Source organism: Aphis gossypii, unplaced genomic scaffold, assembly GCF_020184175.1.
Source record: "Aphis gossypii isolate Hap1 unplaced genomic scaffold, ASM2018417v2 Contig00221_ERROPOS56294, whole genome shotgun sequence".
NCBI lineage: Eukaryota > Metazoa > Arthropoda > Insecta > Hemiptera > Aphididae > Aphis > Aphis gossypii.
Window position 1 is genome coordinate 1 of NW_026083031.1, and position 56,294 is coordinate 56,294.

Below are 56,294 nucleotides of genomic sequence, written 5' to 3' on the forward strand. Positions count from 1 at the left end.
TTTTACGTTGTTTCTTATTTATCCTACACCAAGTTTCACGTGCATTATTCTCCTCATTTACATTAGTTTCCACCAATGAACAAATAATGCAAACTCGCATGTCATCATTACCAGGTACATAAGTTGAGCATGCGGAAATAGGATGAACTGGTATTCCACAGTAAAAACATTTATGTGCTCCTGTATCGCTACCTTCGGAGCAAAGTGGACAATTTGATTGTTCAGGAATTATCAAAAAATCATTTTCCTGTTCAGAAACCATGTTTGTGTGTTCAACTTCTTCAACAATTTTATGGGTTTCAATAAGTCTTTTGTTGTCTGAGTCTGATTGAGAAGTTATTTTTGATTGTCTATTAATTTCGTCATTGTTGTTTGATGGTATTGAAGTTTTAGTTGAGTGAATTAGGGATGCTCCTCGTAGTGAATAAATATGACGTGGTAAAAAGTCTTCAATTGTAATCGGTAAATTTTCTTGTTTGAATGTCACAGTTTTAAGTTTTTTGAAACTCGACTCAACTGCGGCAGAACTAGCAGTTTCATCACCATATCCATATATTGGAACCATGATACCTGACCATAGAGGTAATAGTTTCATACATTTTGTTATATATGGAACCAATGTCGGTAAATACATGGCATTAATCCCTGTTCCTTCTTTTATATAATGCGTGCTGTTTTCATAAATGTTCTCAGCCCAGGTTTGGAATGGGTTGTATCCTAGTAGACCCTCCTCCGGATTGTCATTTTCTTCCAATATGGATTCCTGGCCATCATTGAACATTATTTCTTCGTCTTCATTTATAGTACCTTAAAACATACCAGTGCATAATTTAATATTTAATATTATAATTTTTTTTGTGTAAAATATATGTTTAAACAACCTGTCGATGTAAAGTTGATCAATTCTCTTTTATGTAATTCACACGGTGTAGCTAATCCAGTGTTTATGTCAGAACCATCAGTTTCATTTGTAATTACAACAAATAGAGAAATCAAAATTTTTTTTATATCCGAAATATTTTGACATTTAACCATAAGTCCAATTACTCGAAGAATGACTTCCCTGACACGTTTGGATACTGATTTCAGTGGCACCCATTTAGTTATTAACTTGATGAAATGTGCTACGTCTACTCTGATAAAACACCTTAAAAAAATAATCAATTACTAAACATATTAATAACAATAATTATAACCAGTTTAAGGCAAAGGTAACTAAATAGTAAATAGTTATGTAGATATTGGATAATATAATATTTACTTTGCAATACAATCATCTATAATCTAGATGAGATAATAGATGGATAATAATATAATTTCAGGAAAAAATTATATAGTTATAATTTAAAATTTTTTTTATTATCTAGATAATATGACGATTATTAAAAAAATATTCAAATGAGATTTAATAAACGCTAAGCCAAACACCGTTTATAACAAAGTCATATATACAAATACAAATACAACTAAAATAATTTTTTGGACAAGATGTAAAAGAACTATTAATACTGCTACAACTATTACTTCCAATACTACTACTACTACTAATAATAATAATGATGATAAAACAACTGCGATGTAATAATTTATAAAATAATTAAAAATATATTAATGAACAAAAGAAAAGTTTAAAAAGTTGTGTGCTATGAATTATGATTTCAACTTTAAAAAAAAATTAGAAATCATCGTATTCGAAAAATGATTCTGAACGGAGACGGTTTATCAGTATGGATTTTTTAAATTTTTATTATTTTTTATAGTCTCTAAGTAGAATTAATATTATAATATTATAATTTTTTATTCGTTGCTACGGTGAAAAAATAAACACCATTGTAAAACCACTATAGCTTCCTCGCTCCACTCAGAATCTAAAAAAAAAATTGAATATTAAAATATTTATAAGCAACCCCATCAAAGTGAAGCCTTGGTCCAATTTGAACTGAGAAAAGATGTTGAGATTATCCTTATGTATAGTATAAATATTTTTGGTCAGAAAGTTGTACACAGAAGCAAATTAAAATAATTGTAAAATAACCAGTAACCACTATCTCTTTCACTTAGATGATAATATTTCGTTATACCTAATTATATAATCGTATAGAATAGTTAACAAATATATAGCATTTTGATTGATTTATGTTATACATACCTTGGTAGCCAATGAGATTCTCGGAGTGGTAATTCATTTAAAACAAAAATTACGAAAATTTGCAAATTTTTTTGAGTTAGAAATTCATGAAAAATGTTCTTTTTAAATCTAAGATTTTAAAATGTAATACAAGATTTTTCATAAGTTTGTCTACTTTTATCCAAAAAAAAAAAATGTCTACAAGAAAGTCAAATTAAATTTTTATGAACGTTTGAAGTTTATATTTTTACAACATTTGATATTCACTCGATTTCTCATGTAACGATTTTCTTATTTCGTTGTAATTAAAAAACGAATGACTGTATATACTTGAAAATTTTATTGAATGTTTATATTAGCATTTTCTATACACAATAAAATTTTTAAAATAATTTGACTCTTTTTGAGCTATTTACGGACATTTTCATTTTTAAATTTTTTCAATAAAATTTTCTTTGTTGGGTTAAAAAGCGTGGAACCTTAAATGCAAGGCTCCTGATATAATGGTACAATAACAGTTGAAAAATATAAAACATACATGGGCACAATTTTTTTTATAAGCATTTTAAAGTTTGAATTTCGACAAAATTTATCAAATTTAATATTTAAAAACTATTTTGTAGTTGAAAATTTATAAAATTTTCAACTTTTATAGCTAAGGATTACAATATTTAAAACATTAAATTGTATGATGTATAATGTAATTTTGAAAATATTATTTATTTTTAAATAAGAAGTATAGGTAATTGCCTTATTTGGTAAGTATAGGCCCTTCTCAGTAACCCAGGTACCTAAGCTTTGGAGTACCTAAAAAAATATTAAGTAAAAAATAAATATTTGTGCACAACACCATTTTCAATAAAATCAATTTTGTTTTTTGGCGTAATTATAAAAATAATAACTGTTGGTATTAACATGCTATTTTCACCAAATGTTTATATTAGCTTTTTCAATACACCGTAAAGTGTTAGAGCTATTTATATAAAACGAGTATATTGTACACGGCTTAGTATAATGTATAAATGTATAATAGAGTGTACTCGATAGCGATACTGTAAAACAGACTCAAGTCTCACATCCACGGATCATATTTTGTCCGTTGTGTGAAGCGTTTTTCGCAGTATCATATACCGTAACTCAATCATATAATTTATTATGTACGGTATTATAGTTTGATTATAATATAATCGTATACATTGTAAGTGTTAAACATAATTTTATACATTTTTGTCTATATTTCCAAGTTTTACAATAGTATATTGGTAATTTAGTATAAATAATAATTATATGGTAAAACATACTTCCATTTTCATGATTAATCACATTATCTTTAAACAATAACACGGCATCTATAATCTGAGAAGGTGGAACAGCGGGCTTTCTTCCAGCCATTTTATAAAAATCAATAAAAAACAAAAGTTAACCAATACATTAAAACTTAAGTATTATGAACAGCAACAATTTTCAGCATTACATTTAAAACGTAATCATAAAATATTAGAAATAAAAAAGCATTGATAAAACGATTTGATAATTGACAATTGACATAACCGATAAAATAAAAATATCTTTTTTTTTTGATTAGATAAGGAAAAATTGATTGTGTTTATTTTAAACCCGCACGTTGACAGGTCAATGCTATTGTTAGTTCATGATCGTGATAAACATGACATAACCAGTGACCGACGGCCGTGCGGTGTTGTTTATAAATTAATAATATTCGTGTTTGTTGGACAATTGAAGAGTGCGATTAGATAATACATATCATCATTAAGAGAACGTCGCACCCGCATGTGTTGTCTCCGTCTTACACACGTACAACATAGCACATTTTCGTTCGCAAGTTTCACTAGGGTATGGTCAGTTTTGATATTAGAGTGTATTGACCTATTATCAAACTTTTAGGTAACATTATTATCTGTGTTCTCTCGTTGGTTTTTTACGATATTTTAATTTTTAAGTGAGTTATGAGCATTTTCAAATACTAATATTTTACATATTCAAAACTCACTTGAAAATTAAAATATCGTAAGAAACCAACAAGAGAACACAGATAATGTTGTTATGTAAAAGTTTGATAATAAGTTAATTCACTCTAATATCAAAACTGACCATACGCTATTGAAAACTTGACAACGAAAATTATTGGGTATGTTGTACGTGTGTAAGACGGAGACAACACATGCAGGTGCGAGGTCCTCTTAAGAGGATGTCACCGCACTATTTGTTTTCTCTCGGGCCCACGCGCAACATGGACAAAACACAATTACGCAGAATCATTTTTTCTATGTATTTAAGTAATCTTCACCTATTACAAGTAAAATCACCTATTACAAAATAGATAGAGAATAATATTTTTTAGGGAATGACATATCAATTTGTCTAAATATTGTCTCTAAATTTAAATTTACAAAATAATTTTTGTTTATTTTGAAAGTTGAATACAAAGTCAAATAACAATAAAATATATAATCGATATGTCATTCCCAAAAAATATTTTTCTCTAACTATTTTGTAAGGAAAAACGATTAGGCACAAGTAACAATTAACGAATATAAATAACAGGTAACTGATATCAAGTAACGAACCACTATAAAATCATTAATTATAATAATATATAATATTAATTATTATACATACCAAATTTATTTTTATTTTATTTACTCAATTCAAAACCATTAGTCTCATCAATAACAGTAGGTACATGAATAAATTAAAAATTTTAAATAATTAACCACCTATTAATTATATAACCTATTAAGTTTTAAAAAACAATGATGAAATTATACTAAAATATGAGATTTAAATAAATATAAATCAAAGAATCGAAGGCAAATTAAAATTATACAATAAGTTTATAATTAATATTGATGACGATGATTCACTAAAAAGAACACAATTGTAATTCCTCTTCTAAATTTATTATTTTTTCCTAAGGGGGCCCGGGAAAATGCAAAAAAATCAAAAAACCAATTATTGATGTTTCTGAGTATAACGGGTGTCGCACATATTCTGAAAATAGTCGCACAAATTCACACTAATGGCGCACTAATTTTTGTTAAAAAAAAAATCCAGAAAAGCCGGATTTTCGCCCTCGAGGGGGGGCTGGGGAAATGGCCAAAACGGTAAAACGTTATTTTGGGGGTTAAGGGTAGCTCGAAAAATTTCGATTTTTGTCACACAAATTCACACTAATGGCGCACTAATTTTTGGTAAAAAAAAAATCCAGAAAAGTCGATTAATTACACTTAGGGGGGGGCCAGCGAACATTTCACCAGCCCCCCCAAAGTTTTTTTGAATTTGTCCGAAATTTTTAATCGCACAAATTCTGAAAATATTCGCACAAATTCACACTAATTCCACACTAATTAATGGTGAAGAAAAAACAACGGTTTTGTAACTTGGGGGGGGGCTGGTGAAATGTACGTGATTTTTTTTGTTGCCGATATTAGCAACGAGTCTCTTGATGAGGTGCTCAATTTACGCATGCGCGATGTTACTTGTCGCATATTTACCAGCTATCAGTTATTCTGTGAAACAACCAAGGTTTTGAATTTTGATATCAAAGTAACAACGTAAAACATTTTGTTTATAAATTGTCTTTTAATTTTCATTATACATTATACAAATACAATTAATTAAAATACTTAAAATAATTATTTTTAAAATTTAATATATTAACAACATTAACAACGTGTTTTTTTCGGTGAATAGTGAGTACCTAGTACCTACCTACTACGATTTAACATGGTCTATCTACATCGTGGGGATTAGGTACTTATAATATAAAGCAGTAGGTATAAAAGTTAAATTTAATAAAGTAATAGGTATAGTCATAATAATAGTAATACAATATTAAATATTAATGCAAAATAACTACTGGTTTTTAAATAAAATCAATTTTGTATAATTTCTCCGTATATTTTTGCTAGTAATGGATAAAGTATGCATGTTTGCGAAATGATTTAATCTTAAAGTTATGTAATAATCAATAATTAATCTTAGTAACTGACTTCGATGATTATCAAATGGGTCCTAATTTAAAATATGATTTTTCATTTCAATACTATTAAACAGTAAAGAGTCTAAACATACTTCGTTCATAATTTTTACAATCAATATCAGTTTTATGTTTTTTTTTACTTAGCAGATTCTCAATATTCATTCTAAGTATGTATTCAGAAGCTAAACAAACTTTATGAACGTCAGATGAAACATTTATAAGTTTACTTTTGGTTTTTAATTTAAGAAGAGTTGATGAATTATTGTCATTTAGATATATTAAAAACGAATCACATACACTACAAATGTTTTTGTTTTTTATTTTATTTTACGTACTATGAAGCCGCTTGTGTATTTCACAATGTCTACAACAAATTCTTCCAATACAGGTACGTGGTAGTCATAATCGTGATCATTTTCCTTAAATACACTATTATCTTCCTCTAGATTTATATCATTGTAAATTGCATCTGCGCCTTTTTTTTGTTTGAACTTACAAATAGTATACTTGCAGTATTTATTGTTGAAAAATTTCCATGTTCAGAACCGCTTATTTGATGTTTCACTAATAATCTTTTGAATGCTGATTTGAATTGAATGGCGTTTGGGTTATTGTTAAATCCACCCCGACTTCTTAACACACTAAAGAAGACTTCAAGCTGGTCCGGGCTAACCTTATAACTAAGCAAGTAACTTAATCCATTTTTTTTTACTACCTCATATAATTGTATTAAATTATTTAAACATATTATCAACCCTAAAAAACCAGTTTTTCTTTGGCTTAAAAGAATTTGCCGACCTTCAGAATAATTGTTGGATGGCTCAAATTTTAGTCCTTTAATATACAATGTGAATTGTTCTACAAATTTTTTTAATTTTTAATATCGTTTTTTCTTCAGTTGGAAAATAATAATCCCCCTTTGCTAACCGATTTCTACAATTGAGAATATCAAAGGCATCGTTAAACATTTTGCAAAATTCAGATGTTGGTTTTGAGCCTGATAATAATTAAGTTCTTCACAGAACAATAATCAATAATAATAATATGCACAAAAAATTTCATCAAAATCGGTCAAGCCATTTCGGAGGAGTATGGCAACGAAAACTATGACACGAGAATTGTATATATTAGATATGATTTGTAAGCTAAATTAATTAATGAGGAACTAATTTTGATAATTTTTTCTTCACTTTGTTGGTAGATTTTGATTGTTTGTTGCTCATCCAAGTGAATTGTCTCATTCGCATTGTTAAATAAGACACGAAAATAAACTGAATTATTTCATGTTTATGTTCATTGCAAGGTAAGGGAACTAAATAATTCTTATTAAAAAAAATGGTCTATAGTGTCATCAAAAGCATTTGGGCTTTGAGCATTTAGAGCAAATGAATCTTCAATTTGTCGCAGCAAAATATAAAACCCGCTATCTGGTTGTGTCAAATAACCACGAGACTTAAGGTTAGTTAACTTTGCTGCAGGTAAGTTAGTACTATCATTATTTTTAATCCCTGATAGGCAAAGTTTACATTTTGTTTTATTACTAACCCTTCTTATCAAATACCTTAAAAATAAAAAAATGATACATTTAATCTATAACATTTAACTATCTATAAACAAAATCAAATTAGTATTCAAAACTAAAATTAATATTTACCCTGCCAAATAATATACAACACAATTAAATGTTGTATCATTATTAAAATTGATTTCTCTAAACACATCATCCATATCCCATTTTCCTTCTTCAATCACTTTGTCTATATAATTTTTTAGTTTCTCAATTTTTGCTTCTCTGACAAATGATTCATCATTTGATTTTATTGCATTTTTTAACTCAGTTAAAGTTATTGATGGTGTATAGTCCATATCTATATTTTTAAATTAGATAATATGTTTTAAGTTATCACACAAATACCTATTATTACAAATAATTCAAAATTAAATTAAATACCATCAACAACTGTACAATTACCACTTTTTGGTGGTTTTACTAATGAGCAAACAGACAATAATCTGTATAGTTGGAGAAAAGTTGGTGTAGTTGGGTGATCATTTGGGTCAGAGGTTTGTCAAATTATACCAAAAAATTTCTGAAATTTAGTATCAATTAATTATATATGATTAATAAAAATGCTAAATTAACATACTTGCATAATTAACTAGTTCAAAGATAACATTAATATACTCCAATATATTATAAATTGTTATTGCATTTAAGAATTAAAGATATAATATACAATTTATTATAGTTACTCACTTTTAAACTATTTTGATTTAGTTTTGAAGTCAAAACATAGGTAAAGCTACAATCTTCTAGTAAAAATAATACTAAATCAATTGTAGACTTAAGTGTTAGCCTTAAAGATTCTGCAGTCGTTTTAGTGAGGAATTCTTTTTCTTGTATAAGACCATCTTCTAGATTTTTTTCCCATTCATCTAGCCATTGAAGATTTTGTTTTAAAACCTTCAAAAATAAATAAGAATATAATATTTTTCACTATAATCTATGTTTGATTGAATGTAAGCAATATCTACCTAACACAATTTGTTTTTAACCCTTAGAGTATTTAGGTTACAAATTTGAAACACATATAAACATAGATTTTTATAAGTAGAAATTAAGAAGTTAACACAAAACATAGACACATAGAAATTAGATGATCATAACGTGTCTAACTAACACAAATTTCATAAGCATACAACAATGCAACATAAAAAAAAACCTCTAAATTATTGCTGTTTTTTCTAATTCCTTCAGCTGCAAATTTTCTATTTAACACATCAAACATATTATTCATCCTAAGTGTGAAATTCTGTGTTTCTGATGAATCCTTAAGATCATTAATATTTTGTTCTCTGTAAAATTGGATACCTACTGCCATGGAATTACTAAATACCTATATTTATTGTTGCGTGCCAGTATCAGATTTGAATCCAAATGGTTAATTTGAATGAAAGTTAAACTTAATAACGAAATATGTCTTTATTGCATATAAACAAAATATATGTAACAAATAAATAAGTGGCTGAGTGACGTGAAAGTGCTCAGTTGTTGATAGCTTTGGTACATCTGCCGTTGCTGGTCTTCGGGCTCCCTTATATATTGTGGTGCGTCTCTTGTTTACGTCGTGTGGTCGCCTTCTGGGCGAAACCAGGTGTCCTTGTTGTTGTTGTTGCAAATTCGGACACGAATTTGAGAATGTGCAATAACATCTCAAATGCATCATTAGTGCACTGTAATTATTGGTGCGCTTACTATCCCGACACGTGTTATGGTCATAGTAGCATCCGCATTACCCTTGACACGAGGCATGGTCATACTAACTTAGCCTTGTAATCTCGTAGATATCTTATAGATATCTCGTAGCCCATAACATTATATATAACATAACATAAACATTTTAGGTTCATATTAAAATATTTATTTATAATATAGATTAAGAAGTTATAGACACAAGTTTATACAAAACAGATTAATAATAAAATACCTGTGTAGCAACTTAACTTTCATTTTTGTCATATTATTTAATTCAATACGTTGCCTTATAATCTTAGGGCATATTTTCAACATCCTTTTTATTTCACATTTCAACACTTGACTGTAATGGTTCCATTTTATGCTAGACTTCGATAGATGTATCTAAACAAATTGTTAAATATTTTAATGTAAAACATTTTTTTACGTGTTAATTATAATGATTAAAGGTTTAAAGTTTACTGATTATTTACTTTTAATTGCTTGTTTTGAAATAAACGATTTCTATTATTTTTTATTGCATTGTATTTTAAATTATTATATTTACCGTATTTAAAATAATAAACAAAGAATCATCCAACTATCTGAGTAGTGTCTATTTTTCGGATTTATGTACTTAGCCGCAGCAAATATTTCATGAATTAATTCAGATTGGCATTTTTGAATTCCAGAATCTTTAATACGTTTTGTTAATTCATTACTTGACATTTCATTTATTTTATTTTGTAATAAATTAAGATCAAATTTTAACAGTTCGTGCTGTGTGTTCATGCGTTATAGACGTTGTTTTGGTATTTGTAAAAGTCCTCTCTTATCTTAATTATGTCTGGGACCTCATGCAATACTTGTTATAATGCTTTATCTCATACAAAAATTGTTTCGTGTCGCTCTTGTTTAAAAGGTTTTCACCCATCATGTACGGAGTTTAAAAATATAGCTAACTTTAATAAACTGAAACATGAAAACAAGTCATGGAGTTGCTCTGATTGTCAAAGCAGAAATTTTACAGTAAGGAAAAAACATGATTTAAATAATTTTTCGTCAAACTCAGACTCATACAGTGATCTAGTAAGTACTATTAATGATATGAAATCTACATTGGACGAAATCATATGTAAACTTAATTTACTTACTGAGTCTAATTCTGACCTAGAAAAGTCAGTCATTTACTGTTCGGAGAAAGTGGACAGTTTTGATAGTACACTTAAAAAATTATCCAAATCTATTAATGAACAAGAATGTAGAATATCTAAGACTGAATCAAGCTGCTTAAATTTAGAAGTGGAAATGGATAAACTTCACTCACATATTAATTCTTTGGAACAAGATAAACTAGTCAATAATATTGAAATATCCGGTATTCCAATGACGGATAACGAAAATATTATCGAAATAATCAAAACCATATCTAATAAATTAAATGTTGAGTTTCATGATAAAAATGTGATTAAGGCCTATAGAATTCCATCAAATAAAAACTAAAAACAAGACAAGTTGCCCTAACATTATCGTTCATCTTGATAATATTAGCACTAAATTGGAGTTAATTAAAGCAACAAAATTACGAGCTTAAAACCATAATGGTCTTCTGGCTAATGAAATCTATACATCTTTTTTGGTTGGCTAGACTAGTTTCAAAAAATTATAAATATCGATTCTCATGGGCTAACCATAATGGTGTCTTCATCAAACGTGACGAGGGAAGCAGGTTCATAAAAATAGTATCCATCAACCAACTGAAAAAATTGGACATGGAGAAAATGTTACGCAACTTTGGTAATTAAGTTTTATAATATATTCATTTGTCTCCTTTTTTTTTTCCTTTTTTCATGTTAATTTTTCTTTATTGTAAGAATTATATATTATCTGTATGTGGCTTCCATCCAATAATATTGTGAAAGAACTTACTAACGCTGATAACATTTCTGAATGTATTGTTAATAATTTATCTGATATTAATTTCAACAAAAATGTTTTTTCTATTTTTTATTGTAATATTCGTAGTTTAATTCTACACTTTGATGAACTTCGTGTTTATTTGAAAACTACCTGCCATATATTTGACATAATAGTTCTGGCTGAAACTTGGCTCCATGATGACTTAAATATATGTATTGATGGTTTTAAATATTATCATTCTTTAGGCACTCTTAATAAAGCAGATGGTATCTCAATTTTTATAAAAGACAATATAATTATTAATGATGTTAATTTAAATTTAATACCTGGCTGTAATTCTTTAGAACTAACTTTTAACTATAATCTAAAAGCATATAAAGTAATTGGTTTATATAGATCTCCCTCCCTATCTATAAATGAATTCTTGGGTGGTTTAGATCATTATTTATCTAATATTTCTGGTAATTATAAAATTATTTTATGTGGAGATATGAATATTAATATATTGGATAATACTTGCGATATTTCTGAGTACCTAAATATCTTAGCCTCATCTAATTTTATATCGTGTATTAATAACTTTACAAGAGTAACTAATGTCTCAAAATCGTGTATAGACCATATTTTTATTAATGAAATTTCGAATTTGTCCTCGTATATTATTAAAACTGATATAACTGATCATTATAGCTTCGCTATTGGCATCGATAGTGATAATTTCATTGAAAAATGTATTATTGATAAAAATACACCTAAAGATACTAACGTACGTTTAAATTTTTCTAAACTAAATAATTTATTATTATCTTTTAATTGGTATAACTTTCTATTTGAAAGTGATGTTGATATTTTAATTGATAAATTCAATACTAAAATTAATGAATTTATGATCAGTGCCTCTAAAAAATGCATTATATCAAAAAATAAATTAAAAAAATCACAGAAGTTTAAAGCTTGGATTACAAATGGACTACCTACTAGTCTCAAAAAACAATAGACACAAATTATACTTAAAAAAACATAAAGCGCCTTTTGATCTTACATTAAAAAATCATTACATTAAATATAGAAATTTACTAAATACATTAATTAGAAAATCCCGTAGTATATATTACAAAAATCAATTCTATCTATATAAAAACAATATAAAAAATACATGGAAATTAATTAATGAAGCAACATATTCAACTAAAAAAGAGGAAACTCCTATAAATTGCATTGAAAATAGTTCTACTAAATCTTTCTTAACTGATAAAATTGACATTTTAAATGAACTAAATAATTATTATGCTAATGTTGGTAAAAAAATTTCTGACAATATTCATTTTAATGATTTTGTAAAACTTGATTGGAATGATATGAACAAAAACTGTCATATTAATAATTCAATCTTCCTTGATCACATTGACCCCTCAGAAATTTTTAGGTTATTAAAAATAATACCAGATAAATCCTCATTTTATAATAATAATTTATCCAACTTTATTTTGAAGAAAATTTCTGACTCTATCTCAATTCCACTGTCAATTAATTTTTAATAGATCAATTATATCAGGAAAATATCCTTCCAGCTACAAAAAAGCTATAATTATACCAATGTTTAAATCCGGTGATCGAAAACAATGTGGAAACTACAGACCTATTGCTTTAACTTTAACGATCTCAAAGATATTTGAAAAATGCATAAAATCAAGATTAATGTCGTTTTTAGATAAACATAAATTTTTTTCACCTAATCAAATTGGTTTTCGCCCAAATGTCCACTATCGATCCATTAACTATAACTTCTAATTTTATACACAGTAACCTTGATAAAAAAAATGAAAGTCCTTGGAATTTTTCTCGATTTCAAAAAAGCCTTCGACTCAGTAAATCATGATATGTTAATTAAAAAATTAGAATATAGTGGTATAAGAGGCAATGCTCTAAATTTAATTAGGTAAATCATTCATTTCTGTCGGACCTCAACAAGTAAGAATAAATGGATTACCTTAGTGATGTACAGAAAAATGGTTTCTCAGTACCTCAAGGTACTGTTCTTGGTCCTGTCTTATTTATTATTTACATAAATGGACTTTTAAATCTAAAGCTTAATGCTGAAATTTTTTGTTATGCTGACGATGCAGTTATTTTGATCAAAAGTCATAACTATGAACATTTAAATACAATAGCTAATAACTGTCTTTCTGCAGTAAATGACTGGTGCGATAACAATAACTTACAACTAAATCTAACTTAATCTAAATATATTGTCTTTAATATCACGAATAGTTCAAGTTTTATAAACACTGATTTTTTCCTATGTGTGCACTCGTATAATTGTAAATATTTAAATAATCATTGTAAGTGTACCTTTGGATAGAGTTTATTGTATTAAATATCTGGGAATAAATTTTGACCATAGATTAAAATTTAATGATCATATTTTTTATGTAAATAATCTTCTTAGAAAATTACTTTACAAATTCCGTTTGCTCAAAAATATGTTAGATATTAAAACTCTTAGGGCCGTTCTAACCAAGTGAGAGTTAATTTTTCTAACTTGATGGTTACCCTAACCTATAGGTTGGGTCAACTGGAGTATAAACCTATAACTTAAACTTTTTACCAGTTGCACCTTCAAATGCTTTATTATAATCATTGGGGCCAAATACACTGGATAGCTCAAAAAAATGGCTAACAATCTTTCCTACATCTGTATTGAAATATCTTACTACTACACATGCCTGTTTTATGCAACTTATATCAGTAGATTCATCAGTAAATATACTAAACTTGGCATCTTTAAGGCTATCAATTAAATATTCTTTGTGACACTTTCCGATAACATTTTTTATTATGGCAGTAGTTTTGGTTCGTTTGAGGTTTATATTTTTTGCGATTTCTGAATCGGGGAAACAATTTTTTATCAAGTCAGAAAAATGATCCATGGAATTAAATGAAATATTGTGCTCAGCAATGAAAGCTGTTAATTTAATTTCTGCATTTTTAACGTTTTCAGATAATAGAGTAATTTTTGGATTAAAACTTTGTTCAATAGAAGATGATTTTGTTACACTTAATGAATTAGTTACATGTTTTTTACATTTAAGATGACGATTTATAGATGAAAGCTCAGTGGCCAATGTGGTATTACAAATAATGCACATTGCCTTACTTACTGATTTTTATCTTGACGTAACCAACTTGAGAATAAAGGGTTCAGTTCCAATGACTTTGAATAAGTTTATTTACGATGTTTAGGGCGTTTTGCATCTCCTCTTTTTATTCTTTTATACTCTGGTGTCATACACCTATCTGAAGTATCTGATTCAACATCACTTTTCTAGAAAAAAACAGATTTTGACAACTTTAGATTTTTAGATTTTAATCTAAAAACTCTAAAAGTGATTAGGTTGGCTAGATTTACAAATTATGAGATAATATGCTGGATTTAAATATATGCTGAGAATTAATTCAATTACCAATATTTGTTTAACAGTGAAAAATATACATATAAATATGAATTTATAGGTAGGTACGCTTTTATTCTATTTTAATGAATAATATGCATTTAATAATCTAATAATCAATTCTATATATTACCGGTTTTAGATTTAATTATACAACACACTCACATTTTCTTCATACAATATTTTCATTATCATCTCGTCTTCATCGCTAGATCTTGATGAAACATTAACCGAAGTCTGTGCATGAAGATGGTTTTAGCACTTTTAATGAATAGAAAGCAACGGCGCCGAGGAGCGCTGCTAACTGTGTAATCACTACCCTATTTGAAGTATCGTATAAACAGAAAACTTCAATTAGCTATCACTATAAAATAAGTTCGTGCGCCAAATTCTGATTTTGCCATCATTTTTTTCAACAAAAATTTGACAAAGTCCCCCCAAAAAATGACCAAAAAAAGAGGTGTCCCGTAAAGTAGAAACGTTCCAGTGTTAATTAACAGTTAACAGTGTATCGTTGTTTTTGTATGCATTTTAAATATATGAATAAATTACTTACCACTTGATCGGATTTTTTATTTTTTAATAAATAGCGATCCATTTTGATCAAACTAAAAAAGTAGTGAAGTAAGAACTTACTACGAACACGGTGCAACGGTTTTAGATTAGATTAAATAGATTATTACAATGTTGAGTGTATACAATTATAGCGCAGTAGCCAAATATGATGTATGGACAATGGACGTGGACCCAAATTCACACACGTGACAATGGACGTCATATTTAGGTGTAAGCTGTAAGCATAAACATTAGAGAAATTATTTTGAGACTTGAGTTAATGAGTTCAAATATGTTTATGGTTATAATGTTCATCACTTCATCATGTAAAATATTGTAATTTGTAAATTGTCATAAACTAATAACTGATAAAATAGTGTAATACTGTTATTACTGATTATATACCATTATACCATGATGAGAGCATAGATAATATATACATTATATAATATAATAATATGATATATTATCTATGGATGAGAGTCATAGATTACAATATTACTCTATGGTACCAGGTTATAGGTGAGTTCGACTTGCACGGGCTTGATTTTTTTTTTACGGAAGAAAAATTTGTCAACTCTTAAAAATTTAAAATTATGAACATTTAAAAACTCGGTATTTATAATTTTGAAATGTTCGTATAAAAACGAACATGTTTGTACGTCTGGCAACACTGACTTAAACTAATATCTTTCTCACAAACTTTTTAAACCTTCAGGTTTGGGCAACCTCTAGGTTAACACCGAAATTATAGTATTGATGTTAGTAACTATGTTTGTTATCACTTTATCTCGTTGTTATCATTTATTTATTTATTCATTTCGTGTTTCTCTTAGATAACCGAGGTTTAAAAACTGTAAAATATTTTTTTAACTTTAATTTAATTAAATAATAGTAAAATATTTATTTAAATTAAATTAAATTAAAATAAAATATTATATTGATTTTTATTGAAATTATATAAATATATCTTATATATAAAAATGAATCGCAAAATGTGTTGGTAAGCGCATAACTCAACAACCCCTGGACCGATTTGGCTGAATTTTTTTTTTTAATTGAAGAGCTCATTGCGGAAAAGGTTCTTACGGACGAAAAATTTGAGAAAGTTATCGGATTAGAGAAATATGACGAGGTGGTGATGAAATTACAGAAGCGCCATCTATCCAGCAAATAGTCAACTAAATTATTTTTGGTAGTCAATGGCAACCATTTAAATAAAATAAATCATTTATTTAAAATGTTTTTAAAAATGCATGCAAATAGACATACAAACTTAAATCGTTGTCATAGTAAAAAAAAAAATTAAAAATCTATATATATATATATATATATAAATGGAGACAAAAATGTATAAAAATTCATCAATTGAGAACAGCTGAACCGATTTCGCTAATTATTTTTTAGGAGTATTTGTTATTGTCTGGAGAAGGTTTTTACGAAAGAAAACTTTTAAAAAGTCAACCGAATAAGTAGAAAAAGTGCAAAATCTATTCATTGATGTCTGGGATTTGAACTCGATACCATTGTCTTTATTTACTCTATGGTAGACGTAGACATCTAAACATCAGATCGATGTACAATCAATATAATCTATGGTTTCTATAGTTATTTTAGTTTGGAAATTTGAAATTTGTTGAGTGAATTTTTTTTTAGTTCACAATAATCTATCTATCTTCTATCTTTATATATATGAAAATAGAGACAAAAATGTATAACATTTCATCAATTGAGAACGGCTGGATCGATTTCGCTCATTCTTATTTTGTTTGGGTCGTAATTTCCAGGAGAAGGTTCTTATGTAAGAAAAAGTTAAGAAAATTGCACGGAAAATTAAAAAAAAATATGATGAAAAATAAAAAATACCTATGACTACTATTCCTATTATTATTATTATTATTATTACTATTTTATTTTCGGTAATCATGGTAACAATTTTTTTTGTTATTATTATTTATTTTCCCCATTTTTGTAACATTTTCACTGATGATTCGCTCCTATTGGTCGCAAGAGAAGGTGCTTATGTAGTACAATTTTAGGAAAATCCACCAAAAAACTTCGGAATCTGGATGTAAAAAAACAACAACAACTATCACTGCAGTCCAGCAAGAAAATAAACTATATTAAGGTCACTATTGATTATGATTGAATATAATAATTATATAGACCTGTTGTTATATTTTGTTAAAACCATAACAACAAAAATAAGAATTAACAAAATAAGTCAATGTCTACAGTAAATTTCAAATTCACAGCAATAAACTAACATAACAAGTTATACCAAGTTTTATTGTTTTACCAACAGGTAAAATGTATTTTTTATTTAAAAACCACGAGATGGCACATTATTGTATTTTACCCACCGTAGTAAAATAAAAAAATGATATAACTTTGAAACTTAAGTGTTAGAAATTATAAGCTTACGTACACATCTCTCGGGGTCCGCAATCCACCACGTGTGGATTGCCTACATGATAATATACTCCTCGCATAATCATAAGAGAGTCTCACGGCAACGGCAAGCAGAATGACTATAATATTATGACTTGAGTAACTCACTGTCTAATAAACGTAGAGCCTGAACAATGATAGATCGATGCTTACAATTTACACGGTACATTCGTAAAATCGTACCACAAATTTAGTGTGCAATAAGAAAGCATTTTACAAAATTCGCATATTAAGGTGGTGGTTTTACAAGATTTTTGAGAATCAAAACGGTCAATGAAAATGTCTAAGTTTTGAACACCGTTAAACCGAATATTAAATAACAAATTAATCAAAATTCGAATCATATTATATAGAATTGGCATTTTTAACGGGCAACGAAGTGCACGGAGCCAGCTAGTATTATTTAAATTAACATAATGGATAAAAGAACAAGAGGACCCAAGTATGACGAAAATCATCTTGTTGTTCTCTCTAACTTAGTCATCAAGTATAAAGACATCATTGAAAATAAAAAAAGTGACCAAAACATATGGACAACTAAAGATATTACATGGAACATAATCCAAAGCGAGTTTAATGCTCTAACTGGAATTGTACGTCCAGCTAAGTAAGTTATAATTTCAAATACTTACCTAAAATGTACAAAATCTTAATTGTGTGTTTGTTGGTTATACTTAACCAATCATAATTAATTTTTTAATACAGTTTTAAATTTGCAGATCATTAAGAGAGAGGTACGAAAAGTTAAAAAAGGATTCTAAAAAAGTATTGGCCTCAGAAAAGAGGGAAATTTTTAGTACTGGTGGTGGTATATGTAAAAAAAATTCCCCGTTCTGAGGCAATAGACAAGATTATTTCTCTTCTTGGTATCTCTGGAGAGGGATTAAATAACCCATATGATGATGATGACATTGATAGTGAGTAAAAATTATCATGGCCTACTCATTACCATAATATATAACATAATCATAGTCTTAAAAATAATATTTTCTGCAGTTTTAATTTTTAAAAATTAGTTAAACCATTAATGAATAATTAATAATATTATTGAAAATCCTAACCTGATTCTGAACTAAATAATATAAAAAATATATATATATTAATATAATAACAGCCATTAACAGGTTTCCTTTAACTTAATAAGCAATTTTAGTTTTAATTTTAACTTATTATAATAAATATCGTTGTAGGTATTTAATATAATGTATTAATGTCAATCTTGATATTTATAATAACATAATATAATTCACACAAAACTATTATTATCAATGATTGATGATATTTAAATTTTATTGAGTATTAATTATTGAATATACTTTAACTAGATATTGGAATTGTTGAAGAAAATTTTGAAGAAAATGAAATACAGAATACTATTACATTTACAGATAATGAAATTAATAATATGGTATTTATAATTTTTCTGGATTTTATATAAATCATCCATCTTTAACAGTAGGTAGTAGATATCTAATACACCAATACCAGTAACATTAACCAACAATTACAATAAGTATCATTTTAACTTTTAATTTATTAAGATAAAAATGAATATTATTTACATTAATTTTAATATCTTATTGATTAGGTACAACTTTACCAGAGGTGGTGGCCAGTGTTGTAAAGTGTTTGAGAAAATACTTTTTTTCTTATTGAATACTTTTTTTTACTATTGAATACTATTTTATTGAATGCTTTTTTTTTATTCCTTTAATTCCTAATTTGTTTTTATTTGTAATCCTTGTTTGATAAAAATACCGAGCCGTCGTTGATTTTTCATTATTATTTTTCATATTTTTTGTCTGATGGAAGGGAGTTTGTATTTAAATCACTCTTAAAAAGAGTAAAAAAAAATATTAATATTTTTAATTTCATTTTATTTATCATTTTAGTTATAAACACACAAACAAGTAAAGCCAGGTTATTCAACTAGTCTTTCTTATTTTTTATATATAAAACTTAAACATGTGGATATCCTAGTTAAATTAAATTTTTTTTTGTCTTCAAAATGTTTATAAATTCCTAATGCTTACCTATCCTAAATTCCTATTATGTTTTTGTTTTTATTAGGAGGCATTTATTGTAAACGAGAATATTAATAATATTATTCCTACCAATGTGGTAAATGAAGAAAATATAATCATATTGAATTCCTCGGTCATTGAAACAAAAAACCAAACTGATGTGGCTTAAAATGAATTTTCTTCCAATATTATTTCCACTGAAAATTGTAAATCTTGGTCTCCAGCTCAACTAAAAACACCAATTAGTTCAAAATTAAAACAGGTAAGATGTGTCAATGATAGTTCTCAACCTCAAAAAAAAAAAAAGTATGAAAATTTAAAAGATGAAGTAAGACAGAAAACAATTGATTTGATCATGATTAAAACTCAACTAGCTAAGGAAGAGCTTGCATATTTTTTTTAAAAAAAGGAAAATGATGAAAAATTGTTTGAGCTAGAAATAGAAAAAAAAAAAATTAGAAATACTCAAGTTAAAATCTGAAATCAAGTCTGATGATATAGTATAGTATAATGATAGTATATTGTTATTATTGTTCTTGATTAATTTACTTATTTCACTATTAATATTAATTATGTTATGTATTTTCTAAAAACCTATTAATTTCCAATAATTTAATTAATTCGTTTTTAATTTTAAATAGTTATGTATACTTATAAGTTATATGTTATTGTTTAAACCTTGTTTTAAATAATATTTTGTATTATAATCCTATGAAAAAATTAATTTACTTCATAAATTCATTATTAATATTAAAATAAAATAATGAAAAATGTTATGTATAGTTATAAAAATAAATTTTGTGATATAAATAAATGTATATTTATATTTATTTAAGGTCATTTTTCTTATCTTTAACAATAAAATGTTGAAAACGTTGTACTTCACAATCTGAAACACCAAACACATTACAAAATTAATATCTAAATTGGTACCTATTGAGGACGCCACATCCGCATGTGTTGTCTCCGTCTTACAAACGTGTAATATGGCGAATTTGCGTTCAGTATTGTGCCATTAGTTTTCATTTTACGGTAAATTCAAAAATTGACCTTGACCAATTATCAAATTTAAAGTTAAGAATATTATCTGTCTTTTCATGTCAGTTTTTTTGATAGTTTATGAGCATCTTTAACTTTAAATTTGATAATAAATCAATTTACAGTAAAATGAAAACGGGTGTAACTTAAAAGCATTTCCTCAGTACTTACCTTTCAAAATAATCAACGATTGCAATTCTTACTGGATTGTTATTTTGATTAAAATTATTATTTAGGTTTTCTAGATAAAAATTATCGTTTACTTCTTCTGAAGCTTGCATTAATTGCTGGATACCTTCTTCAAATTCAAATTCTTCTTCATTGAAATCACGTGCTATATTATGTAATACAGCACAAGCCACAATAATTCTGTAACGAGACACGACCCGTTACAATAGGCAGTGTCGCCCTCTCGTATCAATTACAATAACATCATCAGAGGAAAATACGATACCGCCCACGCTATACTTCATTGAAGAAGGCGCGGCGCAGCAGTGTATTTTTGTAGAAGGCAAATTTGTAACAAAAAACTGCAAGTAACAAATCAAATTCGCAATAGAGTAACTAATAATCTATTAATATTCAATAATACATAATCTCCGACAATAATACCTACATTATTATCAAAAATACTCACAATAAAATCTGAGACCAACAAATACATCTTCAAACGGCTTACACCTATCATACCCACAAGCACGCCTACAAATAGGAGTCAGAATAGTACGAATCGATACCACAGCCTTCCTAGACTAATAAAAAAGCTAGCGACACGGTGAGGTCCATTACATTTTCACTATCGGCAACGAATGAAGAAGCGTTGCAAAACGATAGCTATATTTGTAAATCTCCACGTGTCCCCAGCGGCCCAGTTATTTAATATCAATTATTATTTTTTAATTTTCTCTTCTCTTCTCACGACTCGATTCTGGCAACGTTTGTAACCGTTGCAATACGGAACGAAGAAGTGAAACTCATAACTTAACGATACATTTTTTTTATCCATTTTACTTTATTGTTTCGGCAACGTCTTTAACCGTTGCAATACGAGACAATAAGTAAAATCATTTTTTACCCGACAGCCTATTAAAAGACAATTCCCGTATCGGCAACGTGTGTCCGCCGTTGCAAGACGATACTTATATATATTAGTGTTTGTAGGGACCGCGGTCGTCATCAATAATAATATATCTTTGCGATAACATTATTATACATAACGGCAACGACTAGTAACGCGTTGCAATACGTTATATATATATATATATATATATATATATATATATATATGTTATACTGATACGATTGTTAAACGATAACGTCAGTCTCGTTCTACACTATTTAATACCCATAATCTTCAACATAGCTGTTGTTATTTTGACCATCATAGCGACTTTCGTTATTTATCAGGTAAGCTTATGTTTTCACAAAACATTTTATTATCTACATAATTATATATATCTTTTCCTCTGGCTTATATTATTCAATCTAATCAGATTATTATCTTACTACTATTATTCATAGGACATGATAAATATTGATATTGTGTCATCTTGTAATTATTATTATATGTATTATTATTTAATATAATTATTATTTTCACTTGTTATTATTTTTGTAATAAATTTTAATCGAAATAAAAGTTAATAAATAAGAAGAACAAATACGTCTTCAATTTTGTTACAATTCCTTGTGTTAGTTCTACAGATGATTTTATCCCAAGTGAATAATAGGAAATCGTCTTTTTAACACACCAAAAAGTCTTTCAACTGTATTTCTTGTCCTAATCAGTGATTCACTGTACAATTGTTCTCCTTCAGTTCTAGGTTCATTTAAAATTGTCATCATATAATTGCTTACTCCATGCCCACTACTTCGAAGCAATAATGCGTCTCCAAACATATTGTCTTCAAATTGGGCTCTGATTCGGGAGTTCGAAAATATGTTACTGTCGTGTGCTGAGCCCGGCCATCGGGCAACTATATTTTTAATTTTTAGATCAGCTTCAGCTACAATTTGTACGTTGATAGAGAAGTATCCTTTTCGGTTTCGAAAAATTTCTGCATTATCTCCCCCTGGAGATAAAATTTTTACATGTGTGCAGTCAATTACACCAATAACTCTGGGAAATTTAGCGATTGAAAAAAATTAAGTTTAGCTTGATTAATTTCTTCTTGGGTAGAAGGCATGCGTATAATATCTTTCCTCGTCTTAGCTATCTCATGAGTAACTCTGGGTATAATTCTTCCAGCAGTTGCCGTGCTAACACCCACAAAATCTCCTACTGCTTGATAAATTGTCCCCAATGCATAAAATCTTAGTGTCAAGAGTACTTGATTTTCAGGTGATACCGAATTATTCCTGAAATACCAGTTGCAATGTACAAATTCAAAGCATCGACACAATTTTTTCTATTAAAATCATAATGAATATTTACCGATCTGTTCGATGTGCAATTTTGTCTCGGATTTGGTCTATAATGTGAATCACTGCATTTTTGGATAATCGAAATCGTTTTTTAAACTCCTCGTTATTCATTGTAAGTAAATAATTGCGCCTTTCTTTAAATACACGTGGGCGTCTAACTTGGGGTTCAAACTCATTGTCAGAACTATCAGTTGAAGAAATAAGGTCAACAATATTTTGAATTTCCATATTAATTATAAGAAAGTTTGTAGGTATAAACGAATATACACAACACAACACAAAATGTGAAAAAAAAGTGATTACTTATAAAAAACTTATTACAATAGTGATAATGATAATTAACCATGTAGTTTGCAATTAAACAGCAGGAACTAGCTGTTAAAATAACCTTTAGGATTAGACAAAAAACCCATAGGTTACTTTTAAAAATTGTTTAGTAAGAAACATATATTCTAAACCTATAGGTTTTTTATACATTAACCTAAGGGTTTATTTTAACCGTGAGATGGTAAGAACGGCCCTTAGAGTAATCTATTTGGCTCTTGCGCAATCAGTTTTCTTGAACGGTATTTCAATATGGGGGTGTACTTACTCCACACATATTAATGTAATATTTTCTACTGTAAATTTATTGATTAAAATTATACTTGGAAAACCAAAATTGTATCCAACTAGATTGATTTACTCCGAGTTAAGAGTTAGAACTATTATTCAAGTTTATGAACGAGTGTCTTTATTATATATGTATAAAGTAAAAATAAGTCAATTTCAACCTTTACATTGTTACAACACTAGAATAAAAAATAACTATAATTTAATTGTACCACGTAATTATACTATTTTTGGAACACAGAGTCCAATAATCAAAGGAATTAATTTACTGCGTAAATATAATATTAATTTAGCTATTTTTGATAATTATTTTAAAAAGTATAAGAATCATATTAACTGTATTTTAACCTAGACGCAATTCCACTACTTTGTCAATGATAATCCTCTAATTACTATAAATGTATACATTTTTTTCTTTTTATATACTTATAATTTACTCATAACACGAATCCAGCTCATTCGTCTTCAAGCATATCTTTGCTTATAGGATGAGCTTGCAAACATGTTATTATTGTCTTTTTTTTTGAACTATTACTTTTGTTGTTTGTTTGCTAAATAAATAAATATTATTATTATTATTATTAATTGAATTATTTTATTATTTGACCTCAATACTTGTTGTCTATTTTTTTTTTTTTGTAAACTTCTCAAGTTTTGAAAATGTAATTTTTTATAAGGTGAAAAATAAATTTTAACTGATTTTTTAATTGGGCTTGCTTTTTTTTTTATTGAAAACAATAACCGTTTGCACCATAGACAAGAAGAACTAGAACTAAAATTAATTAACTAAATAGAATACTACTATATTATTTTATTAAAAATGTCTACTTAATACATTAGATAGATTTACCTATTTTCTGGTAATATTTTAGAACAACTTGAATGCTTCCAAAACCCATTAATATTTCGATACTGTTGGTCAAACGATTCTTTTATATCCGGATAATTCTTTACTGGAACAGCTCCATAGCATACATTCAACGAATCAAGCGTTTTAATTATACTTTCTAAATTTTCTATGGTTTTATTTTCAGTTGGAGTAGATATCGAAGGAAATAGTATATGTTTTTGTTCATTATAGTCGGGAGAATGAAAAGTGGCCGCTGGCTAATATGATAGCAACGATTTTTTTTGCTAAAAACAGGGGTTTTCATAATGAAAATCGAGGGGCGCGATAGGTATAAGTAGTATAAATATGGGGCGTCTGGCTCCATTTTTCAGCGGAGATGAAAAAAGTTTGAGGGGGTATGGTCCCCTTGCAGTGTAAGAAATTCCCGCTGTAAAATGGAGCCAGACGCCCCATGGTTTTTCTAACCATTTATTAGTATAAATATGGGGCGTCTGGCTCCATTTTTCAGCGGGGATGAAAAAAGTTTGAGGAGGTATTGTCCCCTTGCAGTGTAAGAAATTCCCGCTGTAAAATGGAGTCAGACGCCCCATGGTTTTTCTGAAAAAAAAAAAACGTAGGTAAGTAATTCTCCCTTCCACACGTTATTTGATTTGATTTCACATGCATTTCAATTTTTTTAATATAATCAGTTTAGTATATAACTATACATGCACAAGTAATATACTTAGTTTATAAATATGCGTTGAAACGATCATATCTGTGTAAATAGCATCTGTGTTTCACGTTTATTTAAGTTATTACATTTATTTCTATTCGTGTTTAATTTAAAACATTTAGTTTGTTACTAACGGTGAACAATTAAGTCGTGTTATATTTTTTTTATTATTTCTCTGATAAATTAGCTTATTGATTTGTTTTTTTAAGTATTTATCTTGATATACATCTTAATTAAGTCTTGTTATATTTTTTTTATTATTTCTCTGGTAAATTAGCTTATTGATTTGTTTTTTTAAAGTATTTATCTTAAGCTTTATTGTAACCATGAATTTACAGAAATTTTCCAACGATTTTCCATCTTTAGTTTATTTAGTACGAAATAATTCATATCCAGTACATTCAGATTATACCACATTTATGTCAAGATTAAAAACATATAACTCATATCCATCTACTTCATCTCAAAATAAATATTCGTTAGCTGAATCTGGTTTAAAATATACCGGTGTAGGTGATATAGTTGAATGTTTTTTCTGTGGACTTGTCTTACAAAAATGGTCAAACGATGATATACCATGGGTCGAACACGCAAAATGGAATCCTAAATGTATATTTGTATTACTATGTAAAGGAAATGAATTTATAGAAAATGTAAAAAACGAATATGTAAAAGCTAGCCATGTTTGTGATTGTAAGTCTAAATCAAATGATATTACTTGTTAGTTTACTTTGATGTTTCTTATTACTTTTATAATTTATTTGTATTTCAAAATAAATATTGAATTAATCAACTTAAATGTGTTAATATTTGATTTTATACCTCGTGAACTTGTTGTCAAGTAAGATAACGCGTCTAATTATAATTAAATATATTAGATTTAAAAAAATTGCAGTTTCGGGTTCGACAGATCAGGTAAGTAATTCTCCCTTCCACACGTTATTTGATTTGATTTCACGTTCACTTCAATTTTTTTTAATGTGATCAGTTTAGTATATAACCATACATGTACAATTAATACACTTAGTTTATAAATATGTGTTGTAACGATCATATATGTGTAAATAACATCTGTGTTTTACGTTTATTTCAGTTATTACATTTATTTCTATTCGTTTTTAAAAATTATCATCAGAAATCGTCTATATCAAAAAGATCACGTCGTCATACAATATGAATCCATCAATTGTTGTCGCAAAATCAATATTCAGTATTAGACCTTTTAACAAGAAAAGTGTAACGGTTGGATTTTTTGTTAATAAAACGATTTCTGTTATTGTAATACTAGAATGTAATGTTACTAAAAAATTGTTAACCTTCGATTTACTTCAGTGGTGTACACTAATGTGTGAATAAGTTCATTTATTTTGATCGATATTTCGTTATCAGCAGGATAGTTATTGCTAGTATGCAACTTCACACTAGCTTCAGAATGTTTCCATCTATTATAAAAAATCATTATTTGATAATATTCGTTATATGTTTTATTATTTAATCATGTTATAGTTAAATATCAACGATAAATCCTCAATCTTATTATTTTAATTAGAATTTAAAAATTTATTTGTGTTTAATAATAATAGGTAACGGTCAAATTAAAAAAATAATCTGGTGATCAATAAATGATTGTATCGCTGTTGTTTAACTATAGTTCATCATTTAATCATTGGTTTTTTTTTTATTATGGTTTTTACCTTTCAAGTGACGGAATGTCCTTTATAACACTAGTTTTATTATGTTGGATGACGTAGTAGTCATCGCATTTTGGCGCTACTGGACACCGAATCGGATACGTGTAATTTCCTTCCGTCAATGTTATTGAGTTAGAAACGTTATCTTCAATATTTCCTTTCGAAATTACACTAGCTAAGGCATCCTTGTACGTCTCTATTGATTCTGTTCGCTGCTATACATTCATATATATTTATATTAAAAATGAATGTGTGGTGTGTGTGTGTGTGTGTAATATTTAAAAAAATAATACAATACAAATTATTACCTTTCCAGCCTTAGACATTTTAACTTTTGGTTCAGTATCATTTTTTCTTTTTTTATTCTGCATTTTTACCGGTTTTAAAGAAGATGATAGTGTTGATAGCATACTACATTCATTCTATTATTTAATAATAATATATTAATATCATACACACACATACATAAACAAATAGGTATAGGTACTTACATCATCATTTGAAGAGCTTTCGCCTGCAGATACATTAGTATAGTACGACATATTATTTTTCATATATATTAAATATACCTTAAATAAAAATGATAATCAGTATAAGTTTAATTTTTAATATAACAGATTGTTTAAAAAACATTTACCTGATCAAATTGTGTTACTTGGTTTGTTATCGACTTGTAGCAAACGGATATATTACGTATGAAACGACGAAACATAAAATTTATAGACAATGTTGAGATTTAACACTAACTATAATCAATGTCTACTGATCACTTATATACAGATTTGTAAGGTTGTGGTATCATATGGTGTGATCATAGTTTTACCTAATCTATAAAATAACTGTGGTAGCGTTGTAATATGGCGTGATCATAGTTTTACCTTTTCTATAAAAAATTACTGTAGTCAAAGTTTAATATAGCGTGATCATATTTTTACCTAATCTATAAAAAATATCTGCGATCAAAGTGAAATATGGCGTGATCACATATCACACCACTGGATCAGACTATAAATCTGGTTCATAATCATTCAATGTTTTTAGACTTATAGTCATTTACAAAGTGCTCTTGAGTAGGTTATAGTCTATTATCCTCAGTCTTTCAGTACTTGTGTATTACAACACTATCATCAAGCAAGGTTTTTGATATTAGTTAAGTTTTATTAATAATTAATCTAAATTAAATACAATATTAATTTGAAGAAACAGTTTGATTCTTAATTCATTTTTAATTGATAAACTAAAACCTACTTATTCAACGCAACAACATGGACCGAGGTATCATCAAACTATGCAGCAAAACAATAAGTAAGATAAAATACAAATATAATTAATTATAAATAAATATGTTTTAATAATTTACAAAATGTCAGTGAAATAAAAAATCAGATGAATAATGAAATTTTAAAATATAAATTAATACATACGTATAATATGAAAATATAAATAAAATGAATAAAATATAAAAAAATAAAATTGGTTGAATTCAAATTCAATATTTAATATATATAATAAAAGTTGTAAAACACGATCAGATTAAAAAAAATATGATATAAAATCAAAGTTAAAAATTATTATTTTATTTGAATATTGTTTATATCATTATAGATTAATTAAGCTGCATGGTGAATCTGCTAGTCTTAGTGAATAAATATAAAAGATATGATTGTTTTTATTTTTTTATATATTTTTTAAAAATTAATAAGTTATGTGACTATAAAATATTTATATTATTGATTATAAAAAATATGTTTTAATATTTTTCAAAATTTCAGTGAAATAAAAATCAGATGAATAATGAAATATTTAATATCAAATAAATTCATATTACGCATAAATAAAAAAAATAAATCAATAAAATATATAAAGTACATTCAATAATCTAAATTTTATATAAAATAAAAAATTATGAAATCAGTATTTTATTTTTATTAAAATATATTTTAGTAACATAGATAAAAATAATACTATGATACTATTAATTGATGTTGTTTAATTACAGGCAAAAACCAAAAAATAAAATAATTATAATTGATTTTGAATTCAGCAACTATCAACGTACAGATTTTATACTTATTTCTGCAGCTATATCACAGACTCACGTAAAATCTGAAATTATTCGTCTACGAGGTCGACCTTTAATAATATCACCTGATGGAAGAATAAGATTAATGAATAATTATTCATATACAAAAACTAGAGATTTGCTACTAAAAATTTTTGAAAAGAAACCAGATCAGCTTCAAGTTATATTAAACGAATTACATTTAGCTATGAAATCAAAAACGTCGAACCTAACTACAAGCTTTTTAAAAAACTATCTTGATTTTAATAACAAAAATGCAATTATTTTACTATGGAATGGTAATTCAGATAAAAATATTTTACAAAGATTAGGTTTTAATACAAATATATGTTGAATATGACTGCATACGATACTGATAATAATAGAGTATTTTATTTATTTAAAATTAATTATTTTAAAAGTAATGAAATTATATTAAACCATGAATTAGGTTATATAATTAAAAATGGTAGATTTTTATCGTTGAAGGAACTCATGATTCAATTTGTAATCAAAACCATGATATAACTTATATACACGATGCAGTTGTGATGTAAAATTAACGAAATGTATTTTCAACTATTTATGTATAAAAAACAATTATCAGTTTATTTTAAGTAAAATAATAAAATAATATAAGTTCTTACATTATACTAATATTGAAAAATTAACCTCATCCGTTAAAAATAATTACAATCGATTTTCATTTTAACAAATATTAACATGCCGATTTAATACCTACTTAATTTCTACAGCTATATCGCATACTTACATTAAATCTAAAATTAAACGACATTGAGAACGACCTTTCATAATATCACTTGATGGATGAATAAGATTAATGAATATATATATTATATAAAACAGAGATTTGATACTAAAAAAATTTTGAAAAAAAAACCAGATCAGCTTAAAGTTATAGCCTACTAAGTTAATTATTTATGTATAAAAAAGCAATATTATCAGTTCATATTAAATAAAATAATAAAATTATATTGACTTATCTTTAATAACAATAGATCGTAATTAGTAACACAGTAATATTTTAAAAATTAACCTCGATCGTTCAATGGTCAACGCTATTGATTGTAATAATAATAAATAATGACTTAATAAGCATAAATGGTTAATACGTTTTTTTTATTTAGTATTAATAATTTATTTATTGTTATTTAATGGTAAATTTTATATTATTATTATTATTATTATTATGTATTTATTTTTAATTACAGTAAAATACAACGAAATGTAATATCAAAAAGAACATGTATGAACGTAATTGGAAGCGGACTTATTCAATTAAATCGGTTTAAAAAATGTTCAAAAACGTTTGTTTTAAAAAACGATTATAATTTCATAGACTTTAATCAATTTTTTTGACTACGGTTTTGAAATGATTGTTTGTAAATTAAAAAAAATGACACAACAAACTAGTATTAAATTTAACTTATATCTCGACTGTGTTTATGTACATGTGTTAACACAGGAATACCGAGATATTTCATTTAAAACAGTGAATGTGTTGGCATATACAAATTCAAATTTCGAAAATTTATTAAAAAAAATGTTTGATAAAATTAACAAAGAGGAAAGTAATTTTGTAACTAAAGGAAGTGGTTGGAGTTTATATTCAATTGATGCATTACAATTAAGAATCAATATTGTAAACCCTTTAACCGGATCTTCTTATGTAATTTTACCAGAATGTATAAGGAATAAGAAAGCTGTTATAAATGTAAAAAATAATGATAACAAATGTTTCAAATATGCAATTTTAACAAAATATAATACTCGTTCAGATAAAACTAAATTTAGTAATCAATATTTTAAAATACTTGAAAAAAAAAGTAGATTAAATTTTCATTGTATCGATTTTCCGACACCAGTTAATCAAATTAAATCATTTGAACGTTTAAATAATGTATCAGTTAATGTTTTTAGTTTAGATAATAAAAATGTTGTTTTCCCATTATATATGAATAATGTGGAAAGTAAAAACCATTTCGATCTGCTTTTAATTAATAATGGTATAACGTCACATTATTGTTTTATTAATGATTTTTGTAGACTTATTCGTAATCAAAAGACGAAACATAAATCTAAATTAATTATATGTAAAAGATGTTTTACAGTTTTTAGTAATATTCCTTGTAAATTCAAACTATGGGGTATTGATGGGTTAAAAAAACATAAAAAAAATTGTGGAAAACATAAACTTGGAAGACCTGTAATGTTTGATAACGGTGATGACGATACTATTTATTTTAAAAATTTTAAAAGATCTCAACGAATACCTATAGTAATTTATTCTGATTTCGAATGTTATTTAAAACCTATAATAAACAACCAAGACATTAAAACTAAGACATTGATAACTCATAAACATAAACCTATGAGTTATGCATTTTACGTAAAAATAGATTATGACATTAGGTATACCTAAATATTTAATAAAAAAATATAAAATTCCAACAAAACTTCATGTTTATAGAAATCGTAATGCAGCAAAACATTTCATAAAGACAATGATAGATATAGGTTCAAAAGTGTGTAATCTTTATAAGATAAATATACCCATGGACAAATTAACTGTTGATGAAGAGCATAAATTTCAAAATGCTAGATTATGTGAATGCTGCTTCAAATCATTTAAAAACGATAATTTATTTAAAGTAAGAGATCATAATCATTTTACAGGACGTTTTAGATCAGCTGTTTGTTTAAATTGTAATTTTGAATTAACTAATGTTTCATTTATTCCAATATACTTTCATAACTTAGTCTATGACAGTCATTTTATTGTTCGTGAACTTGGTTGTAATGAAAATGATATTCATGTAATACCTAATTCATCAGAAAAATATATATCATTTAGTAAAACTATTCAAGATAAATTCAATATAAAATTTATTGATACATTTCGTTTTATGTCAGAGTCTCTTAGTTCACTAGCTGATAATTTATCTGAAGACAAAACTAGATTTAGAGAAACATTAAAAATATTTTCTTTGTCGACATTAAATTTAGTTACACGAAAAGGTGTGTTTCCTTATGAATATATTGACCATCCTAATAAATTAAATGAAACTTGTTTACCACCAAAACAGTTTTTTTATAATTCATTAAAAGATGAAGATATTAGTGATGAAGATTATGCGCATGCTCATAAGGTTTGGAAAAAATTTAATAAAAAACATTAGGAGAATATAGTGACTTATACTTAGCAACAGATGTATGTTTACTTTCTGATGTTTTTGAAAATTTTAGAGATCTTTGTTTACAAACACTTAAACTCGATGCTTCACATTTTATGACCGCTCCAGGATTTGCATTCGATTGTATGTTAAAAATACTAATGTTAAATTAAAACGGCTTAAACAGTATGATATTCAAATTTTTCTGGAGAACGGAAGACATGTAAAAGCTAACATTCCTAATATTCAAAATATTAATTATGATTCAAACAAACCTGTAACGTGGTTAGCTTACTTGGACTGTGTAAATCTATATGGAAAATCAATGCTATCTGCTTTACCTCATAAAAATTTTGAATGGTTTAACGATTTGACAATAGATATAACACAAATTGAAGATGATGCTGAATATGCTGGTTATATTTTAGAAGTAGATGTTATTTATCCAAAACAATTACATGACAATCATAATGATTTCCCATTTTTACCTGAGAATAAATGTCCTCCCAATTCAAAAGTAAAAAAACTATTAACAACATTAGAATCGAAATTTAATTATGTAGTTCACTATAGAAATTTGAAACAGGCCATCGTTAATGGATTAAAAGTGAAAAAAGTTCATAGGATTCTGCGTTTTTCGCAATCTCGTTGGATGGCACCATATATAAATTTATGTACAATATGAGGGTTAAGTCAAGGAATGAGTTTGAACGACAATTCTGGAAACTGTTAGTGAATAGTGTCTATGGAAAATGTATGGAAAATGTAAGAAAACGTATGTCAATGCTTCTAGTATCTAACGAAAAAAAAGCACATCGATTAATGTCGAAAACAACATTTAAAGATCGAACTATATACACAAAATTTAATGGCTATTCATATGAATAAGGAAAAAATTAAATTTGATAAGCCTATTTATGTAGGATTTGCAATATGGATATTTCAAAGTCGATAATGTATGATTTTCATTATAATGTAATGAAAAATATGTATAGAAATAAAATTACATTGTGTATTCAGATATGATTCGTTAGTTTACGAAATAAGAACTTCTACTTTTTTCGATGACATAAAACGAAAATTATTTCTTACTTTGTACTTCAAATTATCGAAAAAATCACTATTGTTCTAGTGATCGTAGAAAAAATCAACCAGGTTATTTAAAGACGAATTAAAATCTGAAATCTTATTAGAATTTATTACTTTACGTCCTAAACTCTATGATATAAAACAAATAAGATGAAGTAAAAAGAGCTAAAGGGTGTAAAATATGTTATTAAGAGGCCGTCACACTAGGAAAAAATCGACCGTAAAACATGGTTTTTTGATTCCAATAGTACTCAAGTCTCATTAGTCGTAGAAACATGATTTTTGTATCAAATTAAACGTGAGAAGTTGTACTAAAAACTGTTGGAACAAATTTTTGAAATTTGTTTTCAAACCGATTTTATTTATATTTGAAATTTGTTAAAATTTTGAAATTTTTAAAAAATTATATAAAATCAGCAAATTGAGATATCAAAATTCTGTTCCAACAGTTTTTAGTACAACTTCTCACGTTTAATTTGGTACCAAAATCATGTTTCTACGACTAATGAGACTTGAGTACTATTGGAATCAAAAAACCATGTTTGTTGTAAAAAAATTATGATTTTACGGCCGTCGTGTGCTGCTATCGAAACAACTGCGGCACTGTTCTAAAACTGTACTCATTCCCCCACACTTCGCGCATATGCAGCGGTACCTCACCTAGATCGAAACCGGTTATCTAGCCGCGCGCGTTTTATAAATACCCAGAGTATCGATAAGGAAAATAATAATATGGCCCATGAATATTATTTGAATTATTTCGATATAATAATTCAAATTCATATTCTAATAAACTAAACACATGTTGAAACCACAAAGTATCATAAAGTTGCCAAAACTCAGCTGAAAAATGTACGATCTCGACAATTTTTTTTTTCAAACTGTAGGAAATTTTTCAATATAATTAGTGGTTAGGTTTAAAATATGAAAATGTTTTAATTTAACTGAGTATAAGTGTATACAAAAGAAATATGTCGTTTACTCCTGAAAAAAATCATTGTTGATAACTTTTGCAGGGCTTTTTTAAAAGAATGCCGTGGAATTAAAATATAAATATTTTAATTTATTATAAAATATTTTTATATTAAATACAGATTTTTGTAAACTAAACATAAATGCATACAGCAATTTAATGATTTTATTGAAATAGTTGAATCAAAAACTAATTGCTAGCATGTAGTACATAGTACCTACATAGTATATAATACCCTAAATAATATATAACTGTGTATAAACGTATTGAGATTACTATGTAAGTATTTATTGATATCCACATGATTACACTAATCATCAGTAGAAAATATGTGGTCAAAGTATTTTTCATATAAAACTAGAATTAATCTACTATAGTCTATGGGTGTTGTAGTATAAAATTTTTATACCTATTTAATATATGTAAACATTCGGTTATTATCAAGTAAAAAGGCGACAGTATGACATATATTGGTAGAAACTTTTGTTTGCTCTTACTAAATCTAAATAAATGTATATATGTATAATACGTCAATAATTAAAATTCTCAACACTAATGAGTAATGACCATAATTTGTTCAAGATAGTTTTAATATCTAATATATTATATTATAATATTATATCTACTATCATTTCTCCATTAGATATAGTATAAAAGTAAGTACCTATTTGTGATAATTAAATTATTATTATTTTATTACTCGCATTATTCATTAGTATAACTAGTATAAGGTAATTATATAATTAAATATTATGATCAACGATAATAGTGCATATCAAAATGGGAAGACATCAAAATTATTGTCATTCTGTAAAACTGTCCACACCAGTAACAACTTACATTCTAATTGAATTTTTATTGTGGTTTAATTTTTTTTTATTTAACGTTAAAATGGATCAACTTAAAAAACGTACTCGTCAACCATCGAAAAAGTTATCAACTAAAAAGAAATTGAGTAATCGAGTGATGAATTTTCTAGGAATTCAAAACAAAACCAAGTAAGTAAAATATTAAATGATTAAAATATAAAATATGTATAAATAATAACGTAATATCAGTTATAACAATACATTGTTTTTAATTAAGTCCCAATCCAGAGGTCGTAGAATCTGTTGTGAAACCTTTTTTCTTGGGTGATGACAATCAACTACCATGCACATCAAGGGAAACAATTAGGTAAACTTTTGCTAAATTATATAGCTATTAAATTTGGTAAACTATAATAACTTAATATTTAAATAATATACGGAAAATGTATTACATAATCGCATGCAGCAGTATAAATATTATATAATACAATATTTTTATATATTTTTTAAAGTCAAAATCCAGAGCTCGTAAAATCTGTTGAGGCACCTTTTTTCTTAGGTGCTGACAATCAACTACCATGCACATCAAGGGAAACAATTAGGTAAATTAAAAATGTTTAATAATTTAAATTAAAACTCTGATTATATAAATTTGAATGTATATGAGAACTCCAACGATTTTTGTATATATTATATCAATTTTTTTTTAAAAAAAAATTAGAAAAATAAATGATCCGGAGGGTAATGCAAATAATTATTGGAATACTGAAGAAAATTTACATAACTTAACAGTGGACGAATCTATACTTAGTAATCAAGAAATTAAGTATGCATTTAAAATTTATATTTTGATTGAAGATGAGTCGTAATAAATTTAATTCTTTAACAGGCAATGTGATGTTGATGAAAGTTCGGGAAGACGAATAGTGGATATGCATTACGTTTTTAGTCAAATTAAAAACAGTGTTCATAGAGGGTCATTTGGTTGTACATTTTTAAATATGACGTTTATTTCTGAGAAAAAACACGGGTTTAGATCATCATTTAAGTTTAAATGTGATGTTTGTAATATTGTTATGTTTATCGACTCAGAAAAGTTGAAACCTGAAGCTTATTTGCCAGTAAATTATTCCGCCGTTAATGGATCAATAGCAGCTGGAATTGGATTTACACAGTTGTCCGAATTGCTGTGCGATAATCGATATACCTTGTATGTCTTCAACTACTTTTCTGAAAATTCAAGAGTTTATTTGCAAAAGAATTCACGAAGTTGCAGAGGAACAAATGAAAATTGCTGGTGAAGAAGAACGTCGTTTAGCAATAAAAGCTGGTACATTAGATGTTGATGGAACCCCTATGTGCACTGTAGTTGCGGATGGACAGTGGTCAAAGCGCAGTTACAAGACTAAATATGATGCATATCTGGAGTGGTAAAATATATATATGCTATATTAGTATATTAGTTTTATAAAACTGTTTTGAATGACCTTATTTATAATTCTACTTTCTAGGCAACAATAATAGGTTATAGATCGAAAAAAATTTTGTTTGTGGGAATTAGAAACCGTTATTGTATAATTTGCCAAAGGGCCAAAAAAAAAAACTATCTCCACCTGACCATACTTGTTTTTTAAATTGGAAAAAGGGTGCAACAAGCATGGAAGCCGATGCCATTGCCGATGGATTTAAACAAAGTTTGGAAATGCATGGACTCAAATATAACAAACTAATAGGTTAGTGTATATAATATATCAGTAACAATATTAATATATCAATATCAATAATGACCCATTCGGCACGATTCCCAACGACTGGCTTTATCAGTAGTAATTATTATAATGACAACGACAAAATCGACAAATAATAAAGAATATATAATTTGTTTATGGGCCCCACACGAGCTTGCTCATAAACCATAACACACGATATGGGGCCCATTATACACACGATAATATTATAATATATTTATTAGGTATAATTTCTGTATTAAATAAAATAAAATATATATGGCTTATAATGATTTTAATGATACGATTTATAAAAGAAATAGGAATAATAAAATTAATGACAACTACAATATCAATTACATATAGTAATTATACCAACAGTAATATTTTAATTAAAGTGTCAATTATTATAAAAATGCAAGATAAATTAAATAATATTCGTATATATACATATATATATAGTTGCAGCAACCATAGTTGATAAAAATGTATAAATGATAATAAAATAAAAATAATTATCTTTACCAGGAGATGGAGATTCTAGCGTTTCAAAAAGGCTATCTGAAATCATGCCTTATGGACCTAGACTACTCGTAAAAAAAATAGAATGTCGTAATCATTTATTGCGAAATTATGGTACAAAATTAGCAGCTATGACAGCAAACACGAAGTATCCAATTTTGTTAAGAAAACATGTAAAAGCCAATGCATTACGTTTTAGATTTTCAATAACTAAGGCAATTGAATATCGTAATAGTTTACAAGGTCAATCAGATTACGAAAAAGAAGTTGGTAAGTTGAAAAAAATTTTTTTATGAATTTTAATTTTTTAAACAACAAGACTTACAGACTTACTTGTACTACAGAGTATAGAATATAACTTGAATAATATATATTTTTTTATAACTATACTATAGGATTACGGAAAGATATAAGTAATAGTTTTCGTCACATTTTGGGTAGCCATGATCGATGTGAGCCATATTTTTGCAAGGGCACAATACCAAATGAAAAAAATATGATTTTAGAAGCTGAAAGATCGGGATTCTTAACTGATATATCTCAAATAATATCTCGTTTAGTCGTCAATGTTGATAGTTTACTTATGAATGTTGACAACAACGTGTGTGAACAATTCAATAGTGTAATTAATAAACATTTAGCGGGTAAACGAATAAATTACTCACAAAGAAATTCATACAATTCACGAGTTGAAGCTGCGGTTATATCATATAATTCAAGTGGACAATTTCTTCGTTTAATGCATAAAAATATACAAAATGATATAAGCCCAGGTATACCTACTTTGAAGTATTATTTTTTTTTTAGTATTTTTGATTTTTTTTTTTATATATACATATACTTCTAGGTATAATAGGAAAGAAATTCCTTACATCCAATAAAAAAAAAGAAACCAATCTAAAAAACGTCTTTTTCCTACAAGTATACAGAAAAAGAGTAATGTTGGCCCGGATCAACATTATGGTTTAGCCGAACCATTACCCGAAGAAGATAATATTTCAAAAGAAGAGTTACAAAAAATAAAAGATGATTTTATCAATTCACTACGATTAGATAGAAACGGGCGCTTGGATATTGAAAAGAAAACTAGAGAACAAGCTAATTCTCAAATTTGGCATGCTGAACGAAGGAATAGACTTACAACATCAAATTTTGGCCGTGTTTGTAAACTACGACCAACTACGTCTTGTAAAATTTCTGTTTACGATATATTATATAGGACATTTTTTTCGAAGGCAACTGATTATGGTAAAGCCACCGAACCAGAAGCTATCGTCGCATTGGAAAATATTTTAAAATGCAAAATCCATCCGTGTGGGCTTATCATCGATGAACAATTTCCTTACCTAGCAACAACTCCAGGTAAAATGTATTACAGTTACTTATGATATGCATTAATAATTTCAAATAAAATAATAATAATAATAATAATAATTTTTTTGTATATGAATACAGACGGTATTATCAATGACGATTTTTTAGTTGAAATTAAATGCCCGTTCGCAGTCAGAGATACGTTGACATTTTCGGAAGCGATAAACAGTAAAAAAGTAAGAGTATAATATATACTAACTATCTAATCCAGTGGTTTTCAAACTGGGTGCCGCGGTTATTCCATAAATTACAGATTGCATTGAATTGTGATATAAGAAAATAAATTAATAATTAATTCAAAACAATTTTGTTCATCTAAAAAAGGTCAGTGTGCCGTGAACATTATTTTAAGTTTACGGTGTACCTTGTGGCATGTATAATAAAAGTTTGAAAACCACTGATCTAATCAGTACCTATAACTGTTAAAATATTAAGTTTAGTGTAGGTAAAAATGTAAAAATGTTTTTATTCTATTTTACAACAAACATTTTTAGTTATTATTCTGTCGACTCGATGACAATGGAAAAATGCAGCTAAAAGTTGATCATAATTATTATTATCAAGTTCAGGGACAAATGCATATTTCCAAACGAAGATTTTGTTATTTCTTCGTTTATTCAAAAAATTGGACAGAAGTACAAATAATAAATTATGATGTTTGCTTTTGGAATACAAAAATGGTTGATAAATTAAAACTGTAAGTTTTTAAAAATTTTTAATTTTAATATCAAAGATAAGTTTACTCTTATACAACTTAGTAAGTTTGTTACTTTCTTTTAAGATTTTACATGGAATGTTTACTACCAGAAATAGTGAATCCTCAGTATGGAAAACGATTACAAATAGATGACATAAAAGATCCAGAACACATTTTGGAAAACATAAAAACAAAAAACAAAACTAAAATAAATTTGAAACTAAATTATAAATGATTTAATATTAGAACCCATGTTTATAGTATACATATTTCTATACATATATATATATATACCGTATCCAAATATTTTAATAAATTATTTATTACGAAATATGCATTGCTTAATTATTCACATTATATGCCTATACGTAGGTATTAATTAATTAATAACATATACATTATGCATCATCAGATATAATAAGTATAATACTATTAATACTATAATAGTTGAAGTTCAATCTGTGTAATTTAAGGTTATTATTTATTACAATTATAATTAATTTATAATTTCAGTCATTCAAACAATTATCTGAATTATCATAAAACATGATTATACGAGATCGTTAATTTGTAATATCATAAATTGGAACATTTATTATAATTAACATTAATTGTAATTGCATTATCATACCTCAATTATCATGATACATTAACATTAAACAAGTCTAATCTAAAAATTAGAAAAAAATTAGCCTATATTATAGATATTTAAAAAAGCGATACAGTGTTCAGTCACAGTCTCGAGATCAGTTTCAGTTACAGTGTGTAAGTGTTTCCAGTCACCATCATTGCGAGACTCCAGACAAATTTTTATTTTCTAAATACAGTTTTTTTTAAAGTCAGTGTTCTTTTAAATTATATATAGTTTTGTATTTATACATATACATTATACATATCATCAACTCTCAGAACAAACGCTACATCATTTGTAAGTACCCATTTATAACTACTTAAAAATATACTTTTTTTAATTTTAAATTTTAGTTCATTGATAAATCTTGTATACGATGAAAAATGATTCTGAACGGAGATAATTAGGTACCTATTAACTTTCGATTATTATATTTGGACGAGTCTTACAAACGGAATGATATTACGAAATTTCGACCAAATTTAAAAAATAATGATTCTCTTTTCGACCAAAACAAACATTTTTGTAAAATTATGGCAATTACCTATATAGATACTTTTAATACTTTTGCAAAATTATTAAAAGTATAAGTTGCATAAAATATTGTAAAATAAAATATAGAAAATTATTTAAAATTTAAGACTATCTATATCAACATTATTTTTATATTAATATGTCACAATATGTATAATATTATTTAAAATAATAAAATAATAATAATATGTAATTTTGTCAAAAGATACAAGATACTATTATTGTAAATATTTGTAATGAATAGTACCAAGATATTTGAATTTAAGTTGCAGAACCTTTAAAACTTAAATATTATATGAAACAAATAGTGATAATTTTTATTGTGTGTGTATAATTAATATCGTTTTGTAAATAATTTCGTAAAGAATTGTATTTTTACGAATAATAATTCTATCCAGGTGCAATTGTAAGATAAAAAAAACCCTAAAATTAAATGTATACTATTTTTTAAATTTTTTATATAATATTGTATATATATATTGTGGCATATTAACATAAAAATAAAAATAATTATATATTTTACTATTCTTATATATTAAAAATGTTCTATATTTATTTTACAACATTTTATGCAACTTATAAAAAATTATTTAGCAGCAATTATTTTATTTTTTTACATATATTATATACATTTTTGATTTTGGTCAAAAACGGGTATGCCCCATTTTATGAGAAACCTTATTTTAAATTTTCAAATTTTAGGTATTAATTCTCAAATGAAAATACTAATGTAAACATCTGATACAAGTTTCAAGTTTTTACAATGAATTATTTTTGAATAAACATAAAAATCGTATATGCGTCGTACCTACCTACTTGTATTTTTATTATTTATTATTTACTATATTTTTTTTTACCGATCAGATTAAGGTTAGGTTAGATCAAATTAAAACCTAATAGAATAAGAATTTATGCAGTAAAACAAATTTTTTCAATGATAAAAATAGTTTTAATTGCTGTTATGAGTGCGTTAAATCGTATTTTTATACAAATTTTTCTTGTTTTTTAGAGCATTTAAATCCGTTCTCTTATTTTTTAAAGCACAATATTTAAATTAAGTGTTTAATTTAAATTGTACCTATATATAATATTTATATTTTATTTCATAATAGGTATTACAACCAGTCAACACTCAACATGAATATCAAAAAAGTTCTATTTGTTATTATTACAACCATACATTTCACTTTTGGATTCATTGCTTACGATTGCGGAGGTCCTAACCTAAATATAACTTCCTTTGACAGTCTAGAAGTAGACAACTGTGATCTTCCAATACCTTCGAAAACAGAACGGGTAACAAGAATACAACTATTGCAAAGGGTTGAAACATATCCAGTTAATTTCAAATCATGCCTGATCACTGTTGATTATTTAATAACAAGGTGTTCGGCGTTTGAAGACGCACAAGTTGTAGAGGGAGGGTATTTTTCCGACATAATAGAGTTAGGTAGTGCTAGATGTTCAGAGACTCACCAGAAACAATCTTTCACTTTTCAAACGGGAGGAGTAGTGACAGATTTAAAAATAAACGAAACGATATTTGTAACAAATATCATTGCCGGAACATTAGACAAGTATGGTAATTGTAAAGGCACAACTTTTAAATCAAGCAGAGGAGAGTGGGAAGATGTGGTCGTACAAGCTAAATTTAAAATATTGCTTTCAGAAGGTACGGCTATAGCAAATAGTAAAGATAATATCCTCATACTTCCAACAGGAACCAAAATGAAATTATCTGAAAATTATGGTTTTGATTCTTTTAAAGGAGAGACTATATGGACAAACAACCATTTCACTTGTGAAGTACAAGATTTCAATGTTTTATATGATGGTCCTGCATCGTTAATAATTTCAAATGCCATTAATGATTTTTCAAATAATATATATACCTATATTGTGGAAACGGATAAAATAGTATTTTCCCTAAAACAATTAAAAAAAGTTTTGCATGCGGGATGCCAGTGATTCAAACTGAACACATACAGTTAGTCATACTTGTAGATACCGCATTTTTCAATCGATTTACGACAACAACAATTTCTCCGCAAAACACTGATTTGTTAGCCTACGTTAATACAAAATTTGTTTATGTTGAAAACTTCTTTAAATCTACGATAACATCATTGTATAATGACATAATTAAAAAACAGTGTGATCTCGAACGAAAAATATTACAACAAAAGCTTACACTAGCCTCTTCGAGCATTTCCGACTTTTCGTATCTTATGGGCGAAGGACCAGGTTTTACTGCAGTGAAAACAGGCGAAATAATATATTTAATAAAATGTAAAAAGGTAAATGTTGAAATATCGAGAAAAAATGTATGTTTTAATGAACTACCAGTTTTATATAACAACAAAACGTTTTTCATGGCCCCCAAAACGCACATATTGCAACAATTTGGAACTCAAATTGATTGTAATATACTACTTCCACCTGGCTTCAATTTGGACGGAGACTGGTTTGGTATTGTACCCAATATACAAGAAATAAAAAAACCACAAAAGCTCAAACCGGCTACAACCTGGACGTGGTCGTACAAAAGTCCAGAATCGCTTATGAATGCTGGTATATACACACAAGACACAATGAAAGCTTTTCAGCAACATATATTGTTTCCACAAGAAGTGAGTGCTGCTACAAATAATTTAATAAGACAATCTATGGGATATGATACGACTAACCAAGGTCTGCAATATAAATATCTTATTGACGAACAGACAATAAGCAACATGGTCGAAAATAAATTACATCAACTTTGGGGATGGTTTACAACTATTGGTACTTTTGTTTCGGGACTGATGGGGATATTTTTTATTGTAAAATTAATATTAACACTAGTGGATACGGGGATTAATATTACTATTTTATACAAAACCTTTGGGTGGAGTGCAAAACTGTTGGCAGGAATTTTTTCTAGTATTACCCATTATTTAATGTTAAAGACACACAAAAAAAATCAAAATTTTGATCAAGACTCGCTAGACACAAAACATGTTCGCTATTCAATTAAAAATAGCAAAAAAGTGTACCCGAGCTTGAGTCAAGATTCTGTTTAAACACTTTAAAGCCATACAGAAATAATGTATTTAATTTAATTTATTATTTATTTAGTATTAAAAGTATTGTTTTAAATTTGTATATTTTATTTAATTATTTAATGATAAAAAATTTTAATTTCATATTAAATGTACATGAAAAATGCAATTATTACCTTTATGTTATATGTTTATAAATATAATACATTTGAAAAAAGGTTAAAGAAATATTTGTTTTTTACTATTTTGTATGGTAATTAAATATTAGATTATAAAATGATTAAATTATGTATTTTTAAGTGTGTTTAAGTAGGTACAGGTTATTATGCTCAATATTCTATTTTTCTTTGAATTACCAAAAAAATTTGTAAGTTGTAGCATGTTCACGAATAATGTATAATGTAAAATATACGCAATACATTTAAATATTACAAAACTAATATTTAGATATTTAGGTAATATTAATTTAGGTTATTGCTATAAATTAGTTATTATTTACTTTATTATAAATATTTCATGAAGTAAATATCTAATAATGTATTATAATACAAATCACATCGGTACCCGCGGGTATTAAAAATATTACAGCTGCATTTACCCATTTACGTGTATATTTACGCGCGATCCGTCTTAGACGAAGGTTCAAATAATAATAAACACCGCTCCCGAATAGGCATAATCCTCGGCTGGCCGCCGACTACCAGTAGTGGGCGTGGTTAAAACGTCGCGTGCTTGCGGATCACGAAAACACCTAACAGCGCGTTCTCTCGGACGTTGTATGCGTTTCACTTTTAGTGTGACGGCTCTTAATAATCACATGAAGTTTGACGAATATTTAAATATATAAAGCTATATCAATAATTCAGCTAGTCAACAATTATGTAAATCTATGAATTTATACAATCAAACACCATTTTGTTATTCTAAATCTATAGATAAAATTGCTCTTAGTGCGAATGACGATAAAAGGATTATTATGCGTGATGGTATTAATACTATTGCATATGGCCACTATCGTTTAAAAAAATAGTTTATTTTATTTTTTTAATTATTTAAAATTGATATAGTATTCAATAAAAATAATAATATTAATAAAATAAAAATAGGATAAATACAATTTAAAAAAACAAAAAAACGTTATTTATTCATTATTTTTATTTTTATTACTAAAATGCATGTTAAACAATTAGCTAAACAGTATAACATTTAATTTTTCAGAATGAACAAACCTAGAATATTCGTTCAAAACCTATAATTCCAAATTAGAAATCGATATTGAAAATCTGAGTGAACTCTATTTTATTTTAGACAAAGTTTTACATCGATTGCCAGATTAGTAGGGATATGGTAATAAAAAAATAACGGATTTAATTTAATTATAACATTTGGTAATCAATTAAAAATAAATTAACATAAAAATGAAATAGATCCAAACATTGTAATAATAAAATGGTTTATACAATTAAAATAATAAATATTGATTGATACATTTCGTTTATTTACTATTTTAAAGTATCGTTTACATCAATCCACGAATTATGACTGTTGTTAAAACCTAACCATTTAACATATAATTTGTTTATTTTTTTTTATAATACGTTCAATGAGAAAGGTGTCGGGAAAAATGTTTTTTTAATTCTTGTGTATAAAAACAGCCTAATATTATATTATTTGAACTATCTTTTAGTTGATAAGTTAATGGATCTGTATTTAAAATTTTAGAAATAGTGAACACTTCTGTTGACCAATTTGGTGTATAACCTTTACTGAAATTATGTTATACTTAGATATTCTTACTTTGTCATTAATTTTAAATTTAAGTTTATTTGATGTATTAATTTGTAATGTTTTTCTTTTAATTGTAACCGGGTTGATCCGAGCTTCGTGTGGTGAACATTTTATTGTTGAATGTTTTGTATTATTATAATTATATACTAATTTAAAAATTGAATTTATCCAATTCCATGAACCTGTTGATGTAAAATATTTGTAAATTTTATTTTTTATTGTTCTTATAACGCGTTCAACCATACCAGCCTTTATACTGCTGTATGTTGAATAATGTCTAATATGATACTTATTCATTATACTTTGAAATTCATTATTGTAAAATTCTGTTCCGTTATCTGTTTGTAAATTTTTGGTTGATTTTTTTTTAATATTTTTATTATACCTTTTGTACACTCCTTTGCTGTTTTATTTTTTAGTGCTTCTACCCACACATACTTGGTAAATGTATCTATAATAATTAAAATGAATTTAAAACCATTATTTTGTCTAGAATGTGGTTGCATGTCTATTAAATCAGCTTGCCAGAGATCATCTTAAACCGTGTTACTACGCTTCATCTAGGAAAATATTTTTCTCGCTGGTCCATGTAACTCCTCAGCTAAACTGGTTAAGATTGTCATTATACTATAATATTTCTCTCGCGTAATTCTTCTAAAATTGATATAATTTCATTATTGACACCAGTATTACCAACATTTTGTGATGATGTTAGAAGATTTAATCTAGTTACTAGTTCATTCGGCGGATCGTCATAATAAACTAATTGTGTTTGAGGTATTACATCTTTATATAAACCAGAACCTCTCTTAACCTTTGGGGTTGCAGTAAAATTAAACATTTTTTCATTCTTTGGATCTGTAGTCATAGAACTGTTTGCTGTTGGACGAAATTCAAATGGATCATTTGGTATAGTTGTATTATTATGAATATTACTACGTTTAGTGTTAGATCTAGATAAATGATCGGTAATTTGTGCTAAACTTAATCGAGGAGTTCTTGAGTTATTAATTTTATCTATTTCTTCGTAATTGCTTTTCCTCATTTTTCATTCTATCGTATAAAGGTTTTACAACATTCGTCCATTTATGAAACTTTGAGGTTTTAGGTTTCCCATCTGCTTTTAAATGAGCTCGTGAAGTTTTTAAAATGTCGTAATAAGATTCCATATCTTGTAGAGTTGTATTTTTTTGTTCTTTCTCACATAGTAAAGACCATAGTCCTTCAGTCCATGGATAGTATTTATTAAATAACTGTAAGTTACCATGACTAAAAGTTACAGAGTAGCCTCCTATTTTATATGAATCACTGGCTTTATCATAATACATACCATATGATTTATCATATCGTTTTGATGTAGGACGTTTATTGAACAAATTTGAAAATGATGAATTTAATTCGTTATCATTATCATCATCACTAACGTCTGAAATTTCCGGTTTTATTTCATCAGCCGGTTGTGTATTCTTTTCTGTTTGGTTGCTCAATGGTTCTATTATTGGTTAAAATGCTTCACGAAAATAGTTGTCGGAATCTATGATACCACGTTTCATTTCCATTATTTTTCGTTTTATATTTTTTTTTGAGGTTATTAAATTTTCCAATAAACTCTCTCTTTAATCATTTCAAATAATAATGTGAATATAACTGTATCGTATGACTATTGACAACACAATGTATATAATTTCAGTTATACTTTATTTTATATTTATACTTACATTTATTTTATTTTAATAAAAGTATGAAAACCACATCTTTATCTTCCTTCATTAATTTCCCGAGTTTTATCAATAACCATAAACCCATAATCACTATGATTCCAACATAAATGAGAAATTTTCCGAAATTCAATGAAATCCATATCTGTAGACGAATGATCATTGAATATATGTCGTAAATTTGTATCGTCTTGTTTTAGTATTATTAAAAAATTTGAGTTATCTCTTACTAACTGTTTTGGTATTTTAGAATATGTTTGTGCTAAATAAAATACTGAACTAGCACCTGAATGTCTACAAATTGAGAAGTATTCTCTGATTACTGACTGCGGACCACATATAACGTCATCAAAAATTATAATGGAATTTTTTTTAGTTAAGTTTAGTTTTATAACTTTATCAGCACTTGTAAAAATGAAAAAATTAGCACCTTTTATATCATCTATTATTTTTTTTAACAAAACATATTTTTCTTGATTTGAGGTTTTAGAGTATAGATAAATATTTTCAAATCTTAACCCGTTTTCATGGGTAATTAAATTATACATTATGTTTGTTTTTCCTGAACCACTAGGACCAACTAATATAGCACGTATGGTATCAGGTAATAATGATCCATGTTTTGATGGTTTTTTTTCTATCTGAACATCAACATTTGTAATATATAATTTATCTTTCTGCTCAATCAAGTTCATTTTTTCGTATAAATACTCATGCATTTTTACTTTATAATCAGTTATAAATGATACGTTCAACTCATAAGTGTAAATCAGGTAAGACTGGTAAAGGATTTGTAAACTCACTTATAAATAGTCATCCGTTTGAAGCTCGTATTTCAAACTATTAGTATTGTTAACATGGTGCAAAATTAAAAAAAGTGACTAGATTGTGTTGATAAAGGAATAAACCCGTTGGATACTGCATGTTACGATCACGATATTTTGCATGCAACTAGAAAACATTTAGAAGATAGACATAAAGTGTTAGAACTTCGGACTTGGGAAAGATTTGAAGCAAAAGATACACCTAGAAATAGAAAATCGTTGCGTACACCGTAATAAACGCAATGAAAGCTAAAAGAAAAATAGGAATGGGTTGTAAACGTAAACGGAAACGTACTACAAAAATAAAAATAAAAGGTATAATGTTAGCGAAAAAAAAAAAACGTTAAAAAAAAAATGTTGGTAAAAGGTTGATTTTAACACCAGGTCAGACAGGTGGTGCAATTCCCTTAATACCTATTTTTGCAGGATTATCAGCACTTGGTAGTTTAATGTCTGGAAGTGCCAGTGTGTATAATGCAATACAAAATTCAAAAAGAAAGAAAGGTAATGGATTATATTTAAATAATAATGGATCAAGGAAAAAAAACTGATGAATACGCTACCTAACAGACCATAACTTCTAGAGATATTATAAAATACGTTACAAAGTTTAATATCAGTCATTTCCGCGGAGTATTTTCACGTGATAACTTACCTAAAAAACCTCTCGCAATCGAATGTGGTATATTAAACTTAGACGTATCTTCCGGTAATGGAAGTCATTGGGTAGCGTTTATATAAAATTAAAGATAAGGTTGAATATTTTGATAGCTTCGGTGATTTACCTCCACCGATTGAACTACAAAACTATTTTAAAGGAAACAAAATTAAATATAACTACACAAATTATCAAGATTTTAATTCATTTAATTGTGGACATTTATGTCTTAATTTTTTACAATGCAAGAATCAGTTACTTTAAGTTTATCTGGTAATACAATCACATTATCTGTATATTATTGTCCACCAATTGATGTATACGATGACTCGGAAATTGCTTTGTTAAATTTGCAAACATATAATACATTTGCAAACATAAACGAAACTAATAACAACTTCGAAATATATTTGGAAAACCCCGATCGTTTACTAAATAATAATAAATTTCCAATCTGTTATATCACACTGAAAAAGGGGTGTAACGATATTAAGGATATTAAAAATCAAATTTTGACCCAAATAGATGACTTTAATAATGATAACGATTACTTTAGAATAAAATCGACAGAGAAAATGACTTTTGATATTGGGATTGATCAAATAGATTTTAGAACAACCATATTCAGTAATGGTATAATACGTTTTAACGTAAACAACAGTATAGGACCTTTATTGGGGTTTGAAAAAAAAAGTTATGAACCACACAATATGCACATTGAGGGTCATCGATCACAGAAAGTGACAAATTTAATCAGTGTTAACTCAATAAAAGTAATGTGTAAATAGCTCAAGGTTCATTCAACAACCACATGTCAAGTCATTCAATTTATGAGTTTTCCCCTAGTGAGAACATAGGGTCTAAGCTGATTCAAACACCAAATAACCTAATATATTACAAATTAAATAAAACAAATATCGATTCAATAACTATACAATTAGTTGATCAAGATCATAATCCGATAAACAATTTAGGTGAGAAATTAATAATCAATCTACATATTAAACGTTACGGATCTTATATGGGATTAAAATTTAATATAAGCCCATTACATAAAATAAATCGTGTTAGTCAAAAGACTAAAGCGGTACCGGTAACATCGAATAAAGTAAAAAAAATAACAACGAAAAATAAAACAATTTTAAAGGCTTTAGGTTATAAATTAAAGCAGAATGCCTGAAAGTGATATTTTAGATATAAGTTCGCCGTTTGAAACCGATTCTAAAATTACGAAAATCGAATATCATTCATATACACCGTATACAACTTCATTTAATAATAGCGATGAAATACGTATATCAATTCAACAAACAGATGTTTATCCATATCTGAATGAAAGCTTTATATATTTAGAAGGTCGAGTATCAGATGCTGGAAAAGTAAAACTTACTAATAACGGTTTTTCCTATCTCTTTGATCAAATACGACTTGAAATCAATGGAATAGAAGTAGATAGAACACGTGTACTTGGTATTACCAGTTCGTTAAAAGGTTATCTATCAGGTACACCTGATAATTATAATGTTATGAAAATGCTGGTTGGATTTTTAAAAATAGTTCAAACCCAGCAAATAATAATGGAGAATTTAGTGCATGCATTCCGTTAAAATATTGGTTAGGTCTATTTGAAGACTTTAAAAAGATATTAGTTAATTCTAGATTAGAACTAATATTAACTCGATGTCATAACGATTTAAACGCTCTAAAGGTAATAACCAGTGCAAGTACAAATTCTGGAAAAGTTGATTTGAATAAAATATTTTGGAAGGTTCCACATATTACTGTTGATGATGAAGAAAGGTTAAAATTATTAAAACTTATTGAAAAAGAAAAAAGTTTGTTTATCCCGTTCAGATCTTTTGAAACTTTTGAATATCCTGAACTCGGAACCACAAAAAAAGTAGTGTGGAACTTGAAGACAGCATCAAAATTAGAAAAACCACGATTTATCATAATTGGATTACAAAAAGGACGTAAAAATTCGTTAGAAAAAGATGTAGTATATTTGATCACTGTAATATAACAAACGTTAAAGTATTTCTTAACTCAATAGCTTATCCATATGATAATTTGAATTTAGATTTTACGAAAAATAATTTCACCTTATTATATGATATGTATACATCGTTTCAAGAATCGTACTATGAAAAAAATATACGAAACCCCTTATTAAGTCCCTCTACTTTTCTATCGAACGCACCAATTGTAGTTATCGATACTTCAAAACAGAACGATTCGGCTACAGCATCATCAGTAGATGTGCAATTGGAAATTGAAGCATCGGAATCTCTTACAGGTGTAACTGCTTATTGTTTATTAATTCATGATCGCATTGTTGAATATGTACCTTTTACTAGAGAAGTAAGAAAACTAGTGTGAATAATATTAAAAAACTGATTTATTTAAAATACTTGATGTTAAATACTATTAATTAATTAAAATAAATAAACAAAATGATAATAAAAAAAATGATTTTATTATTTCAGAAATTTAAACGAAAATGATTCGTTTAACTAATAACTAATCATGTTTTATTTTCAGTAAAAGTAATAGGGAGATTTTTTATACTGAAAGAAGGACATTCCGCTTTAAACATTTTTTGTGTCCCTATAAAAATGGAGCCAAACGCCTCATGGTTTCCCTGAAACAACGTGGGGCGACTGACTCCATTTAACAGCGGGAATTTTTTTACACTGCAAGGGGACAATACCTCCTCAAACTTTTTTCATCTCCGCTGAAAAATGGAGCCAGACGCCCCATATTTATACTAAGAAATGGTTAGAAAAACCATGGGGCGTCTGGCTCCATTTTACAGCGGGAATTTCTTACACTGCAAGGGGACCATACCCCCTCAAACTTTTTTCATCTCCGCTGAAAAATGGAGCCAGACGCCCCATATTTATACTACTGGTATACATCGTCAGACCGGTTCACCGTGAACCAGCTAGCTGTACAGGCGGTTTTGGTTTTATCACAGATATATACTAATACTAGATAGCCGTCTTCTTGTTATCAGTGAAACACGCCGCCATATGCAAAGAATACTCTCGGTAAACAAACGTTATTATTTAGTAAACAACAACAATAATATTATGATATTCTGTTCAGTCGTTTAGTATTCTAGTTGAATAAATTACCTATCGTTGATAAATAGTAAATTAAATTATAATTTATAGCTATTATACATTTTTTTTTACCATTTCATAATGCCTACTTGTTGCGTTGTTCCAAATTGCAAATCTCGAGGAAGTACTGATAGCGATTTCCACTTTTTTACGTATGTACAATTCAAATTTTTTTATGTTTTGAAACAAGAGTAGATATCTAAATACAATTTTAAATATTATATCTAGGTTTCCAATTAATGATGGAATTCGTTTGGAAAAATGGATGTTGGCTATAAATCGTCAAGGATTTATACCAAAGAAGTCGAGCCGAATATGTAACATCCATTTTTTAAAAACAGATTTTGTTGATAGTCCAGGAGGCAGTTACAAGTTAAAACTTAAGCCCAATAGTGTGCCATCAGTTTTTCCTGGCAGACCTATAGCATCAAGTAAATCATTAATCATTATCAACATTTAATAACATGTTTTATGTATATTTAGTTATTTTTAAAAAATTGTATACTATCTACAGCTTCAATATCCAGTGAATCACCTATGCATCAGTCAGATGTCTTAATTACGACACCAACAAGAAAGCGACCATTATTATCGTCAAGTGATGATGATAATAAAGACAAGTCATGGGTTTGGTCATGGACAGAAACTAAGATGCCAAAAGCAACAAGTTCCCCTGTACTAATTACTCCATCAAAAAAAATGCGTTCAGAAATTAGTTTCCCTGTGTCACCAAAAATTCCAACTAGTACTCCAACTAAGTACAAAAAACAAATCCGGCTTTTAAAACAAAAATTAAAAAGACGAGAAGCCACAATAAAGAATATGAAAGGGCTCTTAGATAATTTAAAAAACATAGGTATAAAAAAAAAGATGTTTTCTTAAAATAACTACTTAATTTTTAAAGTACATGAGTAATGACTTGTGATAAAATGATTTAATAATGTTGTTCTTTATAACTATACCCAACCAAAAGATAACATGTAAAATCATAAAATGTATTTTTTATAAGTGTATTCTATAGAATAACTAATTAATAAATAATGTAACAGCATTTCTCACATATGTATATTTATTTACACACACTATTAAATAAGCAGGAATGTTAAATGATGATTCAGAGGATATGCTACTTGGTATGTTTGAAGGCATTTCTAGTGATATTTTTAAAAACCAAATTAAAAATGCAGCAAGTGCAGCCAAAGGTCGTCGCTATTCCCCGGAAATAAAGCAGTTTGCCCTAACATTACACTATTCCTCACCAAAAGCTTATGATTACTGCCGATAAATTGCTTGTCTGCTTATGTATCTGCTTATTTTTTTGTTTATTTCATTGTGCATAATTTAATCATAATACTGTTGCTATTTTCTTGAACAATTTTTTTTTTGCTTATTTCATTTTAAATAGATCCATTCTTAGTTTGCCTAATATATCAGCTATACGAAATTGGACGTCTTCAGTTAATGCAGAGTTTTTGATGCTTTAAAAACATTGTAATTTGATCTTAGATGCAATGGCAATTAAAAAGCAAATAGTATGGGACAAAAAAAAATAGTAAATATGTTGGATTTAGTGATTATGGAAATGAATTGGATTTAGAAGGAACAAATACACCTGCCACTGAAGTTTTAGTCTTTAAGTTTGAATGGTAAGTGGAAAGTTCCTGTTGGATATGTTTTTCAAAACAAAATCAGTGCATCAACTCAAGCTGAACTTATTAACTCAGCACTGACCATCTCACATAATGCTGGATTAAAAGTTTGGGGTGTCACATGTGATGGGGCTTTTACAAATTTTTCAAGTATGAAAATATTGGGCTGTTTATTTGACAATATAGATAATTATGATGGCTTGAAGTGTTGGTTTGACCATCCTGTTACAACTGAAAAAGTATTTTTCATACCAGATCCATGTCATATGGTTAAACTTGCTCGGAATACACTAGGTAACAACAAAACACTAATTTCTAATGAAGGCGCTGTTAAATGGAGTTATATTGATCAGTTGTTTGAAGTTCAAAATCAATTATCACTTAAATTTGCAAATAAATTGAGCCAGGCCCATGTTAAGTGGCAAAATAACAAAATGAAGGTGAAGCTTGCAGCACAAACGTTAAGTGCATCAACAGCTGATGCGTTAACTTTTTTGAAAAATATGCAAATGGACAATTTTCATAATGTAGATGCCACAGTTACTTTCTGTAGAAACATTGACCGGTTATTCGATTTTTTAAATACCAGGAATCCATTTGGAAAAGGATTTAAATCTCCAATATTTCCCTCAAATATTGATTTTTTGGAATCAGTTGTAGTTCCCATTGTACAATATTTATTTAGTTTAAAAATTCAAAACCAATCCAAGAATTTGCAATTTGTACATACAACAAATAAAAAATCTTTTGTTATTGGTTTTGCAATTGCTACTAAATCCATTTTGTCAATTGCCAAGGCTTTATTTCATGAAACACCTCATTTTAAATATGTTTTGTCCTATAAATATTCTCAGGATCACATTGAAATATTCTTCTCAAGATTCAGACAGAAATTTGGTTCGAACAATAATCCCAATATATTACAGTTCAAAACGGCACTAAAACAAATATTAATGAAAAATGCTATTACTTGCAAAACAAATGGGAATTATAATACTTTTGATAATGATGTGTTTGGAGATTTGTTGGAGTTTAAATGGAACAGGAAAAAGGAAAATTTAAATGATTTTGATGAAATTGAAAATAAAATTGATGAAGACATTATCAATAGAATGACATTGTTAAATAGCTCAAATAAAACAATGATCGAGGCAAAAGAAAATATTTTATATTATATTACAGGGTATATTGTTAAAAAGGTTTGTAAAATCATAGATTGCAATTCCTGCATAACATCACTGACAGAAAATATAAATGAACATGATTATAGTTTACCATTCCGACACAGTTTGTTCTCCTAAAAAATCAAGGTGGTTTAGTCATAAAATCTAATTGTGTTTATAGAATAATTAAAGAATCTGAAATTAGTTTCTTGTATCATACAAACCATCTGTCAAATATTAATATTAAAAATTTAGACAAAAAAATTATTAGTCATGTTGTTAATAAATTTGTTTTAGACCATTCTATACTTAAAAATTTAAGTTGTGAAAATGTTGAAATTTAGAAAGACCACATTAACTAGTTTTAATAACATTGCTTGTAAAAAAATTTTTAAGTGTTCGTTTACATTCTTATGGCAAACAGTTTTCATCAGACTTATTAAACCCTGTGAGCATACGCCAAAAATTATCAAAAACTATTCTTTTTTTATAATCACTAATTATATGTTCACTTACTCTACGTTTTTTTGCTAAGTGTATAAATTCGTCGTTTTTTTAAATAATAATAATGTCATGTAACTACCTTTTTTTAATACACAACTAAGTTTGTTTAATAATATATTTATAATTATGTTGTATGTGCCTACCTACTTATATTTGTATTACCTACTGTTTACTAATTGTTATTTTTGTTAATAATATAAGTAATTATAATAAGGTAGTACCTGTAATTTATATCCTAGTATTTTTGACAATGTTTCCTTATATGAAATATGAAATTTCATAATTCATAAAACATTATAATTTAGTTATACCCCAAATTTATGTAGATTAGTATAAATACATACTGCATAGGTTAATTAACAGTTTTGTCTAATACTATAAAACAGAGAACTGAAAAAGTGAGAAATAATAAAATATAGGTAAGTACTAAGTAATACAATGATATAAATAAATGTCTATAATATAATAATATGTATTATACTGATAAAAGTCTAATATTGATAACGTTTGTTTGCCGAGTTGTATTCTTTGCATATGGCTTCGGTTTCAATTATTTTGCGGCGGTGTATACGAAGACGGCTATCTAGTATTAGTATATATCTGTGGGTTTTATAGACCTTTTTTTCCCTATTTACCCTCGGTCATTGTAGTTTTATTATATGGTGGGGTCTCCTCCCTACACACCACATACCATATAATACAATATAATGTATTATATATATTATTATATATAAAAAAAAGAATGTGTACCTATTGTATACACAACATTTGCTTCTCTGTTCTGATATTTGTCATTCGGCAACGATTATTCCACTGTTGTGTACGTCTACACGACAATTTAAATAAAAATAATAAAGTACGCTTGGCGAAATAACCGACTATATCCTTTATTTATAACCACATAAAACAAAATAATTTTACACGAGTTCGGAGGTTCGGACTGATGTTCTGCTAGAATACGACTACTTCCCCCTGGTGACGAGCGCGGACGGCTGCCCCACTTGTGGCTACTCAAAACTGTCCACTCAGCGGAATGCCATAGGCTGTCGCAACGCTCGTTCCCACGGGTACTTGGGTACATATATATAGATACATATACAATAAGAAACTGCTT

General features: G+C 27.2%; 5 protein-coding genes and 2 pseudogenes across 5 annotated transcripts; 5 read left to right on the forward strand and 2 right to left on the reverse strand.

Moving 5' to 3' along the window:
• Positions 1-7,285: 7,285 nt before the first annotated feature.
• LOC126553368 (uncharacterized) lies at positions 7,286-7,997 on the reverse strand (annotated as a pseudogene).
• Positions 7,998-22,911: 14,914 nt separating this feature from the next.
• LOC126553365 (putative nuclease HARBI1) lies at positions 22,912-23,458 on the reverse strand. Its single transcript, XM_050208545.1, has 2 exons — positions 23,241-23,458; positions 22,912-23,164 (listed from the first exon to the last, which is right to left on the reverse strand). The coding sequence occupies exons 1-2, from the start codon at positions 23,456-23,458 to the stop codon at positions 22,912-22,914; spliced, it is 471 nt and encodes a 156-aa protein (XP_050064502.1).
• Positions 23,459-25,560: 2,102 nt separating this feature from the next.
• LOC126553364 (death-associated inhibitor of apoptosis 2-like) lies at positions 25,561-26,645 on the forward strand. The gene is made up of 2 exons (XM_050208544.1): positions 25,561-26,100; positions 26,501-26,645. The coding sequence occupies exons 1-2, from the start codon at positions 25,734-25,736 to the stop codon at positions 26,527-26,529; spliced, it is 396 nt and encodes a 131-aa protein (XP_050064501.1). The 5' UTR covers positions 25,561-25,733; the 3' UTR covers positions 26,530-26,645.
• Positions 26,646-29,451: 2,806 nt separating this feature from the next.
• On the forward strand, positions 29,452-32,935 carry LOC126553366 (uncharacterized). The gene is given in 6 exon segments (XM_050208546.1): positions 29,452-29,459; positions 30,393-30,531; positions 30,533-31,586; positions 32,095-32,330; positions 32,542-32,871; positions 32,918-32,935. Coding segments are annotated over 6 exon segments (1,785 nt in total).
• A 2,099-nt stretch (positions 32,936-35,034) lies between these two features.
• Positions 35,035-36,659, forward strand: LOC126553367 (uncharacterized; annotated as a pseudogene).
• Positions 36,660-36,827: 168 nt separating this feature from the next.
• On the forward strand, positions 36,828-38,577 carry LOC126553363 (uncharacterized). The gene is made up of 4 exons (XM_050208543.1): positions 36,828-36,958; positions 37,481-37,744; positions 37,870-38,247; positions 38,322-38,577. Exons 1-4 carry the CDS (start codon positions 36,883-36,885, stop codon positions 38,441-38,443), a joined length of 840 nt encoding a protein of 279 aa, XP_050064500.1. The 5' UTR covers positions 36,828-36,882; the 3' UTR covers positions 38,444-38,577.
• A 3,039-nt stretch (positions 38,578-41,616) lies between these two features.
• Positions 41,617-44,270, forward strand: LOC126553362 (uncharacterized). Its single transcript, XM_050208542.1, has one exon. The coding sequence runs from the start codon at positions 42,669-42,671 to the stop codon at positions 43,770-43,772; it is 1,104 nt and encodes a 367-aa protein (XP_050064499.1). The 5' UTR covers positions 41,617-42,668; the 3' UTR covers positions 43,773-44,270.
• The last annotated feature ends 12,024 nt before the right edge of the window (positions 44,271-56,294 follow it).

Excerpts from the sequence above, each read along its gene's own strand:
- LOC126553365 (XM_050208545.1), bottom strand. The coding sequence starts at position 23,458 with ATGGAAATTCAAAATATTGTTGACCTTATTTCTTCAACTGATAGTTCT. Across the intron at positions 23,165-23,240 it reads ATTGCACATCGAACAGATCG|GAATAATTCGGTATCACCTG; the intron begins GTAAATATTCAT and ends CTGGTATTTCAG.
- LOC126553364 (XM_050208544.1), top strand. The coding sequence starts at position 25,734 with ATGAATTTACAGAAATTTTCCAACGATTTTCCATCTTTAGTTTATTTA. Across the intron at positions 26,101-26,500 it reads AGCTAGCCATGTTTGTGATT|TTATTACATTTATTTCTATT; the intron begins GTAAGTCTAAAT and ends CGTTTATTTCAG.
- LOC126553363 (XM_050208543.1), top strand. The coding sequence starts at position 36,883 with ATGGAAGCCGATGCCATTGCCGATGGATTTAAACAAAGTTTGGAAATG. Across the intron at positions 36,959-37,480 it reads CAAATATAACAAACTAATAG|GAGATGGAGATTCTAGCGTT; the intron begins GTTAGTGTATAT and ends TATCTTTACCAG. Across the intron at positions 37,745-37,869 it reads AGATTACGAAAAAGAAGTTG|GATTACGGAAAGATATAAGT; the intron begins GTAAGTTGAAAA and ends ACTATACTATAG.
- LOC126553362 (XM_050208542.1), top strand. The coding sequence starts at position 42,669 with ATGCCAGTGATTCAAACTGAACACATACAGTTAGTCATACTTGTAGAT.